This window comes from Schistosoma haematobium, chromosome 6 (genome assembly GCF_000699445.3).
Source record: "Schistosoma haematobium chromosome 6, whole genome shotgun sequence".
Taxonomy (NCBI): Eukaryota; Metazoa; Platyhelminthes; class Trematoda; order Strigeidida; family Schistosomatidae; genus Schistosoma; species Schistosoma haematobium.
The window spans coordinates 24,920,255-24,975,783 of NC_067201.1; the positions used below are offsets into that span (position 1 = coordinate 24,920,255).

At 35.5% G+C, this 55,529-nt stretch overlaps 4 protein-coding genes across 5 annotated transcripts in view; 3 read left to right on the top strand and 1 right to left on the bottom strand.

Annotated features, from left to right (window-relative positions):
- SERPINB4_2 (Serpin B4) overlaps nucleotides 1-1,341 on the top strand; it is a 6,682-nt gene extending 5,341 nt beyond the window's left edge. Inside the window, exon 7 of the mRNA XM_012942080.3 lies at nucleotides 922-1,341. Coding sequence (XP_012797534.3) covers nucleotides 922-1,101 — 180 coding nt within the window. The 3' untranslated portion in view covers nucleotides 1,102-1,341. The remainder of the gene's footprint in view (nucleotides 1-921) is intronic.
- A 19,268-nt stretch (nucleotides 1,342-20,609) lies between these two features.
- On the top strand, nucleotides 20,610-32,813 carry LARGE2A (LARGE xylosyl- and glucuronyltransferase 2-A). Its single transcript, XM_051217217.1, has 7 exons — nucleotides 20,610-20,925; nucleotides 22,758-22,853; nucleotides 24,733-24,816; nucleotides 25,995-26,066; nucleotides 27,589-27,720; nucleotides 30,318-30,582; nucleotides 32,595-32,813. Exons 1-7 carry the CDS (start codon nucleotides 20,761-20,763, stop codon nucleotides 32,666-32,668), a joined length of 888 nt encoding a protein of 295 aa, XP_051065869.1. The 5' UTR covers nucleotides 20,610-20,760; the 3' UTR covers nucleotides 32,669-32,813.
- Nucleotides 32,814-37,755: 4,942 nt separating this feature from the next.
- On the top strand, nucleotides 37,756-43,413 carry MS3_00008877 (Alpha-1-antitrypsin). Of its 2 annotated transcripts, XM_051217219.1 has the most exons (4): nucleotides 37,757-38,617; nucleotides 38,655-38,950; nucleotides 38,987-39,432; nucleotides 41,527-43,413. In XM_051217219.1, exons 1-3 carry the CDS (start codon nucleotides 38,548-38,550, stop codon nucleotides 39,035-39,037), a joined length of 417 nt encoding a protein of 138 aa, XP_051065871.1. In that variant the 5' UTR covers nucleotides 37,757-38,547; the 3' UTR covers nucleotides 39,038-39,432; nucleotides 41,527-43,413. The 2 variants fall into 2 exon arrangements, with proteins under 2 accessions (XP_051065870.1, XP_051065871.1); XM_051217218.1 differs by having other exon boundaries at nucleotides 37,756-38,950; nucleotides 38,987-39,137; nucleotides 39,293-43,413.
- LARGE2_3 (LARGE xylosyl- and glucuronyltransferase 2) lies at nucleotides 40,953-54,019 on the bottom strand (the record flags this gene model as incomplete). Its single annotated transcript, XM_012942083.1, has 6 exons — nucleotides 40,953-41,027; nucleotides 45,576-45,707; nucleotides 46,696-46,767; nucleotides 49,519-49,602; nucleotides 51,907-52,221; nucleotides 53,921-54,019. The coding sequence occupies 6 exons, from the start codon at nucleotides 54,017-54,019 to the stop codon at nucleotides 40,953-40,955; spliced, it is 777 nt and encodes a 258-aa protein (XP_012797537.1).
- Nucleotides 54,020-55,529: the final 1,510 nt, after the last annotated feature.

A 55,529-nucleotide genomic window follows, 5' to 3' on the forward strand; every position in this document is an offset into this window, starting at 1 on the left:
TTGACTTTCGATTTCCAATTATGTCACACATATTTCTATTTACCCAGAATCAATCACGACGCACTACGATTTGGAACCACATTGGTTCACAGAGTTTAGTTAACGTTGGAGACCTTTACGTATTTGGGCAGCATCATTGATGAACAGGGTGGATCTGATGCAGATGTGAAGGCGCGGATCGGCAAAGCAAGAGCAGCATATTTACAACTGAAGAACATCTGGAACTCAAAGCAACTGTCAACCAACACCAAGGTCAGGATTTTCAATAGAAATGTCAAGACAGTTCTACTGTATGGGGCAGAAACCTGGAGAACTACAAAAGCCATCATCCAGAAAATACAGGTGTTTATTAACAATTGTCTACGCGAAATACTTCAGATCCGTTGGCCGGACACTATTAGCAACAACGTACTGTGGGAGAGAACAAACCAGATCCCAGTGGAGGAAGAAATCAGGAAGAAGCGCTGGAAGTGGATAGGACACACATTGAGGAAAGCACCCAACTGCGTCACAAGACAAGCCCTCACATGGAATCCTCAAGGCCAAAGGAAAAGAGGAAGACGGAAGAACACATTACACCGAGAAATGGAGATAGACATGAGAAAAATGAACAAGAATTGGATGGAACTAGAAAAGAAGGCCCAGGACAGAGTGAGTTGGAGAATGCTGGTCAGCGGCCTATGCTCCATTGGGAGTAACAGGCATAAGTAGTAAGTAAGTAAGTAGTGGAGACAAGGTGACTCAACATAATTAAATCTGAGTTGACTAATCCCTCTTACATTGTTCACGTTGATGAATGCTTCAGACAAAATGATAATGAGTAAATCTGTGATTTTATGTAACATGAAATATTGTAATTATTTCTACTGTTTCTTCCACTTAAAAATTGGTAATATAAGTTCTATTGATTTTTGTTCATAGGTGGATGAGCAAGGTGTGGTGGCAGCTGCAGCATCTTCTGCAGAAGTTGTTCAACTTGCTGCGCCTTTACCTGAATTCGCTGATGAGGAATTTCGTGTTGATCATCCATTCTTCATTTCAATTATTTGGAATAATTCTTTGCCAATATTTCTCGGACATGTTACAAGTCCAGAGAATTGATAATAGTCATGATATATTCATCAACCTAACATACATTTCCCTTAAAAACAATGTTTACATACATTCTGATTTTTATTCATTTATGTATTCTGGATCTTTGTACTTTTAATATTGAACAGTTCTGATGTGATGTTGTTTATTACTTCATGGAAGTGATGGTTTTTAATGAAACCTTTGAATGCTTTTTTTTCTATTAACTTGAGTTTTATTTTCACTTCAAATATAACTGTCCATTTGTTATTTGTTTTTCAATAATCGTGAAAGATTCCAATTTCATGTCCAAACTGATGTAAGTACAGTGGGGTTTGAACCTGTGACTTTTTAGTTGAGACTGGAACACCTCAAACACTGATACAGTGATCCGTGGATTAAAGACTAGAATGTATATGAGTGAGTTTTATTTGGCAATTAAGTGATGTGAATATTTGGGTTTCTACACTGAGAAAAATTCGGGACGAATACCACCATAATAATATCTGTCACTGATTTGCAGCATAGTAACTGTGGTAATATAAGTCCGTTTTTAGATATTTGTTACTGAAGATTGTTGATAGAAGATGGACCTAGACTTCATGAACTTTCAATCTGACTCCATCCATTTTGTATTTTTCGAAAGTCGGATAGATTCACTTCAAAATGGGTATTAGAACTGCGTCCTTCCTCTCTGATGTATTTTGATGTGATTCATTGGATGTTTAACGACGACTACTTTTTTTATAGTAGATGAATCCACAAGTCGATTGAAAATGATACCATGAAATCAGAATACACAGGAAAATGTAGTTTATAATTGAAGCAGTCAGTAAGCTGATGATCAGCTCACAAGCTTTGACAGAGGTGGATTCACATAGGTTCTCGTACTGCATTTGTTTTCGAAGTATTACTTGAGTTTAGTGGAACTAGCGAGTGGGCGAGTTTAATGTTTGGTATGTGGTACTTGACAAACGTGGCAAATCGGCTGATGAGGTCAGTTTTCGTCACAAGGTGTAGTGGTTAGAGCATATATCACGTGTACCTAATCACACATACCTTAACAGGTGATTTCTTCTGGTTTAGGAGTATGCTGAAATAAAGTTCGAGGCGGCTGAGTCAAGATAAAGCATCAACTTATGAAGAAATTGACCATCGTTCTGAGCCATGTTGTTAAATTCAAACTACGTAATTCGGGTCGAAGTGGCATTTATTATCAGTGTCTAGAGACCTTGGATAATATAGCTCAGGGTCGTTCACTGAAACCGAGATGTATCCATCCACTATCTTTTTGACGACCATCGAATGTTAACCACCTGCTTACTCTAAACAGCAATGTGATTCATCTTGCTCACAATCAAACATTTACGAGTGAATAGTCGTTTGTTGAAAATATATAGCAGTCATTGTTTTACTGATGTGACAAAACCCACAATTCTGTAGTTTTATCACTTATTATACATTGAAGAGAATTATTCAAGTAGGATTGTGAATACATTCAAAACTAATTAAACATTGCTCATTTGAAAAATGATACAATTCGATTGTATGACTGTTGTATAAACGGTGTTTTCATGTCAATGCCTTAACTTCGTTTCTAGACGTAGTGCGGTGAACAGAACATGGGTGGAGACAATCGAACGCATTTAACACACACTCACAGGACAATCATAAAGTAAATGATTAATTTGCAAAATGTTCACCAGTTGTCTCAAGATGACTCAGACTTCATTATTCTTGCATTTTCATACAAATTGCATTCTCTTTCCATTCTTTACTGTTCGATCCTCTTGTCTCTCTGCTACCAGACATTCTGTTCACGACTAACATCATATACTACTTATGTCAATATAAGTAGCACACACTACAGTAGTACATGGAATGAAATTACTGACTAAATAAGGGTAAATGGGAAGTATGAATAATCGATTAATGTTTATATGTTTAATGTACTGTCATAGTTGTGGGGCAGTGATTGACAGCAACTAATATGATATGACACTTGTAAATTTAAATGATATATGTAAAGTTATTTATTTATATTGCACTTGTCATTATTACTCAGGCAATATCGACATATTTCTTCATAAGTAAAATTATTAGACACTTAATAAATAGTGGATATACAATAGTTACTTGTAATATGTTTAAATAACCAACGCCTATGATGGTATTTGAAGAGGGTTCTTTGCTCGGAGGTGACAGTTGCGGTGTGAAGTGATTCAGTGACTTGTTGGGTAATGGCTGGTCATTAGTTAGAATTCACATTGGACTGAGTGTGTTTCTGAACGTAATTGTAACTCTTAATTATTGTGCAGGATTCTTCAGCCTAGTCTTCGTCTTCTAAGTTGCCTGTTTGTCTGGTAGAAGAACTATTACAGCAAAAAATTTACTGAAGTGTAACATTTTCTCCAATCGAATCGTCGTTCAGTTTAACCGATGGGTAGGTTATTAGTACATATTGGTAAATTCTAAAGTTAGAACGAAATAAATCAGTAATGTCAGACTTTCAGCAATGTCAACTCAAGATGATAGCGTTGGTTAAGTTCATGATGGAGTCGAGAAAATCCCATGTTGAACAGTTTCAAGTAGCTATTGATAACTCAATGATCACCATTGTATTTTAACTGATACTTAAGCTGCACATTATCTCAGGCCTTCTCCATCAAAGCTGTTATGTGAATGAGTCGAAACTGTCTGAGAATATTCTCTGTATATGCAAATCAATTGTGAAAATTATTGACTTGATAAGTTTTTGAGCAAACATATTGAATGTTGCATCTTACCAAAAATCTCTGCATTTATTCGACATATCTACAAGTTTAACCTGTTTGATTTGTCAGCTTTTCGCTACATTTAAACCTTTGATCATACTAGAGTGAAATTTCGTACCGGTCTTCAGGATGTCATACACTGTTGAACCACTGTTGTTCAGGTACTGTGAAATAGAATTGGGGAGATGTATGAAAGAGGTAGAGATTGATAGAGCATGTAACAAGTGGACTGTCTAACGTCAGTCCAGTTATTTATATAAATGAATCTAGTATAAAATCCTATTTAAAAACAATGAAATTTAACATTTTATTGATGAAATTTCGAAAGTTTAAGAACTGTGTGTTATTATAGTCTTCATACAAAATTGAAAAGTGACAGGGTGAGGATCAGGCTATGGTTGTCGGCAAAGTTTCTCTTTGGGATCATGAATCGACTGATGTCTGATCACTAATGAAAACCTAGAATCACTGAACGGCCGTTTCATCCTATTGCGAGACCCTTCAGCAGTGTGCGCCTGCGATCTCTTTCGCCAACGCTTAACCTCTAAAACCACTGAGTCGTCACCTAACAGTGTTAATGTCCAACCTCAACAAATCCACGAAACAGCCATTCAGTGCTTTCAGGTTTAAATGTTGGTCTAACATCAATCGATTCGTGATCTCAATCAAAAAATTAATAATCTCCACAACCTCATACTGATAGTTTTCAATGTGAAATGTTTAAACAAGATATTCTCATGCATCATTTCACATGAACATTGTACATAATGATATGATGAAAAATCCAAAAAAGAAATCTTCACACAATATGAAGTGGCACAATTGAGATTGTATTCTAATCATCATTAAACTAATCGTTTGTTGTATAATCTCCATCGAAGTAATAATCAAGTGTGATATCAACTTTGTACAAGTTATCATCATCATCTGATGTATTTACATGTGTCGTAATTTGCTCAAATGGTTTCATCGAAACAATACAAACTTTTCATTTATTATGTACATGATAAAGCATCATTAGATTTCCTAAAAGAGCTGTTGTTTGTTAAGCACAATACTTGACATAAGTAATTCATTATACATTAAGGAAATATCAATCATTATAATATTAAAGATTGTAACTATATGCTGTAAAGAGGGATTTCACCAAAAGTAATTACTGCATTACCAATGATAAGCTATTAGTTTTATTATTTTGGAAATGATTGAAAAGTTTATGATTTAGGTAAATTGATTTTGTATTCTGATACCTTTCAGAGTTTTATGGTTTGAGTCTGTCAGATAGTTGATAACTATGGTTATTGTCATGAAGTCTGTGTGTGTTGAACCAGTTTGTTTTCTATGTTAGCATGGATTTATTTGAAATTGGCAAATTCATTTGATTCATATCACGTTACCATGTTTTGATTTGAATTAGTTGATCACACGGTAACATTGTTTTGTTGTGTGTGTATGTATTTCAGTTAGGTTACTATGGTTTTCCTAATGCCAGACTAACTTATATTTGAAATCAGTAAAGGCTTGTACTTTGTATGAAAATTCACTTGATGTTGTTTACTTGTATCTTCCTATTGTTATTTAGGACTGCAATTGATCATTCTTGTGTTGGCATATGTGTACCCTGTACGGACTGCCTCGATATTGCTTAGATCACAAGCTTCATTAGCAAACATGGATCTAAGGCAATATCGAGGCAATACGCACAGGATGCACATATGCTAATAAGAGACTCATCATTTGCAATCCTAAACATCAATTGGAAGATTCAAGTAAATAATACTAAGCGAATTTAAACTTCACGCCATTGCGCGAGCAAGTTTTTATCAGAACTCAGTAATAACTGGATAACGCTATGGCGTTCAAAACGAACATTACTGGGTTCTAACATAAGAGTCAAATCTGGGATACAGGTACATCCCGAATTCGACGTAACGCGGTTCCTAAATTCCACTGTTAGCCACTATCCAACTTTGCTTTGAACTAAATTAACTTAGAAATGCTTCATAATCACTTTGTTTTAAATGTATACCGATTCATAGATGTTATTACATTGAAAAATTATTAAACGAAACATTAACATAACATTTGAAGTATGAAAAAGAAAAACCATTCAAAGTGATTCACACATTAACGACATAAAAAAATGGTAGTTGAATTATATTGAGGATTGATCAGATTCTTGAATGTGAACTATTCAAACACAGTAGGATAAAGTTAACAAAGTCATTATGAACCGAGCAGGCTAAGAATCCAAGATTCATCACAGTCATAGATGTATGCTATTGAGTAGTATTATAAAAGATTGAAAAATCTGCCGTTGATTGGTTATTTACAGTATAGCACTTGTTCCTAAGCTTTGATAGAAACCCTTTACAAATTGCATATAACTCTTGCAATTAATGAATTTTTTAAAGTAATCTTAAACCATACAGTAATATTGGGATTGAATGTTTAGAGTCGGATGTAAGCTAATTCCTTATATAATTACGTTATTGAGAAATGATTTTAGTGACTTTCAGCAATACTCACAATTGGGGAGAAATATTCTAATATCTCGCTTTGCCATAAGAATTATCTGGAGCGTAGATCTATCATTCTGTACACTGTCGAAGTACTTAGTGACAACTATTGGGTGGAAGGTATGAACTTCATCAGGATGGCAACACTAAATTTCATAATAAACAGTATATGAGTTGACACTTGGTAAATAGATCGAATTTCCGAAGTTCTAGCTAGAATCGGTGACCAGTTAAGCTAATCCATGTCAGGTCTGAGTCAGTTACTCACCAAAGACAATGGAAAATGCTCGCACAATGTCTTGAACTGATTGGGGTTGGACATTAACGGCTCATTAGTTTAAAGGCTAAACATTCACGCACGAGACCGAAGGTACCAAGTCCAATATTTTGTGACAGTTTCGTGATGTGATTTGCTGAAAAGTTTCATACAAATATAAAACGACCATTCAGTGCTTCCAAGTTTTAAATGGTGGTCTAGCTTAGATCAGTTCATAATTTCAATAAAACTGGACCATCTCCGTGACTCCTCAATGACAATTACACATTTTTCTGATATTGTCAGATGATGGAGGGTTGAAATCATAGAAGCGAAACTTTGTAAAAGTGATTTCTGGATATGATTTATGTGCCCCTTCCAGCCAAACAAGTTGGTGAAGGCTAGTAGGCTCTTCTGGAGAGAAACAGGCTATATCGAAGCTCAGCACAACTACCGGTGCTAGAGTAACTGTTTTTGAAATCGGTTGGAGTTTGCCCCGTAGGGAGCAACCACATACATTCCATGCACCGCTTTTATGAATATTTTGTCGTTTTCGATCCAGGAGTAATTGTGCTGTGATTCTTTTTGGGTTTCGTAATCAGTTTGTGGGTATCAGTCGACTGGGTGATTAGCCCAATCTCTACCACCCGGGTTACCGCTAATGTTAGTTCATAGGACTGAGTCCCACTATCCAGGAGGCATTACAAGGACATGTGATTCGAGTTTTTCCTCCCAATATGTTGTACAAAAAAGTAAAAATAATCCAGAATAACAATAGTTATTACAAAATGTTTCATTCTTAATCTATTTCTCTGACATCTTCTACTATTATTTAAGTAGTAAACATTTGAATGACTTAAAAATTATCTAAAATACTAAGATATGGAAGATGAATATTCATTATAATGACTTTTATCAAATACCACAGTTATACATTAAAAAATTAAATGGATTTTTTCCAAATATTGGACAATTAGTAATCATAAAATAAGATTACTATTTAGGCATAGATGAATAGTGGCTAGTAGTGGAATCTAGGAAGCTCATTTCGTCCTATTTGGGACTCGTCAGTTGGGTATGCCTGCATCCGAGTTGATGTTCACTCCGGGGCTCGAACCCATTACCGTTCGCTTCAAACTCCATTGGATTATCCACTTAGGTACTGAGTCTTGATAGCCACCTGCTTGTACAATCGGATGAAGTTTAAGTTCACTTGGTGTTGTTTTACTTTTGTCATCCCATTGTTATTTAGTCCCAAATAGGACGAAACGTGAGTCCTGGATTCCACTGACAATCACTATCTATCTTTGTTTAAAAAGCTTGGGACTTAATGCTATATCGAAGCAATCCTCACAGGATGCATATATGCCAACATGAGACTGATCAATTGCAGTTTTAAATAACAATAGGAAGATGCAAGTAAAATAACATCAAGTGATTACTATTGTTAAAATGATTAGTATGAGGTGTAAATTTGAAAAGAAAACGTGGTCAGATTATAATTTATGGAAGACCTTAGAGCGACACCAAAGTGACCTTGAGAGTGTCTACCTAATAACTAGGACCAAGTGAGAGTTATAAACCTGTGTGAGGAATTAGAACTATGATTTACAATATATGTTTAACGTTAAGAATTAGATTGAAGGTTTTCATCACAAACTGACATCAGCGATAATGTCAGATTTTACGTTTGGACCTACTTTCGTTGTTCTAGATATACCAAGCTTCCAAGGCTTTTGATACAAACTTGCAGTTGTTCATTAAAATAAAAAATTAAGTGGATTTTAATCACAAAGGGGTTTTTTGTGAATATTATAGTAATTTGATAGTTGAATTCATGAGTCAATCAAAGCTAGATCACCATGAAAAAGTTTGAAACATTGGATGGCCGTTTCGTCCTTCTTTCTGATTATCATCACCATATACTCACTAATGACTGACTTCACAAGGTACCTCCCAAATTTCTAGTGAGAAGATGTGACCAACCAAGTCTGTTGTGAAATAACAGCTCATTGAAAAAAAAAGAACAGTGACACAATATAGTGTAATGGTTGAAGTTAAACTTTAACACCGTTGAATGCCGACTCAGTGGTTTAGAGTTTAAGTACTAGGGTGCGGTAGGTCCTGGATTCGAACCCCATGAGCAGGGTTGTGAATGCACACTACAGAAGAGTCCTATACTAGGACGAAATGGCCATCTAGTGCTTCTATGTTTCCTATCGTGGTCTAGCTTCAATTAACTCATGAATTCAACTATTTAGTGGATTATTCTAAATATTGGACAGTTGACAATAATAAAATCAAACTATAATTGTTAAAATGATTAGTATAAGGTGTAAATTTGAAAAAAAGGTGTTTATTGGTAAATCGAAAACTTTTGAAATTAATAGTCAGAATAAATATGGATTATATGACATGAAAGAAATAATATTGAAATAATAAATTATATTGAATGTTTATGTGTGTTATATCCCTACGAGAATACTGAATGGTAACTGTTGGGATCTATTTCTGGAGTAATACTATACGTATATGCTTAGTGTAAAATTATTAAGTAACTAAACTATGCATATTCATGTTCCTCTTATTATAAGCTTTACTTTGACCCAAAGACCATTATTATATGGTTTACTTTCAACAGTTGAGATCATGAGTCTATTGAATCTAGATCACCATGGAAAACCTGGAAGCACTGGATGGCCGTTTGGTGGATGCACACTGCTGAGGCGTCCCACAATAGGACGAAACCGCCGTCCAGTGCTTCTAGGTTTTCCATGGTGGTCTAGCTTCAATTGACTCAAGATCTCAACTGTTGAAATTACTACAATCTCCACAAAACCTGTCTGATATACGATTTACTGTTCATGAGTTATCCTCAGACTATTAATTACAATCTTCCACATTCACAGCCACTTTTAGCTAAATCTATTTTATGGTACAATGTGGTCTGCTTGGTTTGTATATACACCTATTATGTTTGGAATATATGATTCATATCGTGGAGGCTGAGATTGATGTTCTGGACTCAACAGGTAGACATGGTTAGGAAGGAAGACGTACCGATAAGTACTCTAGACTGTTTGTACAGGTTTTTACGTCATTGGTTCGGTCGATAATTCACTGTTCTCTAATTGACGGTGTGATTACGTTATAGATTAATAGGGCAAAAGGTCACGAGTTATAACAGTTTCGTTGAAGTTTGGATTGTGAATAGAATGATGTGAATTAAGTTAAGAATATAAAATAAATGTAGGTATTAACTAAATTCATCATGTGTTTGTTCACAAGGAAACACTACATTCTAATTATTCTATAATAATTAATTTTATGTTAATTTAATAGTTTAATTCATCAGATGATTAAAGCTAGACCACCATGGAAAACGTGGAAGCACTGGATGGTTGTTTCGTCCGATTATGAGACTCCTCAGATCCCGCTTACTGGGTTTGAACCCAGGACCTTCGGTCTCGCGAGCCCTAAACACATTTTTCTCTCGTGATTTCTATTGCTGAAAATATAACTCCAAACAACTGTATTACCAAGTATTTCAAAATAAGGTTTATAAACTGAAACACTTCACATATTTCATGATAGACGCTGGAATTATCAACACAAACACTAATAACTCGAAATTTCTATTGTTCTTCTCCGTCTCTCACAACTCTGACTCATTATCCATTGTATATTTCGTCAAGATGCATGTGAAAATCAAAATGAATCATGTTCACTAGTACCTTTCATCATAACACTAACTGACTTAAACTTTGACAACAAATAGTACCATAGAAATCTAGCAGTATTTGCAAAATTTACGGATAGGCTTTAATTATAAATACAACTAATGTGAAAAGTGTGCTATCTGTATTTAGCCATACAATTAATTACATATTCAGTTGCCAACCGGAGGTACATTGAGCACACTATGACGATGAACCCTAGATTCCTCAGGTGGTGACACATTCTCACCTTGAAATTGATTCCAATTCGTCAGGCCATCCGTTTCACCTGAATTCGTGTCTACGACGGCCATTATACCATAAGTATTCACATATGTTGAGGAGAATAATACATAAAAAATCCGTTTTTGTTCAATATTAACCCTCAAATACTGGTTGTTGTCAATGGTAGACCTTTACTTGACTTCTGGAAAAGATTATTCAATAGCAATAAGACACGTATTTAATATAAACGTTAGCTCCATGAGAGCTCATGAATTTGTCGTACTCATTAATACCTTGCCAAACAAAGGAGTATAGGCCGCTCACCAGCATTCTCCATCCAACCCTGTCCTGGGCAATCCTTTCCAGCTCATTCCAGTTGTTGTTATTCATCCTTTTCATATCTGCTTCTATTTCCCGACGTAATGTGTCCTTTGGCCTTCGTCTTTACCGCTCCTCTTCACGATTCCAAGTTAGGGCAGTTTGATGATTTGCGTAATGTAGGTCCTATCCATTTCCATCGGCTTTTCCTAATTTCTTCTTCAGTTGGAAGCTGGTTTGTTCTCTCTCAGAGAAGGCTGTTGCTGATGGTATTCGGATAACGGATGTTGAGTATCTTGCGTAGACAACTGTTTATAAATACTTGTACCTTCTTGATGGTGGTTGTTGTAGTCCTCCAAGTTTCAGCTCCGTACAGTAGAGCTATCTTGACGTTCGTATTAAAGATTATCACTTTGATATTGGTTAAAAGTTGTTTTGAATTAAGCTAAACCATCATCAAATGAAGTGTTTATAATTATTTCGTACCTTTGACCCAACGTTTTAGTAGCCTTTCAACCGGTTAAATCATTCTTACTTTTGTAACTTAAAATTCAGAGATGGATCTAATTTATTGAACTCATTTTTGTCTAGTGATATATACTACTTTTTAATTAGTTAGTAACCATTTCTATTCCTAATAATTTTTAATGTGTGATGAAACGATCATTATTAGTTATGTTATGTTCCATAGTATTTACTTATGCTAATAATATCTATCGCATTTCCTTTTGTAATTAGATTACCTCTTTCTTTTTAAAATTTATTTCCAGTTTCTGCAGATCCATTGGGTATTTGTTCAAACGCAACAGTTTTCATATTTGTATGTTATTAGTTTCCGCTATGATCGTTGATCGTCATTATTGACTCTAGTCACAAATTCCAACTGTCATTAACTCTGTCAAAACCTTTTTTGTTACCAGACATGCAACTAAGTTGATCGGTGTAGGTATCTTACGAGTTGAGACTCGTTCTTGCATAAGTCGTTGTTTAAAACTTCGGTCTCACACATATCTCGTTCGAGTAGTTGGACTTGGCAACCGACTGTACACCTAAGATATTGGTATCTAGTAGTTTCAACATGGACTCGAAAATCTCAGTTGGTATTGTTGAAGATAGCCGTTTTGAACTTGATCGAGGTGGTGAACTCACCACAACTTGACAGTAGTGGTCAGTTCATTGATGAAGCTATAAATCCTATCTACTGAAAGGACAACAACCACCATCTACTTCGATGATCGATTTTACCGATGTGGAATTAGATTGGTAAAATGTTAGGGGCGAATAAACCAAAACGTGTGATCAACAAAAATTCGTTGATTACCGAACTGACCTATTTTGCTAGACAACACTACTTGATTTGTGCTCATAAAATAACCTCGATGTGTAATTGCAACGACTGGGTGATATAGGTCAAAAATGTTCATCACAGAAAAAGTATTTCCGCATTGAACCAATTTCTAAACCTTAGGTTATAGTTTTACATAATGTTAAGGAAATGATGTTAGTATTCTTCGTGGAAGTATTTTTTAACTGGTTAATTATTGGAAATAGTATTATTCTAATATCTACATTCAGGCAATTGTTAAGCAACTCCTAACATTGTTGAATCCCATTGGTCAATGGTTCTCACTAGAACTCAAGTAACTACCACCGGGAATTAATCTTGTCACGTTGTAAATCGATTGCAGTTAAAGCTATAAACTATTGTATGGCAGCAGAATGGTCTAAAAGGTAATACTTATCGTGAGATCTAAGATTTACGTATTTAATTCACGCTGTACTTGTTTATACGCAATACTGAGATGTTCGATTCCAGAACAAAACAAATTTACAGTGATTCCTGGTTGCCGTTAATTATTTAGTTAAGCTCAGCTGGTTATAAAAAACCATAAAAATAATTCCCTTTCTAAGTGTGAATGAAAAGAGATCAGCGACTGAAGCAGGCTAATGTGAAATAATTCCTGTCTCGTGACTGCTTATTAGCTGCCTATTACTTTCTCAAATCATTAAAGTCACGAACCGACCGATTTTAGACCAAAGGGAAGCACTAGACGACCGTTTCGCTCTAGAACGGTACTCCACACCAGACTTTATAATGGTATTCATAAATGAGCACTTATTTACGTCTTAATACATACATATATATTAATGCAACTTTTGTTTTATTTAGTGAGCATTACATTTTATTCAAAGTGCTATTGTACAAGTAATCTTTAGTAAAATATTTACTCTTTAGTTGTTTAGTTGAGCCATCACATATATTGTGTTGTGTACTACTGATATCGACAGATATAAGTAGTATGTATCATCATTCGAAAATGAAATGTCTAGCGGCAGAAGGTTAAAAAGATCGAAGGGAAAAGAACGAGAACAGAAAGTGATTAATGTCGAGTCGAAACAACAATGAAGTCGGACACGATTCATTGACATTTTGCAGAAAGGACAGTCAAGTTTTAGACAATTGATTGACATTTCGCAAATGAAGGATTTACCGTATGGTTTTCAGATTTTACCAAGATGTTCTGTAATATTTGTGTTCAAATACATTCAGTTGGCTCTTATTGTTTTCTGGTTCATTACATTTGATGTCGTTGAGAACTAGGAGGAGTGAAGGGTGCTGTTCTGTAGACGCCACTGTGAACCTGGAGCTGAGGTGCTACTTTTAAATTAATAGAGAAAAGCTGTATGAACTAATGATACTCTTGTACTAAATGTAATATATTGGTTTGTGTTCACCTGACTTGAATTGCGTTATTTCCGGGGATTCCTAGTTCTTTTCATAATTCAAATGCTTCCAATTATCACACTTACTTTGTGTAATTCATGAGGAATACATATTTGTAGTTTTTCACTCAGTGTTTGATAGATTCTATGATCTAAGAAATGGAAATATTTTATCCCAGTATTCCGTAGTAACTTCTATTTCATGGTGTAATTCTTAAAAGTATTTGAGACTCTTATAATAATAAATAAGGATACTACTGACAAGTTAACAGTAGAATGTTAATTCATATTGTAGTGAATGAGAACACAAGTGGGGAAAGTCGGATATATTTGAACACAAAGATTACAGAACATCTTAATAGAAGCTATGAAGCATACAGTAAATACTGCATTTGCAAAATGTCAATCAATCGTCTCAGACTTCATTGTTCTTTCGATTCCACACTAATTATTCTCGGTTTTCGTCCTCTTCTCGTTGATTTTCTTAACCTTTTACTACCAGGTATTTCACCTTCGATTGATGTTACATACTATTTATATCTGTCGACATCAGTAGCACACATCACCCTCGTCCCCCCTCCCTTTAAAGCAGTCATTCTTGTGGTGGTTCTGTTTGCCGTGCCAATTTTGTTTTCTGCGGTCTGTGTCACCCTCTTCGTCAACTTTGTCTATTTAAGGTTCTCTATCGTTTCACCAACCAAACCTAAAACCAAAACGGTTGTTCATATTTAAACACAATCAATTTGACAGTAAATTATGTAATTGAATTTTCAGTATAGGGGTTGTGGAGATTGTTAAGTTTTTTATTGAAATCATGAACCGATTGATGATAGACCACCATTGGAATCCTAGGAGCACTGGACGGCCGTTCCGTTCTATTAAGGGACTCCTCGACAGTGCGTTCCCGCGACCCCGCGGGATTCAAACCCAGAGCCTTCAGTCTCTCGTGAGAACGCTTGAACTACTGGACCACTGATCCGGAATCCAGTGGTGTTAATTTCTAACCTCAACCAGTCCACGAAATTGCGCGACCATCTTCCATTGTACTGAGGTAGACACCTGTTTCTCTCTGACACGGATTAGCTCCACTGGTCACGGCTTCTCACCAGAATTCCGATAATCTTCTCACGAAGCTAGTCACTAGTGAGCGCATGGTGTGAATTGAATTTGTTTATCTGTAGAATACGTGAGTAAATACTGTTTGAATTCGTTAGACAAACTCAGTTTCTTTCAAATGTATCTTTGAGAAACTGAAAGAATATCAAATAATATGGTAAATTTATGCGAATTCAACAGTAGCATAGTATTTTCTTATTCATTCTTACTAGACATTTTGTTGATCTATGGCAGAATTTATAGGTAATTCAACCATAGATAATTTCGATCTTAACAGATTGGTTAATGTATATCATAGAAGAGCCATAAGGATCATGTTTCTTTCTTTATATACATAATGATCGACTGAGTTCTTCTTCAAAGACAGTTGTTTTCAATTGTAATCATCGATATTGAATCACATGATAAACTAAAGATTTATCTTCAATTGAACGTGGTAACTGAGTTATAGGTTACCTATACCTGTTTAAGTTATTAATGTGTAACAACAAGTGAGCGAGACTATAATTTATGGACGAAACAATCAGGTATAAGATAACAGATCTCAGATTTCGGCTTGAAATTCACTTATCCATTTGGCTAAATAAAGTTTTGGGATTATAGTTTATGTCAGTTCGTGATGAAAACCCTGAATCTAATTCTTAACCATAAGAATTAAATGTAAATCACAGTTCGAATTCCTTAAACTGGTTTATTATCCTCATTTGGTCCTAGGTATTAGGTTGACACTCTCAAGATCAGTCTAGAGTCTTTTAAAGGTCATCCATAAATTATGATCTCACTGAAATGTTTCCTAATGTCTCGAATGCTAGATATGGTTTGTTGTAAAACTAAAAGGACTATGCAATGAAAATATCCATTGCCATGAATCATGCATAAACTACGGTAACACAGTTCTAATTATTTTAACTGTTACTAAACATTTTTTCTCTCATAGTATCAACAAGCAGCAAGTATGTGCATATTTTATGTTATAATCTTATGACTCATCAAACTGATTGATTATACAACATAAACGAGTAAAAGTATGAGATGGTGGTTGAAGGAAGTCAACAGGAAACCCTTGACCTAGGTTTCGTTCTACTTGACACTCGTCAACAGAGTTTACCTATAGCCATGAGGGGACTGAAGCTCCTTGATAGATTTGATTCCATGTCATCCACCTTCACAGTCAGAGACGTTACCACCAGACTATCCGGGTTGCGACTGACCTCCTGCAGTGATGAATCGATTATAAGTACATCTCAACCCGTCAGTGAGCATCAGTTCCATCAAGATTACAAGTACACCTTACTGACAAGCGCCAAGTAGTATGAAACCTAGGTCCAGAGATCCCTGTTGACTATATCCAACCATCATCTTATCACAACATAGCGCACGTAATGTCTAGTCACCTAGACTAGTGGCCACATTCGAACTCAGTCTATAGGAATTAATCTGCACTAAGAAGAACTTGACATACATGACATTGATAAACATCCAATGATCAATCAATTGTGAGTAAAAATATTGATTCTATATACTTATTATTAGTGTTGTTTTTAACACTTGAATACATACTGACCTGATTAAGATTATGTTATTAAGAGTCAGTACTTATATTACTATTCTTGACCTTTGAATATATATGTATTGACCTACTACTTAATACTCTATTCAACAATATAATTCTTATGTATTGTATGAAAGTAACATTCAACTCAAACTTTTCACTAATGAGATAAATTGATAGTTTATAATTATGGATTGATAATAGTTAAGTAAAGTCAATTCGTATTACAGATTTAACTAATTCTGTAATATTCTACATAATGAAAAAAGACAAGTTTGATCTGTAAAAAACCATTTATACTTCATTCCGATTACTTTTGATGAATTATTTTTCCGAATAAAACCTCAAATATGTATAATATTATCGTGGATGAGCACTACTGAAGAGTCCCACAATAGGACGAAACGGCCATCCAGTGCTTCAAGGTTTTCAGTGGTAGTCTAACATCAATCAGTTCATGATCTCAATCAAAAACTTAATAATCTCCACAACCCTATACTGATAAAGATAAATAATTCCCTTGCTTAGTCTAAGTCTGTTATGGTTTTCCTCCTGAATTGTGTTTCCTTATTCTACCATAATGACCATCATTTGTATGAATGTTTTTTTTGTGGGATAACAACATGTTTTCACTTTTTAAAAGATAAAAATGTGTTGTGTTTTTTTTGAAAGAAAATCTTATAGTTGAATTCATGAGTGAATTGAAGCTAGATCACCATGGGAAATCTAGAATCCCGCCCCACAGGATTTGAACCCAGGATCATGGATGTGAACTGTTGAGGAGTTCCATCCTAGGATGAAGTTTGTCTAATTTCTTAGATTCTTTCAGAATTTATTGTAAGATTTTGAATTGTCATCTAATGTTCATGAATCGCATTAAACATTGTAATACAATAAAGCTTACAATGACTTCATCATCATTCTGGGCAACATCATCAAAGCTTACTTTATGTGGAGGTTTCTACTCACAACCAGCTTTGATGATATAATTCAGAACAACAATGGAACTTTATTTTAATCCTGTAACACAATCTATTTATTTATTTGAACACATAAATATTGGTACAAAAGGGGCACCGAATACATATGCGCCACACATGTCACTTGATTTGTGTGTAAGCTGTGATACCGCCACGGTGCCCAGACTGAAGCCGGCAAATATCTTATGGGGTCACGCCCGGAGCCTTCGACATGAAGGTCTGATCTACGATGTAATGGAGCAACGTCTGGAGATGTAGTCCCACGATAGCCGGTGATCAACAGTAGGTTCATACGTCATTTGTTCCTTCAGGATACTGGAGCCTATGTGCACCATTGGTTTGGAATCAGGATTTTCCAACTCCCCTAGATGGATCTTCCGTGTTCACCGAACCGGTTGAAGTGCCGGACATTCGTATCTCGTCCTCTCAATTTCGTAAGCAAAACCCCCTACCACGAGAATTCAGTGAGTAAGATTTCCCTGGCAGAAGCTCTATACGCGTGGCTATGTGAGAGTATTTCGAGAAGGAGAGCTGACTATCCCCACTCTCGGCCGTACCAAGGCATTTGGGGGTGTCTACCATATCAAGAAGCAAACTCAGGACCATTTATCGTGAACAAATATCAATATCGGTGTTTTGAGATCAAATAATACCATCGATTTTAGTTTCTTTATATTCATTATTCTCTTTGATCAATCCTTTGAATAATAATCCTAGATCTTCATTATAATGAAAAATAAACTTTATATTCCGTTTACTAATTTGATTCCATGATATTTTATAGCAGAATTGAATGGTAAACATCTAGTTAAACAAATAAGTTTTGTATGAACTATCATAGTTGATCAAAATTAATTATTTTCATGTAGTCTTGGATTAATTTTTTTAATCTGATTGGCCTTTTTTTCTAGCAAGATCTTTTTCTACGGGATGAGGTCGCCGACCTCATACTCAACTCTCCTCCTTTAACCGGAGTTGGAACCGGAAGTAGTTGTAGAAGTGCTGCAGGATGAGGTTGGATGGAGAGTGCTGGTGAGCGGCCTATGCTCTTAGACAAGAGGTAACAGGCGTAAGTAAGTGATTCTTGAGTTAATGCATACGAGAAAGTATCTGTTAGCTGTTTCATGATAGTTTATGACTCTTTGGAGGAGTAGATCGTAAACCCTACCAGTGGCCGGTCGTTTATAACTCTACTAGAAAGTTCTGAACATAAACTCTGTGTGGAAACCTAGTCTATTGCTAAACACCTGTAGATTATAAGCAAAGATAGATAGTGGCTAACAGTGGAATCCAGGACGCTCGTTTTGTCCTGCCCGGGACCCGTCAGCTGGATGTACCAATAGGAGACTGATCAATTACAGTCCTAATTATCAATGGGAAGATTCAAGTAAAGTAATACGAAGTGAATCTCTATATTAGTTAGATACAATCATTTAACACTCGATAATTTAAAGTTAATCACTATGACAAAAGATCTTTTCATTGACAGGTTATTATTTATCTTTCAGTATGTATGTTCACTATAATCATCATATGCTCACCAGTGCCTGGCTTCAAGAGTTATCTCCTGGAATTCTAGTGAGAAGCCGTGATCAGTGGAGACCAACCCGGTCTGTTGTGAGATAGTAACTCACTGATGACATGGTGGATGTGTCGCTCAATTTCGTGGATTAGTTAAAGTCAAACATTAACACCTATGGATGCCAGCTGGCTTAGTGGTTTAGAGGTTAAGCGTTACCCGCAAGACTGATAGGTCCTGGGTTAGAAGCTTCCGGGGCAGGGTCGTTGATGTGCACAGCTGAGGAGTTCCATACTAGGAAGAGACGGTCATCCAGCGTTTCCATGTTTTTCATGGTAGCTTAGCTTTAATTGATTCATGATTTCAATTATTAAATTACTACAATCTCTAACCAATCAAAGAAACTATAATGAATATAAAGTAACATTTGAAATTTTACAATTACCTGATTGGTAACAAGTATCTTAGTGATGATTCCATCAATCATTGTAACTGATCATACTTTAATTGGTTCAACTTATTATTATTATTAAAGATGATAGAATGGTTTACAGATTGGTTTGAACCTAATAGATACATTAAAACAATGAATCATATTAAAAAATATCAATATAATAATAAAGTCTTATTATCATTCATTATTATATTCAGTTTATTTATATGTAGTGTACTTCATTTCACTTATTGGAATGTGGATTTTACAATTTATTCACTAACTACAATGAAATACATGGTAAGTTATATGATGATAAAGTAATAGTTAATAAAAAATATGTTTATCATCAGAGAGGGATACTTATTTATATTATAGTAATTTCAATAGTTCAGATCATGAGTTAATTGAAGCTAGACTAACATGGAAAACCTGGAAGTATTGGATGGTCGTTTCGTTCTAGTATGGGACTTTCCAGCAGTGCATATCTACAATCCCAAACCCGGGACTCGAGCCTAGGACATTTGGTTTTGCAAGTGAATACTTAAACTCTAGACCACTGAGCTCGTATCCAACTGTGTTCATGTCTAACTTCAACCAATCCACGAAAATGCTCGACTATCTTCCATTGTCCGAGGTAGATATCTGTCCCTACCTGACATCGATTGGCTCCATTGATTATGGCAATTTCGTTGATTGGTTGAAGTTAGATATTAACGAGGTTGGATGCAAGCTCAGTGGTCTAGAGGTTAGTCGTTCGCTCGTGAGACTGAAGGTCCTGGGCTCGAGTCCTGTGAGTAGGATCATGGATGCGCATTGCTGAACAGTCCCATAGTAGGACGAAACGACCGTTCAGTGCTTCCGGGTTTTCAATGGTAATCTAGCTTCAATCGACTCACGAATTCAACTATTAAATTTTTTTAGTTTATAGAAAAAAATTCACATCATTAATGTATTGGAACCTAGAAACAAGACAATATCTCGCCGTCTTATACTATCCAGTAGTAGTAGTAGTGCACTTTTAAATTATGATCAAAATAGTAACGTGTGCTTTTAATTAGTTCAATTAATATATACATTCAATTTATTATCAGGTTTTGTGGAGATTTTTTACTAAATTGATAGTTGAATTTATGAGTTTATTAGGGCTAAGCAACCATGAAAAATCTGAAAGGAGTGGATGGCCGTTTCATTCTAGTATGGGACTTTCCAGAAGTACACATCTACAATCCCACTTTGCGAGATTCAAACCCAGGACCCATCAGTTGCGCGCGCGAGTGCGTAACTACTAGGCCAATAAGCCGGCCAGGTTTTCCATGGTGGTCTGGCTTCAATTGACTCATGATCTCAACTATTGAAATTACTATAATATCTACAAAAACCCTTCTGAGAATTTTTTTGTTTTAGGAAAATAAAATTCACATTGTGATCTTATATGATAGTGATCGAGATCTACAATATTTGAATAGCCTACTTAAATCTATATTTTATCATCAAAATGGAAGATTTCGATGTGATTTAAAAGCTTGTTGTCTATCAAACTTTTGTGATCGATTTATGAATGATTGTCAAACTGTTATGAACAATGTTTCAACAACATATACAACTGTATTTCATTTCTTAATAACGTCGATTTCATCAAATAGTCAGTTGTTGAATTTGATGAATACATGGAAATTACATAATATGGAATATCATTTTTACAATTGCAGTAACTATTTGGTAAGTTTTCGCATACATTATAACTAATGATCCTTAATCATAGATTGTATTGTTCATACCCCTAAGTACAGAACTATTTAACAGTTGTTTCATCTTAATATGAGATTAGTGTAAACTAGAGGAATGGTTCATTATCTGATAAGTCTTCTAATTGAACGTTAGATTCGGCATTTATGATTTTGATTTGAGACTGTTCAAACCGCTTTTCTTAACGCTCCATATAAGTATCTAGTTGCTCCAAAGAAATATTCATTATAGTTTTTCCCGTCGCCATTGATAAGTTTTCTAATTGAACGTTGGATTCAGTTTCCTAAGCTCTTCTAGTAACTGCCAGGCTAAATTTACACAGCGACTTAAACACGAAAGAAAATGTGCGAAATATGGAAAAAACGCTTTACTCCAAAGGTTCGTTTACCTACAGAAAATCTAGGATTTTAGAGTATTTTAAATGTCCTAAGGGTATCCGGGAAATTCTGAAACGCTACTAAACCTAGAAGCGGTATATATAATCATCCAATCCAAAACTCGACATGTGACATTTCACTTCCTAGATGTTTCTGGGAAAACGTCAAGTGAATGCTAATTGGATAAGATGGTTCTCAATGTTTTCAGAGCCTTTTTTGGCATTTTTTCGTTAAGTGTTTTCTGGATCTCTTCAACAATATCTTCTCCGTTGATTGCAATTTACAAATTTATGTCAATTTTTACTTATTGAATAAACATACTGTTCACAGTAGTAAGGTAATTATTTGAATATTTAAAGTAAAGTTCAGAAATGGAGTTATGGCCATGTTTAGCCACAAAAGCGGTAGGTCTCAACATATATAAAGGGAAAAGCAAGATTCTCCCACACAACACAGAATGCATCAATCGAATCATACTTGACGGAGAAGATTTGGGAGATGCAGAAACCTTTACATATCTGGCCAGCATCATTGATGAACACGGTGGATCTGATGTAGATGTGAAAGCGCGGATCGGTAAATCAAGAGCAGAATATTTACAACTGAAGAACATCTGGAACTCAAAACAACTATCAACCAACACCAAGGTCAGAATTTTTAATACAAATGTCAAGATAGTTCTACTGTATGGAGCGGAAACTTGGAAAACTACGAAAGCCATCATCCAGAAGATACAAATGTTTATTAACAATTGTCTAGGAAACATACTTCGGATCCGTTGGCCAGATACTATCAGCAACAATCTACTATGGGAGAGAACAAACCAGATCTCAGAGGTGGAGGAAATCAGGAAGAAGTGCTGGAAGTGGATAGGACACAGATTGAGGAAGGCACCTAACTGCATAACAAGGCAAGCCCTCATATGGAATCCTCAATGCCAAGGGAGAAGAGGAAGAACAAATAACACATTACAACGAGAATTGGAGATAGACATAAAAAGAATTAACGAAAATTGGATAGAACTAGAAAGGAAGATTCAGTACATAGTGGGTTGGAGAATGCTAGTCGGTTTCGACAGATATACAGTACATATCATCGATAAAAAGTGAAATGTCTGGAGGAAGAATGTTAAGAAGATCAAAGAAAAGAGAACGAGAACAAAGAATAATTGGTGTGAAATCGAAAGAACAATGAAATCTGAGACGATTGATTGACATTTTGCAATTGAACTATTTACTGCATGATTCTCAGATTTTACTAATAGAGTCTGTAATACATTTGATTGTCCCCACTTGTGTTCTTGTTCTTTACAGTAGTCCAACTTATATCGCTTCATAATACTCATACAACACAACAATCTCTATAACCCTATAGTAATAAAATGTTACTATTATGTATTTTGTTCTGTGTACTGTTTTTGTTTTTTAGGCAAATCTTCAGTGGATAAGCTCTAAACATCCTGCAGGTGCTAAACCATTTTTAAAATTAATGCTTACAGAGATACTACCAACTAATATCAATAAAGTAAGTCCCATTCTTCACTCTTACTAATAATCTACCAAAGATAACGTGTGGATAAATGAAAAATAGGAGGGGTGGCGGACGGTAGGGATTTACAGAATCGTTTACAAAATATTTTGATTATGTGTGAAAGCTAATGGTTGAGATCACCAAGTTAACATGACATTTCCATATTTGAATGAATTCATGTAACCAAGGGAAGTGTAATGAATATTAGCTATGCATAATTGTTATGTCCTTTGGTCTATCTACCCACTTTTGGTGCTGAGGTTACTTATGTAACTCAGATTAAGGCCTTGGTACGATAGGCTGACCGACCTAACTTTGAGGCTAGTACGCGTGAGTTCGAAGTGGGGTAGAGAGAAGAAAACTATTCTATCGCCTGATTGGCTGACAAGCACGCGAATGAGAGAAGACAAGACAACTGGAACACTACTCGATCGATTCCTGATATCCTGATTCCAGTTCAGTTCAGTTCGGATTAGTGCAAAAAAGGTACATGAATAAATAAGTGAATAACCCGACCATAACGTACCATAATTAGGAAAAATACAATTATGTCCAAAACTGGGAATTAGAGTAGAAAATAAGGTGCAAAATGTTATGTTGAAATTACAATAGCTTCGGAACAGAAAAGGGTATGGCGATGAATCATACATCGAACGAAAGTTTATGTTCTGTAGAATAGATTAGGGACAAAAATCAATGTCAATGTTTTACAAGCTTTGAATAAAATAACGTCCCGAAAAATAGCTTTCATAGTTTTTCAGGGCTTCTTGTTTCCCTGTTCACATCAGCACTGGAAGATTGTTTCATCCTGGAGTGTGATTCCTCAGTAGTGCCCATCCACGATCCTGAATGTGAAACCCGAACTTGGGATTTATCAAACATATCTCTCAATTTTTAATATTCTAACTTGCATAGCAGCACTGAACTATAATGATATCTTTCTTGATCAAATAATAATTCAATGAGTATTTGAAATTTCACCACATTATTGAACAATACGAAGAAAGTTTGAAATGGTTTAAATGGTTGTATAGCAGATATTAATTCACTGATCTTAAGTTTCTGGTAAAATTAGACTTTATGAATATGATTGAGTAATATAAATATTTTCTAGTAACTAACCACTTCTAAGTTAGTAACATCCAAGTAAATCAAAGATGTCTTTGATTAATCTTCCAAAACAGTCAAAAATACCCTATTTCAAATGAATTTGACATAACTCATGTGGTTCATCTGCTGCTCTCCAGCCCAAATGGACGCTGACCGTTACACACACCTACGTGGAGTGGTGTTTGAAGCGTCGATAACGATTCGAGAAGTAAGAAAAAATTGCTTAAAACATTCTGAATCATAAATAACATTTCGAAGCTTCTAGTCAAACTTTAGGAGGATATTAGGTATACATTTTTGGTTCTGATTAGGAAGTTATAAAGATAGTCACTAATTTTACCATTTTCTAAGTAGCTACATATTTCAATAGTTGACATCGTGATTCAACTGAATCTAGACCACCATGGAAAAGCTGAATGCACTGGACGGCCGTTTTTTTCTTAGTTTGGCACTCTTAAACAGTGCGCATCCATGAACCCACCTTGAGAGATTTGAAACCAATACCTATCGATCTCGTACGCGGACACTTAACCTCTAGACCACTAAGCCGGTATCCAATGGTGTTAGTGTCTAAGTCACAAAACTGAGAGACACATCCACCATCGTCTATGTATATATTCTCAAGGTTATAAAAACTCTCATATCTTGCACATAAACCAATTGTTAAATTAAAATTCCCTATCAACTTCTTATCTCCTATTTAGGTGTTCAATATATATTGTCAACTATAGTTTACATACATCATTGTGAAATTCTTCTTTAGGTTATTGTACTTGACAATGATATACTTCTTAACATAGATATTATTGAATTATGGAATCACTTTGAAAATTTCAATCAAATTCAGGTTTGTTTATATCAACTTAAATCTTTGTTATTGATGAATAAGTTTTCTCTATAGAGTATTTTAGTCTTAGTATGGCATCATAAGTATAATAAGCAGTTTGTTTGAAGTTACTGTATAACGATTTTATGTGAGTACAAGGCGTTTTAGAAGTAGTGATAGTGTGGTGTGTGCTACTTATATTGACATAAGTAGTATATGATGTTAGTCGTGAACAGAAGGTCTGGCAGCAGAGAGATAAGAGGATCAAACAGTAAAGAATGGAAACAGGATGCAATTTGTATGAAAATGCAAGAACAATGAAGTCTGAGTCGCTTTAAGACAATTGGTGGACATTTTGCAAATTAAGCATTTACGTAATGATTGTTAGATTTTATTAACATGTCCTGTGAGTTTGTGTTAATTACATTCGATTGTGCCCACTGGTGTTCTTGTTCACTACAATAGAACCTAGGGTCTTGCGGTTACACACAGTTACTTGATGCAACAGATAGATTATTAGAACTGTAGTTAAATTCAAATTTCATCTTAATTATATTCTACATAAACAGCATAGAAAAATATACTACTAAATTTCAGTTACTAGTAGTCTGTTAACTAAAGTTTCGATGATTCAAGTATGGTTTCACTAAAGAAATATGGATTATACGCAGATACACAAAATATGTTAACATTCGAGTGCCTGAAATTCCATCCTGACACAATAAAAACAAACATATACAAGCAGGTAAACCTTATATTCATGATATACTTGAGTAGAATTTCACCTATAATCAGCATATTCTGTCAGCTTCATTTGAAACATCCGTTAACATCGATGTTTTATCATTACTGAGATGTCTTTTTGATTATAAATATATATAAGTGGTCTCCTTCGAAATAATCAGCAGTTAAGAATCTGTACAATAACTAAACCATAACAGTATAGTAGTGAAGCTTTAAATTCACTAAACACTTCAGGTAGAAGCATTTTATTCAGAATAATGGAACTAGTGTAATGCAATTAAGTAATTGCCGGCTAGTAAATTGATTGAGCAAGATCTAGGACTCATTTAATTCTAGAGTTATATCGTTAACTACAAAGTAATGTAAATGAACTTCATGTGTTATTCTTGAGTGGTAGTTTAAAACTTTATACTTCCTTCTAATGATTTACGTATATTCATGGCTTTTTTTCAAAGAGCATAGGCATTGGATTAGAACAAAATCCACATTTTCAAGATGTTATGCCAAAATTAGAAAGTAACTGGGAAGTAAGTTCAAATACATTGAAATATTTAATTTTGAAATGAATCATTTATTAATTTTTTTTACAAAAAAACCAAACTACTTTTTATAGAATAATAGTAGCTTCAAATGAATTGCATAATTTTTCCTTGTTTACATCAGATTGTTGGGATAAATATGAACCATTAGATGGTTTATAAAAATCATTGAATTTAATTTCCATTAACCTATGAGTTAAAATATTTGTCGTCTTTAGCTAATTCTTAATGTTGTTTAAATTCAGTCATCAACTTGAAGTTTGTTGTTTTGCCTAGTGATAAGTAATCAACATAAAGCCTTGGCTCAAATGTATGGTACTACTTGGTACTTGTATACGAATGTGTGTATCAACAGTACTGAGAGATCAGATATTCCTAATAGGATATTAGTCTACTTCTTTGTTGGAATCTCTAGAATACAGTCGTCAATTAGTCCGAAGCTACAACAATACCTCAATTAAGTATTCTTTTTTATTGAAGAAGTTACTAAATGAAAGAATTTAGAAATGACATTTATTTACTTATTTATACACATGAAAATTGGTTCAAAAAGGCACCAACTACATATGCACCACATAAATCATTCGATTCACATGAGGGCTGGGACAATTCCCCGTTGGTGAAACTGAAGCAGGTAGTTTTCTCAGGGAGCCACACCCCGAGCCTTTGACCTAACGCTTTAATCCACAAGTTAGGAAATGCATTTCCATAGTAGCCGGTGACCAATAATATTTTCATACGCTATGTACACCATTGGTTTGTAATCAGGGTTTCTCAACTCCTCTAGGTGTGTTCTCCGTGTCAACAAACCCTGTTAAAGCATCGGACATTCGCTTTTCGTCCTCTCAATTTCGTAAATAACACCCCTGCCGCGAGAAGGCAGTGAGTAAAACTTCCCTGACAGTGAGTGTATGCATGTGGCGATGTGAGAGCGTTTCGAGAGGGAGAGCAGACTATTCCAACTCTCGACCGTACCGGAGTATTTGGGGGCTAAACACTAACTTTCAAGACAGGTATACATTTGAAAACCAAAGATTACAGTTACGCCTGTTACTCAACATAGAAGAGCATAGGCCACCCACAAGCACTCTCATTCGACCTTGTCCTGAACAGTCCTTTCCAGTTGTTGCTATTCATCCTTTTCATATCCGCTTCTATTTCCCGACGTAATGTGTTCTTTGGCCTTCGTCTTTACCGCTTCCCTTCAGGATTCTAAGTTCGCGCTTGTCTTGTGATGCAGTTTGATGATTTGCGTAATGTATGTCCTATCCATTTTCATCGTCTTTTCCTAATTTCCTCTCCAGTTGGAAGCTGGTTTGTTCTCTCCTACAGTAGGCTGTTACTGATGGTATCCGGCCAACGGATGTTGAGTATCTTGCGTAGACAACCATTTATAAATACTTGTACCTTCTTGATGATGGTTATAGTCAAAAATTACAAGTGATGAAAAATATTATTTAGCTATTTCTGTGTAAAATGTAATCAGTTATGTGTACAATATTTATTTTAGGGTTACGGGTATAATAATGGTGTACTATTATTCGATTTGTCTAAAATACGATTAACTTTATGGAATGAACTATGGATAGTTATAACGAGAAATGCATTGGATACTCAAGGTTACTTGACAACTGGAGAGCAGGTAATTTAAAACTGTTTACAGTTTTACTAACTCTAGTTTATATGATTATAAATTTCTGAATGCAAAAATTTATCTGTAAACTTTTGTTAAGTAAATTTTTAATAGTTGAATTCATGGGTCGATTAAAGCTATACCACCGTGGAAAACCTGGAGGCACTGGACGGTCGTAATCGGGCCTTTTGTGAGATAGTAACTCACTGAAGACAATAGTAGACGGTGCCGCAAGTTCATGGATTGTTTGAAGTTAGACATTAACACTGTAAGATACTGGCTAAGTGGTCTAGAAGTTAAACGTTCACGCGCTAGACCAGTGGGTCCTGAGTTCGTTTCTCGTGTGTGGGATCATGGATGCGCATAGCTGAAGAGTGCCACACTGGGATGAAAAGGCCGTCCAATTCTTTCAGGTTTCCAATAGCGGTCTAGCTTCAATTGACTCATGATTTCAACTATTGAAACTACTATAATATCCATAAATAATTATCATTTGAACACTTAAGGAGACACCGAATACACATACGCTACACAAGTCACTTGATTTGTGTGTGGGCTATGATACTGCCCGGGTCCCCAGAGCGAAGTAAATGGTTTTCTTAGTAGAGCCTTCGACCTAAAGGTCGAATCCACAAGTCAGTGAGACAACGTCAGGAGATGCAGTCTCATGGTAGCTGGTGACCAACTATAAGTTCATAAGCATGTTGTTCCCTCAGGATCCTGGACACCATGTGCATCATTCGTTTGGGATCAGAGTTTACCAACTCCCTTAGATGGAACCTCAGTATCCATCAAATCGGTTTCATCCTGTCGATTTCTCCGCCATGAGAAGACAATGAGTAAGACTTTCCTGGCAGAGGCCATGTGAGAGCGTTTCGAGAGTGAGAGCTGATATTGTTGGGAACGAGAACACACGACGGGGGTGACAATCGAACGTGATATAATACAAAGTTACAGAACATCTAAGTAAAATCTGAGAACCGTACAGTAAATATTTCATTTGCAAAATGTCAATCAATCGTCTCAAACTTCATTGTTCTTTCTTTTCAACACCAATCATTTTTTTGTTTTCGTTCTCATTTCTTCTATCTTCCTAACTTTCTGTCTCCAGACATTTCACTTTTGATTAATGATACATACTACTTATAGCGTTTTTTAGCGAGTTAGATTTCTACGGGATGGGGTTGCTAAACCCATGCCTAACCCTCCAACTTTATCCGGACTTGGGACCGGCAGTAGCCCCAGAGGTAGTCCGGGCGGATTTATATACTACTTATATCTATCGACATCAGTTGCACATAACATAATATAATACTTTAATAGTTGAAAAGAGAAAGAACAAAGATTCTAGCAGAATAACATGAATTCATTTGATTTCGTAGGTTCTCGTCAGCTGCTTACAACCTATAGTATTTAAAAAGATAATAATTACATAATGGGTTTAAATTGCTTACATGAGAGGGTTTATATTGAAGAAATATTCGTAAAGTATGACATGGGTGTAAGTGAAATTAATAGGCTGAATATTGTAAATATATACCTAATGTGAAAGAATATTCTAGAGCATTAATTGTGACAACAGTTCAAAAGTGGGTTAGAAACAATTGATTATATAATGAATAAACATTGATAGGAATATAGTGAGTAGAGTTCAGTTAAAAGATTATTAATTTTTTATAAAGATAGTTGAAAAAATAAAATCAATGACGTAATAAATATAAAAGATAAAATAAAAAATAAAAAAAAAGTTTGAAGTTAAGACTTATAGTTGATGATTTTGCTAACACAATCAACAGGAGACTCAATACTGCGCTAGCCAGAACCTATCCGGCGGCCAAACTTCAAACTCTGTACAAAACAATATGTTCAATAACTCAATCAAAGGTTGATAAGCATCCTTTTCATGTTACCGCCAATTGTATTTATAAATTTACATGTACCTGCCAAAGCAGTTAGATCGGTCGAACTGAAAGGAGAGCATATCTTAGATTATTTGAACATGTTCCAAAAAGTCTTAGAACAAGGGAAAGAAAGACTCTGAACAGTGCAATCACCAAACATCTCCTTGATACAGGACATCAGGTAGATATCTTACAATCCTTTAGGGTGATTAGTAAGCAGCCAAACTCCAGTCTTCTGAAGTTTGCTGAAGCCATTGCCATCAGGCGTCAAAAACCTGATTTATGTGTTTAAAAGGAGACGGTGGTTAATTTTTCCTTGCCCTGGTGACAAATATTCCTTCACTGCACCATAAAAGTTTTCAAATTAATAATCTTTCAACTGAACTCTACTCACTGTATTCCTATCAATGTTTATTCATTATATAATCAATTGTTTCTAATCCACATTTGAACTGTTGTCACAATTAGTGTTGTAGAATATTCTTTCACATTAGGTATATATTTACAATATTCAGTAAGCAATTTAAATCCATTATGCAATTATGATTTTTAAATATCACAGGTTGTAAGCAGCTGACGAGAACATACGAAATCAAATGAATTCATGCTATCCTGCTAGAATCTTTGTTCTTGCTCTTTTCAAAATGATAAAGGGAACTATGTGTATGAAAATTTAATAGTTATTTGTTTTCTTATCAATTTTAGGATATTTTAAACTTAATATTATTCGAATTCAAATACATTCTATATGAGATTCCATGTGAATGGAATATTCAATTAAGTGAAGGAAGTGATGAACAACGATGTCCTGTAAGTTGGTTAACTTATACCGAATTGAAAAAACGTAATTATTCAACAATTTTTAAACAACCAAAGCTCATTCATATTAATCATCTTATTAAACCAAATGATATATTACTGAATGAAATCCCAATTGAATACATTGATTACTTGGATATTATCCTTAAACGTAAGTAAACGTATAGTTAAATACACAATCTTTGATAAACTTCATTTAATAGTTGAATTCCTGAGTCCATTAAAGCTAGACCACCATAGGAAACCTGAAAAAAATTTTAGGGACGTTACGTCGTACTGTGGGACTTTTCAGCAGTGCGTACTCACGATCCTTCCCGTGGGAACTGAACCCATGACATCCAGTCTTGCGCGCGAGCCTCTAACCTCTAAATCATCATGTAAAATACAGTTCGAACAATTGGATGACATCAAATAATAAAAGTATCAATTAATCTTGAAAGAAAAAGCTTGAAGAAACATAAAAAGTGAAGAGATCAATTCAATAGTTATATAAAGGACTCAATATATTTGATTAATGGTTAATGTATAAACACAAGATTCATGCATTTCAGTTTACAGTTTATGGACTCATGAATTTACGTTAGCTGACTTAAGACGTCTTCCGAATCACTCCTGTCTTGTCCAACCAAAAGAGTCCAATAACTGTACTACCTTCAATAATATCGGCATCACTTCCACGGGCTTCTAGTGTATGATGGAGATGCTTTAAATACATCCGTCAATGACTATTGACGACCGACTTTCTACACAGATAGACTTAGTTTTACAAAGCATTCTACGGTTTACTTACGCTTTCATTGATAGACAAACACCTTACATGAGCCTTTCCTACCAACCAGAATCATGTTTACCCCCCTGGTTTACTATTTCGTCTATCAATTGTAACCGAAGCCTCTATCAGTTATACACCTCAAATGGTATGGTTTAGCTCGGGTTTAAGGCAGAGGAATCCTAACTCCCATTAATCAGGAATGTATTTCGTTTCCCTATCCTCTATTCTTCACTTCATTGACAAAACATAACAGCTAAGCTTCTGTTATTAAATCTCAAGCACTATCTATTTTAAACATCAATTAGTTCATATACCTGAATTATCAAATTGCAACGCACTCCACATATGAAGTCACACTTTACACACAATCATTCCATTATTTATCAGTATGGGGTTGTGGAGATTATTAAGATTTTGATTGGTATCATGAAACGATTGATGTTAGACCACCACTGAAAACGTGGAAGCACTGGACGGCCGTTTCATACTATCTTGGGACTCCTCAGCAGTGCGCAATTTCGTGGTTAGACATTACCACCATTGGGTACCGGCTCAGTGATCTAGACGTTAAGTGTTCGCACGCAAGACCGCAAGCCCTGGATAAGAACCCCATGAGCGGGATTGTGGATGCGCAATGCTGATGAGCCCCATACAAGGACGAAAAGGTCGTCCATTGAATCCAGGTTTACAATACTGGTCTAGTTTCAAATGACTCATGAATTCAACTGTAAAATTACTAAAATCTCCACAAAACGCCTTTTGATAATAAGTCTATTTCTAGTTATATCTAATGTAATAGAAAAAACTGTATTTCTGATGTTTTAAAGGTAATAAATAAGTGAATTAAATTAATACATTCATTTGTTATCGTTTACCTGAACCATCCCAATGATGTTTAGGACTACAATTGATCAGTCTCTTGTTGACATATGTACATGCTGTGCGTATTGGCCATATATTGCCTTAATTCACAAACATTATAAGCAGAGATAGATAGCAGTAAAATCCAGGACGCACGTCCCATCCTATTTAGAACTCGCCATCTGGGCGGACCTACATCTCAGCTAACGGTACTGGGTTCGTGTCTCAGAGTGAACATCAACCTTGGGATGTAGGTACATCCAGTTAAAGTGTCCGAAATAGGATGAAGTACGCGTCCTAGTTCCTAATTCACTGAATTGTTTCAATGAACAATAAGTGAAAAATACTGTTCAATTGAACCATACCTCGTCCGTTAGATATTCATGTTTTACCCATTTAAATGAATTATGTCTATACTTCGAAACAATAGACCACAATATTGTGAAGCATTATTTTCACCTACCATGCTATCACTGACTATAATTACATAATCATGTTGATTTTCTACTGAATTGTAATTTTATTTGTAGAGTATGAACTATATGGCAAATTCGTGTCAGTATACCGTCAATATACTCAATTACATGAATCATGCTTCCAATAGATTCAATTCAAGAACCAATCAGTTTGATGTTGATCTTTCAATCATGTAGTTCATGGGCTATTCTTTGTCTTCAATCAACAGAATCTATTATCTTTTATTTTTGTATTTATATAAATACACTTGAAATAAATGTGGTTAATGATAACATGAGGATGTTCTAAGACTATTTCTATCGAATTGTGTGTATCTACCGAATTGATGAAATATGATCGTTGAATAAGATGATTATGGAAAGAAGGTTAAGTTTACTGAATAAGAACATGGTGAAAGAAAATAAGATTTTGTCATTAGTTGAACAATCAACTGAATGGAATTTACCATTATACATCTATTTCCTTGAAAATGAAAAAGAATGTAGTAGTATAGATAGAAGAACTAATGAAACGTTCTTCGACATTATTATGTAAACGTGGAAAATGGCTGCAACATACGAAATCCATGCGATGGATAACACTGAAATGTCGTATATAGAGGGAGGCTGACAGACGCATTTCAAGTGAGGATCAGAGTCAGACAAGGCTGTGTACTCTCGTCATTCCTCTCTTTTATCTGGTGATTGACTAGATTACGAACACATCGATATCTGAAGGAATGCACGAAATGAAATCGACAAATCGGAATCAATTACAAGATTTGGACTTGGCAGATGACCTGGCCTTTCTATCCCATACACATCAACAAATGAAGGTTAAAACAAATAGTGTAGCTGCAGCCTCTCAATCAGTAGGACTCAACATACACAAGGGTAAAAGCAATATCTTCAGATACAACACAAAGAACATCAACGCAATCACACTTGATGAAAAAACTCTGGAAGGGGTGGAAACATTCACGTATCTGGGTAGCGTCAGCGATGAACAAGGATGATCTGATGCAGACTTACGGGCGAGGATTGGCAAAGCAGGAACAGCATCCCTACAGTCGAAGAACACATGAAAGTCAAAACAACTGTCAACCAACATCAAAGTGAGAACCTTCAATACGAACATCAAGATAGCTCTACTGTACGGAGCTGAGGCTTCCAGAACTACCACAACCATCATCAAAATGGTACAAGCATTAATAAACAGCAGTCTACATAAGATGATCAATGTCGTTGGCTGGATACCATCAGCAACAGTATATTGTGGGAGAGGACAAACCAGCTTCCAGCTGAAGAGGAAACTAGGAAGAGTCACTGGAAGTGGATACGACACACATTGAGGAAATTATCAAACTGCGTCACAAGGGAAGAGCTTACTTGGAATCCTGAAGGGAAACGGAAAAGAGGAAGGTCAAAGAACGCACTAAGTCGAAAATTGGAATCACAAATCAGAAGGATCAATAGCAGCTGGAAAAGATTGCCCATGACAGAGTTGGATAGAGAATGATGGTGGGAGGCCTATCCTCCTTCATGAGGGGCAACATGCGTAAGTTGAATATGATGTAAATTATCCATTTATTTTTGACTTCAGTCAGCTTTAGTTAGGTTAGCATTATTTGAAGCTGCATCTCTGTCATTGAGTTGCTCGTAATCCAGTTATCAGACTATGCAATCAAAACAAGGCATTCAACAAGATGTAAGCATTAGAACACCATAAGTGCTTCATGGTCAGGTCTAAACAAACATTTTAAAACAGGTACATTAATAATCAAGCTTACTTCGGATCTTTAAACGGTATCTTGATAGCTCGCGATTCCAAATCTGGTAAGATGACCACACTGAAACAGGATAGATTATACATTAACTTCACGTTCATTGTTGATCCGTCAAGTTTGAAGAAATCGCTGTCGTGTGAATCCTCGTAAGGGAAAGGTAGATTCCATAAACCAGTCAAAGGTAATCACACATAGAGTTGACGGCAGATATAAAACACAGTAATAAAAAAATAAAAACTCAGGTAATAAATGTTTGATTTGAATATACTATTGTTGACGACTAAATAAATAATACTACCTTTAAAGTATGTAATGGATAGCACAACAGCTGACGTTTCTTGCGATATAGCCACACGTGGGATCAGTTCCTGGATTGTTCCGTTGGTCTGTTCACTAACTCACTGATTAATTCGATTCCGAGCACATTCAGGATCTGTATGAAACGCAACCTACACAAAGTTTGATAAGGCAGAACTCATACTCACATGCTCAGTCAGTGCATTGTAATGCTGCTTGATGATATTTCTAAATCGTTTCTCAATCTGCACATCTTCATTTACATAGATTCTATTTCCAGTGATTATCTCAACGCTCTCATCAGACTTCGAAAGATCAGCCAGAAGTTCACCAATCGCGCTGTGGATTATTTCCTGTTCCAAGCAATCAGATAACTGCATCGCTTTTATCAACTCAGCATTCGTATTGTTTGCACTTCCACAGAAGATCATTCCGAGGGCAGTATAGATATTGAAAGGGGAGAGAAATGTATTCTCCAAATAACCTGGAAGCAACAAATACATCGTGAGGGACGCACTTACTCTTGTTTCTTTTCAAAATCTCCCTATAAAGCTTTTCGCTGAAGTTTCTAAGGGATTGTATTACATCCATCACGGTTGAAATTAGTGTGCTAAATGGTTAGCTTGAAAAAACTATTTGTAGTGGAAGAACACTACAAATGGTACGTGAATAAGTCATTATTAAGAACTGCGAAGTGATAATAGGATATTCTAATATAGTAAGACGTTTTTGATCATGCAGATGCTTTAACTTACTCAGGTACTATTTCTATTAGCACCGCTCCACAAGATTATCAGGCAGTTGCTTGAGTATTAGCGACAGTTACTGATTTCATTAGTCTATAACTAAACATTGTTGCTCTTCATAATTTCATGTTTAGCAATGCCTGCGCTCAAAGGTCTTGATATACGTGTGAGATTTGATACGGTCAATTCCGATGAGGTCCTATGTTTCTAATTTACGAGTTCGGCCGGAGCGTTTTGCAATAGTATGGACAAATGTGTCAGAATAACAAACGATGGAGACTAAACATATACCTGTAATGTTACCTAGGTATTGCTTTATCAAAGCGACAGTGAGCCCAGCCACTAAAGAAAATGTGTCCAAATGTCCTTTGTTCCAACGAGAGACGAGCATGCGATATGTTAATTGTTTACGTGTTTGCTTCAGTTATTAGTGGAAGCGCCAAAATAAACAAAGAACAATTACGGAGAAATTCAACTAAGAATTACAAATGGCCTTATTTAGAAGCTTCAGTTTAATTCATTTACCAGGCAGTCAAGTGCGTAAAATGACATTATTGTCTGTCCGCCATTAAGATGACAGCAATTGAAGAAGTTGGCCTCGGTCTTACACGAGCTTTCTTCACTTAACCGCAAAAATCTAAGAGTAAGAGGGACTGTTGAAACTAGGCGAACTACCTACATACACTTTTGCAAAAACAAATATCTGTTTATTAGCTAGGTGACTATTAGTTTCGCCCTGATGTCGAGGAATAAGACCCAATTCATTCAATGTTTTCATTGCATCTGTTAACAGAAAACAAGAGTAATGTCAAACAATGAACACCGGCAATTTGATAGGTTTCCGTTCTGCAAGTACCTAAAGTGCTCCGTGTAGTTGCATGGAGTTCTCTGAATAGGCGGTACAAATTGAGCAACATGCGCAAATCATCTCTAAAACCTGATGTTTCTATGAATGACGGGTATACATGGCTAACATTAGGTGGTGAAAGCCGATTTTTATACCTCTTTTACAGCCTGAAGGCACGACTGAAACTGAACTGTACGTCATGCGATTTAGCACAATCAGCGAAAATCACAAGACTTGGGTAAACCGTAATCGGCGGAAATTCTGGAAGTGGCAACATTTTATCGCGTGGTTTTTATTTATCTCGACAAGTCCATTTGTACAGTATATTATAATGAGATTACGATATCATTTAAGACATGGGAGGCAGATTCTGTAGGTCATGTATCAGTTATTACATACCCACAGTGGACTTTTCTACCTAATTTATAACAGCCACCTGCCTAACAGGCATGATCATCCTTTTAAAAAATCTCAATTAACATTGGAATAAAACTTGTGTAGGTCACCAACGTAGATGATCTATGTCGAAATGATTGGAGGCCTACTCGAGTTAGACGTGAATAGTGTGACGAACCAACTAACGTCGAAGTCACACCTCGTGGTCAGCACCTTACGTGGACTACCCCCATTGACGTAACAAGGTACTATAGATGCTTTGAAGACTGTACAACACAAAGGACGTTATTACAGAAATATATTAGTTAAAGTAGATACAAGCCAAAGTAAGACCACTGCCGCATGGGCCAGTCCATGGCGTATGATTAACTAATGCGCGTTTGTTGTACATGACCTTGGCAGGGAGCGACGATCTGTTCGACATTCAGTGATCCAACTGCCGGATGATTTGGCTAGGGCTCAGTGACATTTCACTGGCCCTACACTTGGCTCATCGTTGAAATTAACTGTTCTCCTATCACTGCAGGCTACATCTTTATGATGGGTGATAGGGTTATAAACGCCAAGTGAGGAGACATAATGTAGTATGTAAGGGACCACTTTTGTGTACAATCAATCATGTGGGGGGCGCATGTTAGTGGTTGATGGGATGTTTCGAATTTTATATCCCATCTATGTATGACCACACTTAGAGTGCTGTATCCAAGCAGCTGTCCCATGTCCGACCAAGGATGGTCACTCACTTCAGCGTGTTAGGCGTGTGGGAACGTAGTCAGTCAAGGGTCTTTCTAAACTTTCCATATGACGGGCGCTTAATACTCCTAAACATCTCCAACTTGTCGTACAGTAGGACGCGAGGTGACATTATATTGGCACTTCGTATAATTGGTTACGATTTGGGTGTAAATATGTCTTATTTTTTGCTCCTTCTAACAATAATAATCTTCGACGTCATAACAAAGAGGTTTACAAACAGAGACCTAATAAACTTAAAGTGAGGTTCCGTTCTTCTCATCGAGTGGTCAATGACTGTAACACTTTACCGGAACAAGTGGTATCAGCCTTATCAGTGAAAATTTCTAAGGAGAAGCTGAATCTTCACTGGAAGGCACAATGTTAGAATTAACACAGGTCCACCATTCTACTATTCTTATTACTGTAGACTGACCTTCAAGTGGAGGAAATTTAAAACTGTGAATTATGTTGACCTTGCTTTGCACTTCATTACTGAGCTGAGGAAACTCCTATTTCTTCTAGTAATTCCTCAGATCACTGACTGTTTGGTTTAATTTGTTTGTGACAAATTATTTCATCATTCAAAATCGAGACTATGGAGCGTAATTTTTCGCTTCTTTGTTAAATATTGTAATGATTTTTGGATGAACATGCGATGAATATTAATTGGTAGGACTCATTAAGAAATTACCGTTGGTAAAGAGATGAAACCGTAACAACTGTTCCAATAAATCGAAAGTAACGACATAGTTGACCAAAGCATTTTGGATTTTTATAAACAGTTAGACATGTTTTGGTATAATCACTGGTCAGAGTGTTTGAGACGGCTTAATACAACTAGTTCCTTTAAGTTTCAACTTCGCTGCATTTTGAGAGCGAAATATGAGATGTACCATATCAGCTACAGTACAAAGAGTGAAAACAAAGACTTTTACTAAGTCTTTAATATGATGAAACAATTAATGCTTTCGGTTGAAGTATATTCCGGAATAAGACTAAAATAAAGGTCGAAATCACTAAGCTACGATGTTCATGAAGAAAATTGCAAGCACCTGAGTCAGTTAAAGCATCTGCATGATCAAAAACGTCTTACTATATTAGAATATCCTATTATCACTTCGCAGTTCTTAATAATGACTTATTCACGTACCATTTGTAGTGTTCTTCCACTACAAATAGTTTTTTCAAGCTAACCATTTAGCACACTAATTTCAACCGTGATGGATGTAATACAATCCCTTAGAAACTTCAGCGAAAAGCTTTATAGGGAGATTTTGAAAAGAAACAAGAGTAAGTGCGTCCCTCACGATGTATTTGTTGCTTCCAGGTTATTTGGAGAATACATTTCTCTCCCCTTTCAATATCTATACTGCCCTCGGAATGATCTTCTGTGGAAGTGCAAACAATACGAATGCTGAGTTGATAAAAGCGATGCAGTTATCTGATTGCTTGGAACAGGAAATAATCCACAGCGCGATTGGTGAACTTCTGGCTGATCTTTCGAAGTCTGATGAGAGCGTTGAGATAATCACTGGAAATAGAATCTATGTAAATGAAGATGTGCAGATTGAGAAACGATTTAGAAATATCATCAAGCAGCATTACAATGCACTGACTGAGCATGTGAGTATGAGTTCTGCCTTATCAAACTTTGTGTAGGTTGCGTTTCATACAGATCCTGAATGTGCTCGGAATCGAATTAATCAGTGAGTTAGTGAACAGACCAACGGAACAATCCAGGAACTGATCCCACGTGTGGCTATATCGCAAGAAACGTCAGCTGTTGTGCTATCCATTACATACTTTAAAGGTAGTATTATTTATTTAGTCGTCAACAATAGTATATTCAAATCAAACATTTATTACCTGAGTTTTTATTTTTTTATTACTGTGTTTTATATCTGCTGTCAACTCTATGTGTGATTACCTTTGACTGGTTTATGGAATCTACCTTTCCCTTACGAGGATTCACACGACAGCGATTTCTTCAAACTTGACGGATCAACAATGAACGTGAAGTTAATGTATAATCTATCCTGTTTCAGTGTGGTCATCTTACCAGATTTGGAATCGCGAGCTATCAAGATACCGTTTAAAGATCCGAAGTAAGCTTGATTATTAATGTACCTGTTTTAAAATGTTTGTTTAGACCTGACCATGAAGCACTTATGGTGTTCTAATGCTTACATCTTGTTGAATGCCTTGTTTTGATTGCATAGTCTGATAACTGGATTACGAGCAACTCAATGACAGAGATGCAGCTTCAAATAATGCTAACCTAACTAAAGCTGACTGAAGTCAAAAATAAATGGATAATTTACATCATATTCAACTTACGCATGTTGCCCCTCATGAAGGAGGATAGGCCTCCCACCATCATTCTCTATCCAACTCTGTCATGGGCAATCTTTTCCAGCTGCTATTGATCCTTCTGATTTGTGATTCCAATTTTCGACTTAGTGCGTTCTTTGACCTTCCTCTTTTCCGTTTCCTTTCAGGATTCCAAGTAAGCTCTTCCCTTGTGACGCAGTTTGATAATTTCCTCAATGTGTGTCGTATCCACTTCCAGTGACTCTTCCTAGTTTCCTCTTCAGCTGGAAGCTGGTTTGTCCTCTCCCACAATATACTGTTGCTGATGGTATCCAGCCAACGACATTGATCATCTTATGTAGACTGCTGTTTATTAATGCTTGTACCATTTTGATGATGGTTGTGGTAGTTCTGGAAGCCTCAGCTCCGTACAGTAGAGCTATCTTGATGTTCGTATTGAAGGTTCTCACTTTGATGTTGGTTGACAGTTGTTTTGACTTTCATGTGTTCTTCGACTGTAGGGATGCTGTTCCTGCTTTGCCAATCCTCGCCCGTAAGTCTGCATCAACATTCCATGTACCACTCAAAATTGTTCTGGATGTTAGAAGGGGCATTGGCCTTGTGACTTGCGAAAAATCCCGGTTTTCACTATGATGCGTCATAAACCTTCCTTCAACTCGGAAGTCAGAATTTAAATGGTTTAATTTAATTATTCTGGTTAGCGTTTTTTAAGCAAGGTTGTTGAAGCCATTCCCAACCCGCCTGATTTACCCTGGCTTGGGACCGGCAGTAGCCCTAGAATAGCTACATGCGGAGTTTCACAGTAGGATAAATTGTCTAAAATGAATACACATACATATCTGAACATATTACATTGTTTGCTGAACTGTGTTTCTTTGTTTTCAAATTATTGTTGATCTAGATATGTGTTATTGATTGTTCTTCCAAACTCAAACGATGGATTGCCAGACTTACTGAATTTGATGTGTGAATATGGTGGCATTTCTTCGATACTCTCCCGTAGGTTTGAAGACACGTCATTGAATTTATATCTGCCTAAATTTAAGCTCAAAGAAGGCTATTCATTTAGTTTAAAAGATCATTTAGAAGAATTGGGAATAAAGGACGCATTCAGACCACTATCAGCTGACTTTTCGAACATTTCAGTCTCGAGGGAATTATGTGTAACGGATGTTTTACACAAGTCTATACTCGAATTAAGTCGAACAACTGAAGCGATTATTCGTTTTTTCACTTAAGCATGAACTTTCGTAGTTCTGTGTAAACGTGAGTCACATAGAGTAATTGGTGGATGCTAACAGTCAAAAATATCTTGATTCGCAGTTGAGAGCTTGTTTAGATACGTATCATCATCATCATCATCCTCAGGCTTTTAAGATTTATGAATTAATGAAACTCAAGCATGGTTTTGACACTTCAACTTTGGTTCTTGTTATCTTGAGAGCCATTCAAATTAAATTATGAGATAAATTTTGAAAGTTGATGGTGTTGTTTTGTATCCGGTGTTTCATTGGGGTTCTTTGACGGAAAGGCCTTTAAACATGTGTCCTCTTCTACGGAGATAGTATTTATTAATAGCTATTTTAGTTCATGTTTAAGCAATAGTGTTCCATTCTGTCTTTGGAATTTGGACTGTGTACATCAAAATGACTTTGTCGGAGGTCAAACAAATAACTAGTGGAAATAATTAAAACATGTAATTAATGAGCTGAAATTAGCCTTTCTTGAAGTGCTACATTATTTTTTGCTAAGAATTTCATACTCGATCAAACATAAAGTATTGAATAAAACAACTTCTGTCTGAGTGTAACATGCGTCAGTTTACTTTCAGTTTGGTTTTTGTTGACTTATTTCATCATTCTGTACAGATTGATGAGGAAGGTGTCGTAGCTGCTGCAGCCACTTTGTGTATATTCGCTGGATGTGCACTTAATTCTTCCAAACCTGTGGTAGAATTTCGTGTTGATCATTCATTCTTCGTTTCGATTATCTGGAATAATACTCTACCAATATTTCTGGGACACGTTACGACTCCAGTGAATGACTAGTGTGGTATGGTATACGAAGAAACCTTAGAGAACAATTATTTTTGTGCTTACTAAATTATATCAAACTGCATATTTTGAACTTCACTATTCCTTGACTAATAAATAACAAGTAATTTTAAAAAACGGTGATAATTTTATCTATACACCATCACAAGTGCTCTCTATATTTAATCAGTGTTCTGACAAACGTATTCTTATATGTATTTCTTTAAACATACTTTTGCATTATCTTCGGCTAACTGTGGAACATAAAGTTGAAATGCTAGTTGTCGTAGCGAATATGCCGTATGATCTTTGCTTCTATTTGTTGGCTAATTGTTTTGAATTACTTAGCTGTGTCGAGGTCGTCAGGTTCTGCCTGAATGATTTTACAGTGGTGTTAGTTGCGACGACGGCGGCATAGACATTTAACTGAAGTTTGTAATCAAGGTTAGACGCAACATATCAGGGATTGATAGTAAATCAGTTGATAAGATTGTAAATCTTAGGGGCGGCCAAAGCTTGAAGTCACTAACTTCTAGTCTTAGCCATGTTGGTAGATACAGACTACTTGGTTGTGTTCCGCATGACTATCGTAACCAATGTTTGGAGACAGTGTGACTTGTCTCAGAACCGATCAAAATGGCGTAGGTGTATACACTCTCTGCCTTCACTTAAACCTTGAGATTACTTACTTTCTGCGAACTAATTCCTTCTCCCCGTAACATATCCTTATATACAATCGTTTTTTATATATTACTACCAGTGAAGTAACTACTTTATGAATTCGGTGTTAATTTTGTTGTGCTAATGAAGTGTGGCAACTTGTACCGACGCATATATGTGCCTGGTCTTACGTTGTAGCTGACTGACTAACATAATTTCATTTCAAAACTGTAACCATTGTCAGTTACATCAACTAGTTGTGGATTATTGTAAATGTGAGATAGTTTGTCGTTATTGTAATGATTTTGAGATGTTAGCAATCACAAAACTACTCTTAACAAATCGTGACAATCTGCTTGATGGAGATGTTTGTCAGGAGGTTGTTTCAATTCAGTACAATCTACATATTCAACATACAAAAATATGGTTCGTTTAGATGAATTATTAATTTACCAATGAGCATTTCAACATTCATCGTCTCATAATATACATTGTACAGGGTTAATATTTCCTGCAGTCGCTTCCCCTCACATCGAAACGAAAAAACTATAGTTTTGCTTGGTAGAATTTATGTTTAAGAATCTAAGTATCAGCTAAGTTAGACATTTGTGATACAGCTGATGATGCCACAGTTATTTGTGGTTTGACAACGTTTTAACCAGTAATACATTCTGTAATTGAATCGTGTCCACCCAGTGGAATCAATAGTCTGAAGCTAGGAGATTCGAAGATACATTAGGTAGGTTGTCAACATATGGAGAAGGGACTGATCAACACTGGCTAGCGGTTGCAGGAGAAGTTGAGCACAGCGTTCCCACTCGTGATGTGGTGCCGGATATGTGACCGAGCACATTCGACTAGGTGAGTCCATTAAAACTAATGTGGTCAGCATGAAATCTTGAAGACTTACAGAGCTATTGAACTTGGGAATCTATTTACCGCTACACAGCTGTCTAAATTATAAAGAATTCTTTGACCATTGCTCGAATACCATGGAAATGAGGTACAATATCGGTGTGCTACAGTTCTTCAAAATCCAATTGCTCATTGTTAATGTTATGTGATAGTATCCAGTAATCATTGTATTTATATTTTAACCACAGAACAGCAATGTTCACCCTTATTTACATAAATAATCAACATTAATTTATATAAAATTAATACAACACAATAGTGAATTAGTTTATTTATGTGTTAGAGCAATATTTTGGCATCTGGTAAATTTAATAACCATAAAGTTCAATAGTAACGAACAATCAATTCTATTTTCATAATCCATCGACTGTACTTTACAGAAGAATGTGACCTCAAACGTGTCATGCATGAACTTGTATACTGTTGAAGACAATTTTCATAAAGAATAGATAAAATGGTGTGATTTTGAATGACTGAGTTGTATGAATTCTACTTCCATTTTGTTCAACGTTTCTACTTTATGATTAGTCGTGTTCATTACTGTTTTATAAGAAAGTTTATCTGTTCTTAAAACAACGTTGTCTTAAATGTAAAATGAATACGAACTGATGAAGAGTGGATTGTATGGAAGAGGGTTATAAGATTAAGTTGAACGCTGTAACTGGATATAGATGTAATTGACTCCACTGATAAAATATAAATCTTAATTCTCTTCTCATACATCCTGATAGTATTCCATTGACCAAGTGGCAATGTGGACTCTAAAAATCTAGTGACTTGACATCGCGTAAACTAAGTTCAAATGTAAGGTGATAGTTGGAGATTGTTGACTGGATACTGGTGTTCAAGATTTTGTACAATTTGGCACTGATCAGAAGAGTATAATTGTAACCAATATCGAGTATGTCAAGTCCTTCTCACTACTGATTGAATCGTAACGATTAAGGTAATAAGAAGTTACTAGTTAGGCGTTTGGAGCCCTAGAACTGTTATATTGTAACTACGAATTAAGGTTGATGAACTTCCAGGATAGGAGTAGTGAAATGCGGTACTTGTCAAGCTGAGAGATTATCATTGCCCGGATGAAAAGTTTCAACGCTCGCTATGGTTTCAGTAGGTGAACTCCAGGTCAATAGCTACAACATAAGTTATAACTGAAAATAGTACAACTCTCAACCACTGTTTTTTTTGCCAAATATCTTTATGAGTGAGTCACTGCTAAGTTTAACATAGTAGCAGCAAGCCTACTTTCATTATACAGATGGTTTATTTCTTTGAGTAAATTACTGCATCTGTGTATAAATGAAATCGGTTAACCAGCAAACCAATTTTTTGCATGAACAGTCAGCAAAACTTGCCAAATCATCCACAATATCAATGGCGAACCTCCAGTCTCATATGAGAACTTCACCTCTACATAGCAATATATCTTATAGTGCATACAACACATATGTAGGGTAGTAAACAAAATAGCTCAGCCTGAAGCGTTAGGGCTTAAAGAACTCTCAAAACCATTCACTGTCTTGTGTCGGAATACTATTACTAGACCATCAAGGTCATATTAATCGCATATGCGTAGAAATTGATGGAAATACAACTACCTACTGAATATTATTAAGTAGTATAAACAATACGCAAAATAATTGAAGGGTGTCGAGTAATGACAGAACGTAATACAGACTTATCACGGTTAAAGCGTTTGAATGCAATAAAGATAGAAAGAAACACTAAAAGTCAGAATCTTAAATCATTTTATATGATCACGTGTAGTATGTTTCCCTCAAATATAATGATAGATTTCAGAATGATCACTTTGAGAGGCTTGTAAAATGTAGTTGCATTCTACCCGTAAGGAAGTATGTTCAAATAATGATAAGAGTCTATAGGGACAACTTGAATGCATACCTTTCTTCAGACTGTGTGAAAATGAGGAATGTACAATTTGAGGAGTCGCTCACATCCCTTAACATAATATAAGCTTACCCATTACACAATAACTTTAAATGAGTTTTATGAATACATATTGTATTTGGTGTTTATATTTTAAAACAGATGAATTACTGTACATGAAATTGATGAGTTTAAAGCTCTCTGTTTTCTATTTAGTTAAGTATGGTAATACATAATAATAAAAGTCTCCTTGTTCTCATGAGGAAGCACTAGTTATACTAGAACCAACTTTCTAATGGTGAGATTGTATATACCTTAGAAACGCGTGTTTGGTAGAAATTTGCAAATTAGTATCTTCATATACGTATTGACAGTCATTAAAATTAGTTATAATGAATATGTAAGAAGTTTGAACTTACCTGTTCATCAGTGATTAAGTAACCTTGACGTTTAATAGCTCTTCTAGTTATGCTCAACCATAGATGATTCCAATTGGTTGATCGTAATTTAGACAAATGAAGTAACAGAACACCGTTATTATATCCATAACCCTAAAATAAAGATTATGCATACGACCCATCATACTTTGCACAGACGAAATAAAGTTGATTGTACAGAAGTTGATGATCTGTGTATGCAGCTATGGAATTAGCCTAATGGCATTCAGTATAAGAGCTATTTAGAACGTTTGATTATGTATTATAACAGTCCTTTAATAATCTAAACTAGGAGGTGACTACGCATCTCACTGAGATAATCATAATTCCTCAAGATTCTGCATATACCTTCCAGTTTACAAGTACTGAATTACACAAAACTCGTTCCCAAGATATTTTTGTCAATCAAAGTTTAATAGGCTAGTAAGTACATTTCAACTTGATGGACACAATTCAAACGTCACTACAAAGCAAACAAGGTATTCACAAGTTCTGAAATAAATTATCTACATCCATGACTGCAATCTGATATAAATAAGGGAGAAGTATTTAGCTTTAAACGATTATTGCTTGATAAAAAGCAGGTAGTGCGAGAATATAATTTATCGGCGAACCAATGAAATTGAGGATAGCATGTCTTGAATTTTCGCGCGAAATCAATTCATCTACATAGTTAAATAACATTTTGGCATTATGGCTGATTACAGTTCGTGATGAAAATCCTCATTTTCATTCGTAAGCCTAAATTCTAACTCGACATCCCAATCGTAACACCTCACACTAATTTATAACCTCATTTTGACACGTTGAAGTAGGTGAGCTAACTCGGCCTGTAGCTCTTCTAGAGTTAGTGCTGGTTCCAAGCCCGGGTAAAAGTGGAGGGTTGGGTATAAGGTCAGACACCCAATCCCGTAGAAAAATTCTCGCTAAAAGAACGCCAACCACATTAAACAAGTAGGTGAGCTGTCTCTAGTTCAATTCAGAGTCGCTCACAGTTAGTCCATAAATTATAGTCTCAGTGCAATTGTTCTTAAAAAGGACAATGATATACAAAGTGTAAATCATTGCAAATGTAATGATGTATCAAAATGTTTAAACTTACTTTCCAATTGCTTTCTAATTTGGTCATAACTTCTTGAAAATATGGATTTTGTTCTAATCCAATACCTATGCTCTTTGAAAAATACAAAGACATGAAGATTTGTAAGTCGTCAGAAGTATAAATTTGAAACGATCATCAGAAATTATCCTTCAGTGAACTAGATACACACAAAACATTGTCTAGCTAAAGTTGAAAGTTTAGTCCCAAGTTGAAATCAACTGTGAAATTAATGAAGAATGTAGAACACTGACCAGTATTACGTTAGGAATACTTACCAATGACTAAATGTCAAAATTAAACATGCATTTCAGATATTTATTTCAGACGGCTGAGCTGGAACCGAATTATCAATGATACTTCCGGCTTTCTTGGCTGATTCATTGCCTGACACATTCAGCATTCAACCTATTAGGTAATAGGTATCCCAAATTCAAGATAATGAATTAGTTACATCATTTAACACTCGTTCATTTGACCATTACTTCTTCACTTCATTACTATAGTATTATGTTCTATAGTAGGAATGATGTGGTTGAGGATGGCTGGAAGAAAGTTTGGGGTTGCCAAACCAAAACGTGGCATCACATCTTGAAATTACTAATGTTTAGCATTAGCCATGTAGATAGATGCAGACTAGTTGGTTGTGTTGCGCGTGACTATCGAAACCAATGGTTGGAGACTCTGTGTGACATGGCTCAGAATTGATCACAATCGCGTAGGTGTATACACTCTATATCTCCTCTTAAAATATGAGATTAAAATCGCTTCATATCTTTCTTTCTTCCTGAACTATATCATTATATGCAATCTTTCTTTTATATACTACCACCATTGAATTAACTATTATGAGTCCGGTGTTCATCTTACTGTGTTAATGAGGTATGGCAACTAAGACCGATACATACATGTGCCTGATCCTACGTTGTAGCTGACTGACCGACTGACTGACTGATTGAAGATTGATGCAGTGTGTACATGCTTAACACTTGATTATCTCAAATCACGCCGTGTAAACGTAGTTATAGTCAAAAAACCTTGGTAATCATGAAACATGTTTATAGTTGCATTGAATAACCTCAACAGTGAATGGTAAAATGAGGTGACATTGTATTCTAATTGTTTATGATCATGTGTTTTCCCCGATTTCCTTGATTTTTCCGTAAATGAACTTTACATATCCTAAGAATCCTGATGAGGAGATAATGTTTTGGTTTGTTCTACGTCTTTTCAATCACTAGACCAACATGCATTTCATTCAAATCATAAATCCATCAAACCTAAATGTTTGATTTCATGTAGTAGACTACTAATACAGAATATCTAGTAGTATATCATCTAACATAACCATGATTGATTAAATTTATATTCTACAATAATTTCAATATTTCAAACATTATGATGAATAATTGTGCGAGATCTTGGACCCGTTGATTTTATTACAATCATATCAGTCTATGACTAAAACTACTCCTTCAAAAATCTTTCTTATCATGATCATGATAAACTGGCGGCCTGCTTCAACATCTGGGCTACCTATTCCTGCCATCAACATATTTCAACAAGTCATCTTATTCTGTTGTTTTGTACATCATTATGTCTATCACTCACATAACATTTTCAGGTGAGTTTCTGAAGAGTTTACAACCCTTCGTTGTACAGGTTATGAATGGCCTGATCAGTAATATCGTGGTTGCTGACAATATGCAGCGGAAATAATGTACATTATTTAGATGTCGATTGACTGAACTGCTAACTTTTAACTGTCGATCACTCAATATTCATCTTTCGGATCATTCAAGAAGTAAGAAATGGAAACTTGTTGAAATACAGTGTGCTGAGAATTCTATATTTTACCATACTTAAGAATTCATTAAGCAAAGCCTACTCATGATGCTAATAGGCGCCTCTGTTAGTCAGATTTAAAAAATCATATCATAAATGACTGTCTCATTTAAATGTTTCATTGAAGACAATCTGAGTATTCACAATCCATACTGTTGGGTCTTCGAATAATTCATAATGAAATCATTCCATTCATATTCATTCAACTGAGATGATAATAATAATAGTATTTGGATTATCGTGAGTTCATAGTTCAATGGGAACAATGTGATGAACACTCAGTCATCTATTTCTCTATAATTATCAAGTAAGTTACATAAAATATAGATTCGACTAAGCTGAAACTCTACACTTTGATATCAAGATATGTTGGGTGATTAATTACAAACTGCTATGTGAGAAAGGGTTTAGTGAAGATTTTAGAAATTTCACTGATTGAAATCATGAGTCAATTGAAGCTAGACCACCATGCAAACACCTGGAAGCACTCATGATTTCAATAAGTGAAATTCCCACAAAACCCCTTCTGATGATAATCATCTGCTCACTAGTAGTGACTGACTTCAAGAGATACTACTGGAGTTCTAGTGAGAAGCCGTTACCAGTGGAGTTCAACCGGGTCTGTTGTGAGATATCAACTCACTGAAGACAATGGTGTACGGTGGCGCAACTTCGTGGATTGTTTGGAGTGAGAGATTAACACCGTTGGATGCCGGCCAGCTCAGTGGTCTAGTTGGTTAGACGCCTGGCGCGAGACTGACAGGTCCTTAGTTCGAACCCCGCGGGGTGGGGTTGTGGATACGCTCTGCTGGGGAGGCCCGCGATGGGACGAGACGGCCGTCCAGTGCTTCGAGGTTGTCCATGGTTGTCTAGATTCAATTGAATCATGATTTCAATCAGTGAAATTGTTATGTGCTTGCTTTACATCGAATATCAACATTTAATCAATCATAACATGAACAATTATTTGAAAAAACAAACCTGAGTTTCTTTAAAATAATCAAAATGATTCCATAATTCAATAATATCTGTATTAAGTAATATATCAATGTCTAGTATAATTACCTATAAAGGGAAAGGTACAAAAGTGTAGAAACAAATTACCCATTAATTATATACTCCTGTAACATATTATCATTTTAATCTAGTCAATAATAAGTACTGGTTTGTGTACTCATCTTCCAGTTATCCATTGATTATATGAAGTTGAAATGAATGGAGCCTAATGTAGCCATGCTAAATATTGATTGAAGGTTAAAAACTTTAAATGCTACCTGATTGAACGTTTGATTCTAGATACCGACTTACGTGAAAACTTCCACTCTTAAACCTTCGATATTTGAGGGCAGTTATAACACTAAGTAAAGCTGACAGTTTAAATGTGTTATGTTAAGATTGCGTTGTGAATCAACACGATTAACCATGACGCGAGGCGAACTTAAGCTAAACTCCCATTGATCTGTCAATTTCCAACGTTCAGTCAAGAAATATCAGACTGTAGCTAAGTTTCTAGTTTTATACCTCAACAATCCAGCAGTTATCTCAAATATTTATTAGCTTATTGGATATTCATGGGTCTCAAATAGGAAATCGTACTTTGTATACTATCATGTTATAAGTAGCATACAATTAGCATGTAATTGATTAGCAAGACTGAAGGATGATAGTAAAATGTAAAACGATAGAAATACTTTAATACAGCTAACAGTTGAGTATATAATAAACATAAGAATAATAATCAGTAAAATAGTCCTATGTGTTACACATAGGACTGTAGTAGTCACTTCACTACAACACTTCAGGAAAACATACCAAAATTGATAACCATCTCTCATACTATACAATCAAGAATTGGAGGGCATAATTAGTAGTTTTCTACTATTGTCTTGGAAGTTTCTACAAGGTATTGACTAGTCAAAGCGACTTACGTGACATCTGGAGATATTTTAAAGAGTGTTTGTACCACTTCAGACAAGTGTACTATTCATCGTGACATACTAACTGATTGAGTGTTAGGTAATTTAACATGAAAAATGCAATATCATCCATCAGTTGTAAACTTCTTTGGATAACTCTCATAAAGAAATAACTCGGTGTAAGGTTGTGTTCATTATTGATGTCGGTACATCCAGTTGACGAATGCCAAATCTCGCGAATTGGATTCCACTGCCAGTCACCATCCATCTCTACCTAGTTGTCAATGGGCATTTGGCCGTGTTCCGTTGTATACTTACTTGACTTGTGAGGGGGGTTCGATCCTAACTCTTACATAACGTAGAAGCTATAGGGATCTGAAATATCACATGATATTGATAATGTATTCATATCCATTTATCCAACTTTGATCTACTTTGATGTTGACTTTGAGATAGCTTTTCTATCGACGCTAGTTTATTGTAGTCTACTTATACAGAAAACGTTGATGATAATATGTTATGAAACTTACTGAGAAAAGATGCAGAACTGTGACTTACTTTATTGATTGTAAATGAAAGAATTTCTGAAATCATCAATTTTAAAAATCGTTTAGCTCCTGAATTATGTTTAAATTCAATCCACCGCAAATTTGCCTACAAAGAATCACACAGATTTAAGTAAGTAACCATAGTACATCGAAATCACAAGCCGATCTAAGATAGAGAACCATTGAAAACTTGGAAGCACTGGACGGCCGTTTCATCCAAGTATGGGATTTCAGCAGTGTGCATCACAACACCGTATCCAAAATCCGACGCAAGAACTTGGATCTCGCTAGAGAACGCTCGACCTCTACACTAATAAGTGGACGTACAAATATGTTCATGCTAACTTTAGTCAGACTAGGATATTGTGAAATCATCATCTATTGTCTTCGTTAGGTGCCTTTCTCATACGTGACACGATTGAACTCCACTGTCGTCCCACTAGTGACACAACATTCGCCACAACCTCACAGTGACACTATTCATGCACTTGTTAGTGAAAAGCTTCAACAGGAAACTTCTGGAGTTCTGGTGAGAATCCGTAACCAGTGGAGTATAATCGAGTCAGGTATGAGGCAGATAACTACTCCAGTCAACGAATGAGGTTTGCTCAATCTCGTGAATTAAGCGAAGTAAGGTTTCAACTCTGTTAGAGGCCAGTTGAGTGGCCTAGTGGTTAGGCATTCATGTGCGAGATCGGAGGTTTGGGATCCGACACCTGAGTTGAGGCCCTGAAATGCTGTACCAAGACAAGATGGCCGTTGAGCCCCACTAACTTTTCAATGGTTGTCCAACTAATATCAGTTCGTGATTTCAACTATAAAAAAATTCTACCTCCACAAAATTCTGATTATATCAAAGGAACAGTGACGTAACACAGTTAATTATAATGCATGTGAAAACTTACCAGATGATTACCACAACTGTAGAAATGATATTCCATATTATGTAATTTCCATGTATTCATCAAATTCAACAACTGACTATTTAATGAAATCGACGTTATTAAGAAATGAAATACAGTTGTATATGTTGTTGACACATTGTTCATAACAGTTTGACAATCATTCATAAACCGATCACAAAAGTTTGAATGACAACAAGCCTTTAAATCACATCGAAATCTTCCATTTTGATGATAGAAAATAGATTTCAGAAGACTATTCAAATATTGTAGACCTCGATCACCATCAAATAAGATCACAATGTGAATTTTCTTTTCCTAAAACAGAAAAAAATTACACTGATGAAGCTATTTAAGTAGTTGGTCAAAACATTTTGTAATAATAATTACAGTGATCCCACCCCCACCACACACCACACACCTCGCTCAATACTCAAATTGAAACAACGAATCAAAATCAAATTTTTGAAGGGATAATCAGAGAATGTCATGAAATGTTGAACATTATATTCACTTGTTGTTGGTTTACTTGTATCTACACATTGTAATGTAGGACTGGATTTGATCAGTATCTTGTTGAAGGTACATCCAATTGACAAGTCTCAAATAGGATAAAATGCGCGTCTTCAATTCACCTGCTAGCCACTATCCACTATCTTTGCTTATAAAGCTTGTTGAAGATTATGTTTAAAGAATATACATTGAGTAAAACAAATGTTCTGTTTTGTGGACAAAGTAATAAGCTGAGTGTGGTGAAGAATGTAGCTTTCTATAAATCTGTTCAATATTACAATATAAGCCTGATTTCTATAAACAAACAAACCATAACTGTATCAACACAACTGAAAGGTATTTTATTCGCATGAATACTGATGTACCTGAGGGTTAGTAAATGAAAGAGATTTTTTGACTCCAGTTTACGTATCAGTCTACACATCAGTGGTGTTACTGTTCGCCTCCAATATACTTATAAATTAGACAAACATCTTTTGCCTATATTACCTTTAGGTAACTAACATTTACAATTTAACAACATCGAATTATCTTCGATTAGTTTGTTAAATGATAGGTTATTATATGTGATCATCTAGCAAATAACGAGCTCATGTCCCACTAATCGGATGAGTGTGACACTCATTTTTTGGTGAACTAGGCACTGACGTTGTCGTCTAGGATAACACTGGAAGATTCTTAGTTAAGCTGTCGAACTTAGACGATGCGACTCCAATATAAGTTTCAGTTACCTTTGATAACTCTGTTTCATGACACAATACTCCCTTATTATACTACTATAAACTGTCACATGTAAAACAAACTGTAAATTCGGCTTTACAGCTTAGATTAATAACATTAGAGAGAGAAATATCTTTTCACTGAAAATCATGTGATTCATATAGAAATCTTTGAAAAGATTCCATAGGACATTCCATAGAATAAAATGTACCAAACCAGTGTCACGGTTGAGTAAATACAAATAATGAAATATTCGACAAACACAATTCATAGTCACGTTCTTCTGAACCTTCCTAAACAAAGCTCCGATATGAAGTGATAAGTTTACTGAAGTCATACAGTAATAATAGTTGTGTATAAGTTTAAGTGATAGGCATATACAGGAGTAACCAGTAGAGCATAAACGTTTTCCTCTCATATAATAAACAGTTTGCACTTCATTTGTGCATAAACGTTTGTGCATAAACAATTTGAACGGAGAGTCCTCAAACAAATGTATTGTTACGGATGTTTCAGTTTGTAATTTTTAATGATTGAATAGTTGATTAAATGTAGACCACGTTGGAGAAACTGGAAGACCTGGATAGCCGTTCTGTAATAGCATGGAATTTCTCAACAGTTCATCCACGATCATGCACACGTGACTTCTATCCAGAACCTTCGATTTCATATGGGCGAACTCTTAACCTATAGACCAATGAGGCCATATCATTATCAATATAACCAAATGGAGAACAAAACCCTATTACCAAATTATCACTTTTATATGATGAATTGAACTTACCGAGGAACTATTTTTAGTCAATGGATCATCTATCCAATGAGTAGTAGGATTAGGAGTAATGACATAGATTATACTCCATGTGATTAATATAATGATCATTAATGATGAAAATAAATTGAGAAATTTTATTTTGAAACAATCTGAAAACATAATTTGGGGAAAGAAAAATTGAAATGTGTTACGTAAGAAGTACTGATATGGTTGTCAATTGTATATATGGATCCATTCATTATGTCTAAATATATATATAACAACATATGTGGTTACCTATAATAGACATTTCAAGTGTAACATGTTAACCTATGGTATTTCAAGTGATAGATAAATAAGGATTGGTTAGAAATCACAGAGAAAGATGACTGAACATTTGTAACACTTAAAAAAGTACTTTTCATTCTCATTCTCATTTCAAACTGGTCAATAATCCAAAATACATATCAGTCAATCAATCAACCAATTAGTCAGTTACAACGTAGAACCAAGTACGCATATAACAGACTATAAGTAACAGTTTTGATGATATGGATTTATAAGCCAATGAATTATGTATGTAACGATGAACACTATAAGTTACTACAATCAACAATTTCCACTATCTTTATGATAAGAATTATTAACTCGTTCAATCATTTTCACCGCCATGTCATCATTATACGACTATTTTTTGGTGTGTTATAAACTATATTACTTACTATATACGAGTATTCGTCAATATTAGAACGAATAGTTTGACAACAATTGGACACCGACTATAGACAAGTCATTATATAGGAAAATTATATTTGAAATAATCTCAGTGATTGAAATTTACAATCATTCCAACATTTCGTCCGGCAAACGTGTCTAGACTTCTTCAGGAATATAATCAAAATCATCAAAGAAACATATAGTGTATAGTAATCATATCAAATCAAATCAAATCTACTCTGTGCTAATTCAATCATATTTGGATATTGACCTTATTTACTTACATATTTACTTCCGTCTGTTACCCTCAATACAGCATAGGCCGCCTCCAACACACTCTGTGATAAGCATTCCTTTCTCCTTTTTCTTCTTCTTCTTCTATCCAATCGCCCTTCATTCTTCTCATGACTGCCTTTTCTATTTCTCGGCGTAATGTGATGTTTGATCTTCCTCTTCTCCTTTGCACTTGAGGATCCCAAGTGAGGATTTGCCTTATGATGCAGTTGGGTTGAGTGCTTTCCTCAATCTGTGTCCTATCCACTTCCAGCGCTTCTTCCTGATTTCCTCCTCCTTCTCCTCCTCCTCTGCTGCAATTTCGTTTGTTCTCTCCCACAGTAGGTTGTTAGGTTGATAGAATATTGACCTTAGTAAATAGAATAACATGAGTCAGTTAATAAATGCGAATTTTGTGAAAAGGTCACAAAGTGAAAATAATCACTGAACAAATTGTGTGAGTATGTGTGTAAGATTGAGTTTGTTGTTCTATTCAAGAATAAATAAAATAAAAGTGCAAGTTGAAAGTTGAAATGTGAATTCCATTTGATTATGAAAATAGAATGGAGTTATCATCAAAAATATGGACTGATGACCATAGAGCCTAATGATAAACTTCTTGAAAATAATTGTTCTCTTGAATATTCTT

What these genes read in the sequence shown, in the direction of transcription:
- LARGE2A (XM_051217217.1), top strand. Translation starts at nt 20,761, where the DNA reads ATGAATGATTGTCAAACTGTTATGAACAATGTTTCAACAACATATACA. An exon ending in AATTAGAAAGTAACTGGGAA is followed by an intron (nt 26,067 to 27,588) that starts GTAAGTTCAAAT and finishes TATTTATTTTAG; the next exon opens with GGTTACGGGTATAATAATGG. An exon ending in ACTTGACAACTGGAGAGCAG is followed by an intron (nt 27,721 to 30,317) that starts GTAATTTAAAAC and finishes TATCAATTTTAG; the next exon opens with GATATTTTAAACTTAATATT.
- MS3_00008877 (XM_051217219.1), top strand. Translation starts at nt 38,548, where the DNA reads ATGGATGTAATACAATCCCTTAGAAACTTCAGCGAAAAGCTTTATAGG. An exon ending in GATTTTGAAAAGAAACAAGA is followed by an intron (nt 38,618 to 38,654) that starts GTAAGTGCGTCC and finishes TGTTGCTTCCAG; the next exon opens with GTTATTTGGAGAATACATTT. An exon ending in ACAATGCACTGACTGAGCAT is followed by an intron (nt 38,951 to 38,986) that starts GTGAGTATGAGT and finishes AACTTTGTGTAG; the next exon opens with GTTGCGTTTCATACAGATCC.